This window comes from the organism of the source record quoted next, unplaced genomic scaffold (assembly GCF_019419815.1).
Source record: "Pyrus x bretschneideri cultivar Hongxiangsu unplaced genomic scaffold, Pyrus_bretschneideri_v1 Contig9, whole genome shotgun sequence".
Classification (NCBI taxonomy): Eukaryota; Viridiplantae; Streptophyta; class Magnoliopsida; order Rosales; family Rosaceae; genus Pyrus; species Pyrus x bretschneideri.
Genome location: NW_025999831.1, coordinates 1,271,500 through 1,339,590, shown reverse-complemented (window position 1 = coordinate 1,339,590; position 68,091 = coordinate 1,271,500). Strand labels below are relative to the sequence as shown.

General features: G+C 37.8%; 11 protein-coding genes and 2 pseudogenes across 27 annotated transcripts; 4 read left to right on the top strand and 9 right to left on the bottom strand.

Moving 5' to 3' along the window:
- Positions 1–11,500: 11,500 nt before the first annotated feature.
- On the top strand, positions 11,501–14,484 carry LOC103956483 (pentatricopeptide repeat-containing protein At4g02750-like). The gene is made up of 2 exons (XM_009368481.2): positions 11,501–11,592; positions 13,503–14,484. Exons 1-2 carry the CDS (start codon positions 11,501–11,503, stop codon positions 14,482–14,484), a joined length of 1,074 nt encoding a protein of 357 aa, XP_009366756.2.
- A 627-nt stretch (positions 14,485–15,111) lies between these two features.
- LOC103956415 (cell division protein FtsZ homolog 2-1, chloroplastic) lies at positions 15,112–19,106 on the bottom strand. Of its 2 annotated transcripts, none has more exons than XM_009368394.3 (8): positions 18,951–19,106; positions 17,568–18,327; positions 17,176–17,475; positions 16,912–17,002; positions 16,368–16,492; positions 15,992–16,084; positions 15,656–15,721; positions 15,112–15,560 (listed from the first exon to the last, which is right to left on the bottom strand). In XM_009368394.3, exons 2-8 carry the CDS (start codon positions 18,213–18,215, stop codon positions 15,441–15,443), a joined length of 1,443 nt encoding a protein of 480 aa, XP_009366669.1. In that variant the 5' UTR covers positions 18,216–18,327; positions 18,951–19,106; the 3' UTR covers positions 15,112–15,440. The 2 variants fall into 2 exon arrangements, with proteins under 2 accessions (XP_009366669.1, XP_009366668.1); XM_009368393.3 differs by having other exon boundaries at positions 18,850–19,093.
- A 1,019-nt stretch (positions 19,107–20,125) lies between these two features.
- On the top strand, positions 20,126–22,225 carry LOC103956413 (iron-sulfur assembly protein IscA-like 1, mitochondrial). The gene is made up of 3 exons (XM_009368391.2): positions 20,126–20,330; positions 20,430–20,547; positions 21,830–22,225. The coding sequence occupies exons 1-3, from the start codon at positions 20,141–20,143 to the stop codon at positions 21,927–21,929; spliced, it is 408 nt and encodes a 135-aa protein (XP_009366666.1). The 5' UTR covers positions 20,126–20,140; the 3' UTR covers positions 21,930–22,225.
- Positions 22,226–22,671: 446 nt separating this feature from the next.
- LOC103956412 (F-box/LRR-repeat protein At1g67190) lies at positions 22,672–28,568 on the top strand. 11 transcript variants are annotated; one of them, XR_007255395.1, is made up of 4 exons: positions 22,672–23,079; positions 23,468–24,904; positions 25,284–25,399; positions 28,164–28,568. XR_007255395.1 is itself a non-coding variant. In XM_048576451.1 (3 exons), exons 2-3 carry the CDS (start codon positions 23,675–23,677, stop codon positions 25,290–25,292), a joined length of 1,239 nt encoding a protein of 412 aa, XP_048432408.1. In that variant the 5' UTR covers positions 22,672–23,079; positions 23,468–23,674; the 3' UTR covers positions 25,293–25,619. The 11 variants fall into 11 exon arrangements, 2 of the variants coding, with proteins under 2 accessions (XP_048432408.1, XP_009366661.2); XR_007255396.1 differs by lacking the exon at positions 28,164–28,568 and adding an exon at positions 25,497–25,619; XR_001953878.2 differs by lacking the exon at positions 28,164–28,568 and having other exon boundaries at positions 22,677–23,079; positions 23,468–23,849; positions 23,943–24,994; positions 25,284–25,619.
- Positions 25,865–28,165, bottom strand: LOC103956482 (NDR1/HIN1-like protein 10). The gene has a single exon (XM_048576452.1). The coding sequence runs from the start codon at positions 27,933–27,935 to the stop codon at positions 27,231–27,233; it is 705 nt and encodes a 234-aa protein (XP_048432409.1). The 5' UTR covers positions 27,936–28,165; the 3' UTR covers positions 25,865–27,230.
- Positions 28,569–28,666: 98 nt separating the features above from the next.
- LOC125473587 (NDR1/HIN1-like protein 10) lies at positions 28,667–29,340 on the bottom strand (the record flags this gene model as incomplete). The annotated part of the gene is made up of 1 exon (XM_048576649.1): positions 28,667–29,340. A coding segment is annotated over one exon (651 nt), but the record flags the coding sequence as incomplete, so codon positions are not given.
- A 2,024-nt stretch (positions 29,341–31,364) lies between these two features.
- LOC103956481 (NDR1/HIN1-like protein 3) lies at positions 31,365–32,388 on the bottom strand. The gene has a single exon (XM_009368479.2). The coding sequence runs from the start codon at positions 32,215–32,217 to the stop codon at positions 31,648–31,650; it is 570 nt and encodes a 189-aa protein (XP_009366754.1). The 5' UTR covers positions 32,218–32,388; the 3' UTR covers positions 31,365–31,647.
- Positions 32,389–33,676: 1,288 nt separating this feature from the next.
- LOC125473547 lies at positions 33,677–34,238 on the bottom strand (annotated as a pseudogene).
- A 354-nt stretch (positions 34,239–34,592) lies between these two features.
- On the bottom strand, positions 34,593–35,231 carry LOC125473586 (NDR1/HIN1-like protein 10). The gene has a single exon (XM_048576648.1). The coding sequence runs from the start codon at positions 35,229–35,231 to the stop codon at positions 34,593–34,595; it is 639 nt and encodes a 212-aa protein (XP_048432605.1).
- A 1,430-nt stretch (positions 35,232–36,661) lies between these two features.
- Positions 36,662–40,994, bottom strand: LOC103956411 (protein ABSCISIC ACID-INSENSITIVE 5). Of its 6 annotated transcripts, none has more exons than XR_007255351.1 (5): positions 38,219–40,534; positions 37,545–37,616; positions 37,404–37,429; positions 37,071–37,184; positions 36,662–36,990 (listed from the first exon to the last, which is right to left on the bottom strand). XR_007255351.1 is itself a non-coding variant. In XM_018649684.2 (5 exons), the coding sequence occupies exons 2-5, from the start codon at positions 39,344–39,346 to the stop codon at positions 37,089–37,091; spliced, it is 1,326 nt and encodes a 441-aa protein (XP_018505200.2). In that variant the 5' UTR covers positions 39,347–39,407; positions 40,584–40,994; the 3' UTR covers positions 36,662–37,088. The 6 variants fall into 6 exon arrangements, 4 of the variants coding, with proteins under 4 accessions (XP_018505200.2, XP_048432275.1, XP_048432276.1 ...); XR_007255352.1 differs by having other exon boundaries at positions 36,662–36,939; XM_018649684.2 differs by adding an exon at positions 40,584–40,994 and having other exon boundaries at positions 36,662–37,184; positions 37,404–37,433; positions 38,219–39,407.
- A 7,365-nt stretch (positions 40,995–48,359) lies between these two features.
- LOC103956410 (germin-like protein subfamily 3 member 2) lies at positions 48,360–49,285 on the top strand. Its single transcript, XM_009368383.3, has one exon. It carries the CDS (start codon positions 48,413–48,415, stop codon positions 49,088–49,090), a length of 678 nt encoding a protein of 225 aa, XP_009366658.2. The 5' UTR covers positions 48,360–48,412; the 3' UTR covers positions 49,091–49,285.
- A 77-nt stretch (positions 49,286–49,362) lies between these two features.
- On the bottom strand, positions 49,363–53,238 carry LOC103956408. Its single transcript, XM_009368382.2, has 5 exons — positions 53,020–53,238; positions 51,593–51,855; positions 51,303–51,514; positions 50,932–51,196; positions 49,363–49,915 (listed from the first exon to the last, which is right to left on the bottom strand). The coding sequence occupies exons 1-5, from the start codon at positions 53,111–53,113 to the stop codon at positions 49,622–49,624; spliced, it is 1,128 nt and encodes a 375-aa protein (XP_009366657.2). The 5' UTR covers positions 53,114–53,238; the 3' UTR covers positions 49,363–49,621.
- Positions 53,239–54,212: 974 nt separating this feature from the next.
- LOC103956409 lies at positions 54,213–57,530 on the bottom strand (annotated as a pseudogene).
- Between the last annotated feature and the right edge of the window lie 10,561 nt (positions 57,531–68,091).

The window sequence follows — 68,091 nt, the reverse complement described above, 5'->3', positions numbered from 1 at the left end:
CATATTCTCAGTACGTCACATGTTAGGTGACGTGAGAGTACGTAGACTGTTGGTTCAACACGTGAATAACATGCTCTGATATAATGAAGAAATGAGTTCAACCTTATAGAAGTAGTGGTAGTGTTGTGATATTAGTTCAATTTCTTATAAGCACATGCAAGGCTTCTTAATTTCTCAATGCAGGATTCATGCTCTCAACTACATGTGCATCTCTTATGTAATCCACTAGTGTTATTATGCTAGATATGTTAATATTTCTCTTTACTTATAAGTGGGGGGGGGGGTTTATATTAAACTCTTGAGAATAAAGAGTTTGATCTCATTGTGTGGCTTAGTTTTAATATCTCACACCTTTAATGTAAATATGAATTTGGCTACAATACTTACATGTATTTAATACAAATATCATTTCAATAGTCAGATGATAATTATATTAAACACATATATATTTACATGAATTATATCTGGCCATCAAATAGTGATGGTAAAAATTGTGAGGTCGATGTTGATTTGGAGCATCATAGAATAGGACATTGGGTTTGGGGCCTAGTTGTAGCAATATAGGATTTTTTTTTGGGGAAAAATTGTTTACATTCTAAGAAAATTTGCATACTATTCAATCTTATTCAATACAAGATTGAGACCTTGGGGTTTTCAAGTAGTTATTTTCTGATGCATATGCATACTAGCTACTAGCTAGCAACCTTTGGTTTGTTTTGGTTCTCCTTTGAAATTTAAGCGCTCACCTTATCCAAAAGGAAAAAAATTAAAATAAAGCATTGCAAGAGGCTGTAGTTCTAATCAGTTACGAGCGAAAATCGTTACATTAAAATTTATGATTTCGATTTTCTTTTATTTAAAGGAGAAAACTTATAGGACATGTAACATTTTATGTGTTTGCTTCTCTCTTTACACAATAATTTACTTGCTTATCTCTCATATTCACAACCGTAAAAAGTACTTTCGGAGTTTCAAAAAGAGAGCAAAACCCCAAAACAAGAATTAGATAACACACTGAGAAATACCACAAATCATTCACTAGTTTACAATCACTAGTTTACCAACTGTTAAATAGATAGAATCATAAACAAATTTAACTGCATGTGGTAGAATCTAATCTAACTGAAAATCAATTGGTACGAAATACTTTCATCTCTAATGTAAGATACTTTTGACAACAATGACAATTACCGCTAATATTTCGATGAAGAGAGAGAGAGAGACAAAATAGTATTACATATCTATATTTACGTAGGGTTTAGGAGAACTGAAAAGATCTAAAACAAACTAATTCGGTGATTCCACTAGCTGTGTATCATGCACGTTTGCATCTTTTTCTCCAAGGCCCCCATGTTGTCATGTCTGTCTTGTTTTTGCGTCTTTATTTATTTATTTATTTTTTTTTTTTTGGGGTGGGGTGGTGGGGTGGTTTGGGAGCACTACTGACATAAAATGACAGAAAATGCATAGTGCAAAGGAAGAGGGCAAGTAATACTTCCTCGTGTATATATTATTGTTATACAAGAAATTACAATTCTTCAAAGATATTTCGAGAAGTAAAATGTAATTTATTTTAAAAATATTGTACAATTGTCATAGTAACTATTTAGAGATATATGAAATTGCCACCCGTTAAGTATTTTTGACAATATTTTGAAGGAGAGTTTAAGTAGCTAAAGTAGAGCTTAAAAATACTTAAGGAGTGCTTATGTAGCAAAAAGGGCGAGTAAAGGCAATACCATCCACTTCCCCTTATATGGATCCGCTATTCCATGGAACTTTGAATGTTGTGTAAGTGTAGCGCATTCGTTATTTTTCGTTCATTTGTATGGTAAATTAAAGTATATATAAGATATCTATTTCATTCATTTTGAGTTTTATTGACAAATAAAACGTACAAACGCATCAGATGAAAACTATGAAAAGGAGAAAGATCAAATAAATTCCCTTACATACATAATATTTAAGGATAAAAAAGAGAATTCGAACTCGAACTCGAACTCAACTCACATGAAGAAGTACATATGTTGTAAACAATATAGTTACGTCCACATTTACAATGATATACTTAGTCCATCCACACGATATTTGATGAAAAATCGAACCCGATGTACTGATATTTGAGGTTATGTGTTGCAAACATCACAAGAACACAATCCGAGCATATGTGGATGGCTATAGGTCTCGAGGGAATCGACAACTAGTCACACTACTAGATGTTAACATCTATTTCCATAACCACATGATTTGGCAATCACAGCCCCACTGGAAATGTTGAAAAAGACTGACAAAACGTAGCCATGATGTTGTGTGGGTATGGGTAAAGGGGTGGGGTAGTATAGGTCCTAGGTTCAATGAACCTCCTCGTAAACCATACGAAAAAAGATTGACAAAATGAGCCTCCAAACAAAAAAAAACACCACTTGAGAACTAGTAATCACTTTTGTGGTTTTTTAGTTAAAATAATTATTACATTTACATAATTCTCTACTTTGGTTCTTGATAATTAAAATTACAAAAAAAAATTTTAAGTTTGTCCATCGTAAATCATTTTGGTTATTCAGTGAAAAATTTGTTAATATTCTTGTTAAAATTGTCACGTGAACGACTACATCGCCACCTTTTAAGGGTATTTTTGTCAAACCAACCATTCCACTTGACAAGGAAAGTGACAAATTTTTCACGGAAGAACCAAAATAATTTACTGTGGATAAATTTAATGACCACTTCTATCGATTTTCAATGTTAGGAACAAAAAGTGAGAAATACCATTCTCAGACTATTTTGGCTAAAAATACCCACTTTTTTCTCTTTATATTTGCACATCTTTACTCTTGATTATCAAATTTAAGAAATAAAACAAAAAAATAACGAACAAAATGAAACATGAGTGTGTTGAAAAATTATGTCGTTATCATATATATATATATATATATTTTAAATCATTCATACAAAATGGTAAAATAACAGAAACCACTCAAAACTTTGTGAATATGAAATACAAGAATTTGATAAAGGGACTGACAGAAATTGTCTTCTATCCCTTTGTAGAAAAAACGAAAAAGAGGTGTTGGTATTTTTCCGGTTTGAGAAACTACACAAATTGTCCATTTTAGCCTTCAATATCGCATAGTATAAAGTTATAAAGTGCATTGTCATAGGCCATGTCATTTTTCTGTTCATTGTGCTTTTTTGCGGGGCATTAGACAATTTGGGCCACTTGTGAACTGATGACAGTTCAATCAGATTTTTATTTTCTTCTCTATGAAACTGCTAAAGCGGAATACAGTGGTATCAAACTCTTGAGTCATGAAATTTGAACTCAATATTTTTTACTTATAAATATTAAGAATGTTACTAAATTGTAATACTAAATAACACACATATTATTTATTGTGAAACTTTTAAAATAGGTCGAATTATAGTTGGCCAGGTCATTGCAATTCAAGAATAATCACTTGGCTTTGTCAAAAATTTCGGTGGATTAGTATGTAAAGTCAAATGATTATGAAATAAATTTTTGTAAGTGTTTTTTTGTTTTTATTTTTTAACTTACAATACATTCAAGCCTTTAAGGACGAATTAAATGTCGCTATAGTGCCTCAATAGCGAGGAAAATGAAAAGGATTCTTGCCGCATCTTTTTTCTAGGGATCTTAGGGATCCCGTGATCGTAACTGTGAATGTAAATTTCCTTCTTCTTCTTCTTCTTCTTGGACGAAAATGCACCTGCAAAACAATCAACACCTAAGATCAAGGCCAAGAGCCTTACGCGCCCACGATGAATGGGGAGGGCTTTGGCCAAATAATCTCCGATGCTAAAGTTAGAATTTGAGAGAAAGTGTTTACATTATGTTTGGACGAGGGAAATAAACTTGGAATTTGGATAAAATTCAGAATTTGTAAATTGACATACACCAATTCCCTTGTTTGGATTCATAAACATAGGAATTTGGAATTTTCGCGTGGAAAAAAACTTGGAATTGGGGACCTCCAATTCCTAAGTTTAAATTCCATGTCAATATGTGTTATTTCCCAATTTCTATGATTGAGAGCTTAAATATAACAAACTATGTATTCAATTCCATTGTTCTTTTAGGTTAACCAAACAAGAAAATTCACTAATTCTAGAAAATAAAATCTCTTCAATTCAATTTCCGTTATTTTAAAATTCCTTAGTAATCTTAAATTTTTTTCATCCAAACGTAGTGTTAGAGAATTTTTAGAAGAGAATTGGACCTAGGTTTTGGAGAAAATGAGCGGCTATATATAGGGGTGTGGCCGGCCCTATTAGGAGAATTGGGACCGGTCACATTTGGTTGATTTGTGGGATTGCAATATTATGTGAAATAATATATTGCAATTAATTTGGCAATTAATCAATTAATTAGGAAATTACTCCCAATTTGAAAAGAATAATTGAAAGTTACCTTGTGGGTAAAGATTTGATGAGGGATGATAAGAAGGTTTAAAAGAATACCATTTAGGTCACCTTTGACCTTGATTGAGCCGTTATTGTCCATTGTATACGCGTGGGAGTCCAAGTGTGCCTCAAGGGTAATTTTATCTTTTTTGCCCAAAAGTCCACATGTCGCCTCTATATTTTTCTTGATTATTTTTGGCTCTACAAATGCCCCCACATCTATTGGGCTGCTAGCAGGAAAAGGGCTGCTAGCAGGAAAGAGCAGCAGATGTAGAGATCTTCTTGCCCTAGGAAATAGAGGATTGTTTCCTATTTTGATGTAGCTTCTCTCTTTAATTGGAAATTAGATCCTTTTAGGAAAAGGAAATAAATTACTTCTAAAGTCTATTTAAGTCTACCTTAAGTAGATTATTAAATTAACTTTAGAAAGCAATTTATTTTACCCTATAAGAGAAAGAAAGTTAAAGGATATTTGTTCCCCCTCCCCTAGCAATCTTCTACACTTGCCCGTGCAAAGGATCGTCTTCGTTGCTTTCTTCGTCTTTGCGCTGCTCCAAGGTAAGAAAAATTTAATTTTCTTTGTCTTCTTAATTTTTAGGAGCCTCAAGGCTTGAAATTTGGCTCAGCGGGGGTCGAGAAGGAGTGAAAAGGTGGCTGGGAAGTCATGGCTAGGTTGTTGCTGTGTGTGGCTTGGCATGGTGTCGGCTCGGCTCAGGTTGAAGGCTGGCAGTGCGAGTTTTAGGCTCAGCGCATGGCTGGCTTGGGTAGAAGAGTGATGATGGTGTACCGCCATTGTATCGCCAATGCAGGTCCTTGAGTAAGGTGGGCTACTTCAAGGTTGCTCACTTCAAAATTAGCTCCGATGACTCATTTAGAAACTTCCTTGAGGCATATAGGCATGTAATTCCATTAGGGCTGCGTGTGAAACACGTCAAGGAGAATAGCAGCCGTGAACCATGTAGTGAGGCTCGGAGAGCCATCAAATTTCATCCCTATTACTTTGTGTTGGGATTTAGTTTTCCTATGCCGCGTATCTTCCAAGAGGTGCTTTGCTCCATGAAGTGTGCCATCGCTCAATGTTCTCTCAATGTGGTCCGTGTAATGGTGGGGTTTCTCAATCTAAGCCAATTCTTTAACTTAGATTTGACCGTCAACGAATTTTGGTACTTCTTTGACATTGGCCACATTGAAGGAGATGAGCAGCTGCGATCCCCTCACATGCTTTTTGACCATTCGAGCAAGGGAGACCATGACTGGTCCAAGAAAACTTTGGAGATTAGCGGAGAATGGGAGTTTGATTCTTCCCTCGAGTTGCGTGTTCCGAAGATTTTCATCTCCGATAAGTAGACTACTCAATCATTCGGGCTGCTTTGTACTTCTGCTAAACTGCTATCTGATTTACTGATTGTCTTCCTTTGCTCTTGTAAATTTGGAATTCGGCTCGACTCCTAAGACTTTTCCAGATATGAAGAAGGTACATATCGCACTAGGCATTCTTTCTGAGTACTGTGAATGGTGTTGGCTACTTAATCCTCTTCACAAGGAGAAATGTGGGCTGCCCCCGATAGAGGAGATAAAGTGAATCAAGGTTGAGGTATTGGCTTATCTGATTACTATAGTGGAGCCTGTTATGAATAAAGATGGAAAGACGAGATTTTCCCCGCTTGCTTAAGAGAAGCCGGCTGAGAAAAGGCCAAAGACTTTTTTCCGCTGCTCGCGACGGTTCACCGGCTGCCCTTAGGCTTGTGATTGACTTGACCTTTTTCCAAGGGCGAGAAAGATGAGGCTGCTAGATCTGCGCCAGTGTCGCCTGTCGTTCCAAATGTGGCTAATTTGAATGTAGATATGATTGCTTTGTGTAAAAGTTTTGTCGTGCCCCCAATGCCTAAATTTGTGCCAAAACGTCAGTTAGGGGCTAAGTTTGGTTCACCTTTGAAAAGATTTGCTACTATGAAGAGCGATAAGGTGGACTTTGCTGCTAAAGTGGTGCCAAAACCCACTCCCATCGCTACTAAGACTGATTCGCCTGCTGAGAAGAATGAGACTGCTCATGTGGGCAGTTATGAGAAATCCACCAAACCTGTTTCCGAGGAGGCTGTTGAGATTTGTGTGCTCTTGAAACCAAGTTTGCTTAAAGACATGGATGCATGTGCCAAGTTTGTTGATGGCGTTAAAGGGGTTGTTTGCCCAAGTTCTTTCGCGAAGCATACGACCAAATATAGGAGGACTGCTCTGCTTGCTATGATGTAGAAAACGGTGATCTTGGCAGCCGAGTCTATGCTCTTTGACCAATAAGATACCAAGGCTTCCAAGGGGGTGGCAAAAACTATGACAGCCGAAGCCTATTCCTCGGCCGAGAAGGTCAAAAGGTTGAAATCTGAACTTGCTGTTTTGAATGGGTCTAATATCTCTGCCCCCACTTTTATGCAACTTGAGACCTCTTACCAAGAGATCGTGGATTTGAAGATTAGGCTTGACACGATCTAAGTTAAGTATGAAAATGCAGAGAATGAGACTGAAGTTTACATACCTCAGATTCAAGACCTTGAGCGTGCCGTCTCTGAGCTTCGCTTCACTACTTACGCAAAGGATGAAGAGCTGATTACTGTTTATAATCAAGTGATCCACTTCAAGAAGGTCGTGGATAGGCTCGAACCTCAAGTGTTGGAATTCCAAGGTGCCTTGAAGATTAACGAAAGTTTGAAGAAAGAAGTGGATGAGTTGCAGCGTGTCCGTGTTGGTCTGCTTGAGGAGAATGAACAGTTGAATGGTGAGAATGCTGGGTTCAAGGCTTCGCTTACTCAGAGTCAAGCTAATATCTATAGAGATGGGTTATGTAGATCATCTATTTGGTAGGTCATTTGACTTTGAGTTTGCTAGGAAAGACTTCGAGACCTTCTCTATTTCTCTGGAAGATTTGCTTGCCTTTACTTTTGAGGCTTTCATTGGTGAAGTAGTTGGAGAAGTTGGTGCTAAGGCTGAGGCAGCAGGGGGTGAAGCGCCGAATGGTGTCGCTGTTGAGAGTGTTTTAGCTGCTGAAGGTGTAGCGACCAAATAGCCGTGAGGTGTCCAAGCTGCTGAAGAGTAATCTTCTAGGTAGTTTTTAAGATTTTCTTCATTTTCCTTGTTGTTTTTTGCTTTGCTCGAACTTCTTCGGTATTTTCCAGTTGTTTATCAATTTTGCTATAAAATTTAATAAACTTGCTTCATTTGCTTTTCTTCATCTTCGTTTTTTTTGTTCTTGCCTAACCTTAGACTTTTTAGACCAGTGGCAGACGTGCTACTTTTCTATAAGTAGACAGGCCCGCGTAGCTTATGCAGTCGTAGACGTTAGTGTAGAACTTTTGTAAGGTTGTTTGCCATAGGGTCGGTAACCGGACGCCTTACTTACAGAAGTAGACGAGCCTGCGTGACCACTTGGCTGTTAACCTTGGCTTTCTTCGATCTTTTGAGTTGTGTGGCCTGCATCACAACATACTTTTTGTAACCAATTTTGTGGGTTACATAGTAAGTATCACAACACTTTAGGAATTAAAGTAGATTATTCCGCGCTTTGGCAGAAATTAAGCTTATCGACTGCGTAACATGTCGGTAATGGATGAAGCTTCGTATATACGCGCTAACTTGTTTAACCTTTCACAAAAACATACGGTTGTATAAGTTTAACAAGACTTACTGCTCGAAGGGTAAGCCGTAGGCAGTTTTCTGAAAACCGTTGGCTACGATAGTGCACTCGGTAGCAGCTTCAGGGTTCTAGTGTAGCCGTCCATAAGGCGTACTGCATATTGTGCCTCTTCTATCTCTAAGGCCTAGTTTTTCGCATATTAGGCCAAGAGACCAAAAATCCTTCAGTTAGCTAAGCCTTGAAAAATATCATTATGGCTACTTTTAGGAATCCCGGTGTAAGCCATCGTGCACCTAGTTATACCAGGGTAGCCTGGCTCATCCATATTTGGATATTCAGAGTGTAAGTTTATCCTCTCGATTTGGAGAACAGACCTATGTGGATGTTGGGGAATTAGTTTACCCTCTCGCATTGGAGAGCATGATTGGTCCCTCGGGGAGGGGGGCTTAATTCCTAAGATGAGTCTCTAAGAAGGGCGAGATCTTCTTTTGAAGTGCAAGAGTGATCGGTTGTTGTAAACATGTAGTCGAGCTAAGTTGTAAATTATTTTTGAATTCCTCATTGAAAAACGAGTGAAATGAACGAAACTTAGCTGTAAAATAGAGTCTACATAACAACTGGATAATCCTCGACTCACAAGGTGGTGCCCGTTGAGTTGCTTGAGTCTTTAGGCTTTGGTGTAATGGGAGGTCACACATGGTACTTCCTCAGATTGTAGGCGTTCCACTGTTTTTCGATCTCTTTGCCTTTTATGGTGGTAAATGTGTAATTACCCTTGCTGCCCACACTGCTAATCTTGTACAGACCTTCCCAGATGATATCCATCTTCGGGTTGGAACTGTCAGATCTTGGCTCTTTTGTTGTAGCTGGAGGGGAGTTGCTGCGGGTGATGGTCTGCTCGCGCTTCTCCTCGTTTGGTAGTGCGATACACCCATAGACATCCAGGGAGTTCATCTGCCAGATCTTGTTGGATACTTTGGGCTGCCCATTGCCTTGAGAATATCTCGACATAGATATGTGCTGCTTGGTGCCATACTTTTGGAAGAACTTTGCCCAAATCTTTGCCTAAGAATTGCGGGCTGTTGTCTATGACGATGGATTGAGGGATGCCAAATAGACAAATGATATTTCTCCATATGAAGCGCTATATGTCCGTCTGAGTCATGGTCGTCATAGGCTCTGCTTCTACCAATTTGGTGAAGTAATCGGTTGCCATGATCATCATGCCTCTGCCCCTAGTAGCGGGCGACATTGGCCTTACCAAGTCGATTATGCATTGTATGAATGGCCAATGACTTGTCTGCGGTTGTAGTTCGTTGGCAAGCAGTGTTGGTACCAACTTATAGCATTAACAACGATTGCACTTTCGTACGAATTTTTTAGCATCTTGGTGCATGGAAGGCCAGTAGTAGCCTACGTTAAGAACCTTATGTGCTAAGGATCAGCCTCCAGAGTGATTTCCACAAACGCCTTCGCGGATTGAGCTTAGAACCTTTAGGTCGTCGGGAGGCACTAAGAAGTGGAGATGTGGTCCGGTATAGGATCTTCGGACGAGAATGTCATTCCACATGTAGTAGCGAGCCGCCTTTATTTGGAGCTTTCTAGACTCCAATTTTTTCGTGGGGAGTGTGCCATTAACCAGGTAGTCTATAATGGAACTTTGCCAGTTTGGAGTTATACTAACCTGTGACACCTCGGTTGCTGGCTCTGCCTCTATGCTTGGCTTATCTAATAAAGCATTTGAGTTGATGGTCGAGAAGGAGGCTAGGTCAGCTAGCGCATCCGTATGGGCATTGTCAACCTGCGGAACTTGAGTGTCGTTATAAGTTTGAAACGCCTCAAGTTTATTTTGTACCTTCTCTAGGTATTGCGCCATCTTTAGATGTTTTTCCATTTACGCCCTAGTAGTATGACTGGTGATTAGTTGGGAATCGGAATAAATTGTGAGCTTTTTCACAGCCAAGTTTTGCCATTCGGAGGCCTGTTAGTAGGGCCTCATACTCTGCTTCATTGTTAGATGCTTTATAGCCTAGAGTGATCGCCTGCTCGAGCATCGAATCGTCTGGGGTGACAAAGACCATGCTTGCTTTTGAACCTTTGTAGTTCGATGTGCCATCGACATGCAAATGCCAGAAGTCTCTATTAGGTGGAGCAGAAGCGGTTAGGGTGTGCTTGGCTACCTCCGGGACGTCGTCGGGTAGCTCTGTTGCGTCGCCTAGTCTAGGCGTGAATTCTGCTATAAAGTTTGCCAAAGCTTGGGCATTTATTGTAGTGCAAGGTCGGAAAACTAAATCGTATTGGCCAAGTTCCACCGTCCATTTCATCACTTGTTGAGAAACGTCTAGACAATGTAGGATTGATCGTAGATGATATTAAGTTATGACGACGATTGTATGAGCTTGAAAGTATTGTTTGAGCTTTCAAGTCGCAATAACTAGCGCCAAAATTAATTTATCGATCTTTGGATATCTAGTTTCCGAATTGAGAAGAGCTTTAAAAGTGTATAATACCTGCAGTTGGGCCCCCAGCTCTTCTCGTATGAGGGCAAAGCTCACTGCTACTTCTAAGACTGTTAAGTAGATGTATAAATCCTCCGCTGCTTTTGGCTTGGATAGTAAGGGATGGCTTGGATAGTAAGGGATGTGATGTAACATACTTTTTCAGTTTTGGAAAGCTTTTTCGCACTCTTCATCCCATTTGTCTCATTGTGCCCTCTTGATGGCCTTGAAAAAGGGTTTGCATCGATCGGTGAACCGCGAGAGAAAGCAGTTAAGGGCGGCTGCTTGTCCTGTCAAGCTTTGAATCTTCTTCAAGGTAGTTGGAGGTTTCATCTCTAGGATCGCTTGGATTTGCTTGGCTTACTAGGTACCCTAAGAATCTGCTTGAAGATACTCCAAATGTGCATTTGGCGAGATTGAGCTTCATCTTGCACTTTCTAAGGATGTTGAAAGTTTCCGCCAATTTGCCAAGGTGGTCTGACTTCTGCTCGCCTTTTATGATAATATCGTTGACGTAGACCTCCATGATTACTCCAATTTGTTTCTTAAACATCATGTTTACCAATCTTTGGTAAGTGGCTTCAGCGTTCTTGAGGCTAAAGGGCATAACCTTGTAGCAGTAGGTGCCTTGCTTGATCACGAACTCGGTTTTCTCCTTGTCGGGCTCGTACATGACTATTTGGTTGTAGTTGGAGTATGTGTCTAAGAAACTGAGCAGCTAATTCCCAGAAGTTGAATCTACTAATAGATCGATTCGGGGAAGTGGATAAAGATCCTTTGAGCATGCTTTGTTAAGGTCGGTGTAGTCTACGCAAACCCTCCACTTGCCCTTATCTTTCTTCTTCATTAGTACGACTTTGGCAAGCTATGCTGAGTGCGCTACCTCTTCTATAAATCCGACTTCTAGTAGCTTGTCAATTTTCGCTTCGATGATGGCTACTCGCTCGGATGCGAAATGTCTTCTCTTTTGAATTACCGGTTTGGCAGTGGGGTCGACGTGCAGCTTGTGGCAAGCTATCTTGGGGTCGATGTTGGGCATATTGGAAGGTGACCACGCAAAGACGTTGTGATTTTCCCTAAGGAAAGCTGTGAGTTCCTCATTTTCCTTCGAGCTTAAACGTGAGCCAATTCTAACCTTCTTCTCCGGCTGCTGGGGATCAAGAATGATGTGCCCGACGTCTTCTTCGGGTTTCCATCCTGTCTTATCTGCTGGCACATTGTTTTGGACACCATTTTCTTGATTCGCTTGTTGTAATTACTATTTGGTAGTTTCGTCATCCCCTTGGACCTCGATTGCCTACGGGGGTAAATGTCTTTATTTTATTTTATTCCTTCAGTACTTACACAGTACATCATCGAGATGCGGCCTAGTCAAACTTGATTTCTTCGATTCCTCCTCCTGGGATACGGAATTAGATTTTTTGATAATTGACGGAAGTGACGGCATCCAGCTTTATTAGCCAAGGTCTCCATAGAATCCCATTGTAGGGAAACGGGTCGCTTACTATTGTGAACGTCTACTTTGAGACAACTGGCAGTGTTTTCATGTCAAGTGTGATGTGGCCGATGGTAGTTGGGGTGTGTTTGTTGAATCAGATGAGTACCTCCACTCGACTTATGATTGTGCTTTCCATGCCCATCTTCTGAATTACTGAGAGCTGAAGTAGCTTAACTCCACTTCCATTGTCCACCATCATTCTGTTGACTATGGCATGAGCCAGTTGGACATATACTATTAGTGCGTCGTCATGTAGGAAATCTACGCCTTTGGCATCCTGCTCGGTGAAACCAAAAATGGATCCAGGTTGGGTGTTGGCTGCCTAGATTTGTGAGACTAATAGAGCCTGCTGGATTTTCCTCTTCTTGGAGTTGTTGGTGACCCCCAAGTGCTTAGATTCGGCCAAAATGCCATTTATTCGAATCGTCTTGTTGGGCAGTTCTTTGTAGACATCCGCTGTAATACCCTGAAAATTTAAATATATGGAATAGAATATTCACAATTATGAATATGTGGAGAAAATCGAAAATAAATCGATTTATGGTTATGAAAATTTAATTGAGGAATTTTAAAATTTTGTTACCGGCAATTATTATAGTTTACGTACTAGTATTATTGAGATTTTATATTATTTTTCGAGAATTTATATTAATTTATTTGAATTGAGTTTTAAATTAAACTAGTTACGAAGTTTGAAGTTTGGAAATTAATTATCTAAAATCCGCAGACCCTTCTAGGTCACAATTTATATATTTAAATAGAGCTCGATCTCACGAACGCGTAGGCACAAACCTTCGTGAAACAGAGTTATAACGAATAAGTTATTAACATTGAAAGTCAGGGATATTTTTGTAATTTTAACCTTCTTTAGAAGGCTCCAGATTTTCTGGAGCCATGTGATGTGCCATGTGTGTGGTTGGGATAAAAGAAAAAGGAAAGAAGAGAGAGAGATGGACGACTAGGATGAGAATGAGAGAAGAGAAAAGAGAGAAAGGAGGAATGGGACCGACCAATCAGGAAGAGAGGAAATGAGAGGAAATGAGGGGAAATGAGGGAGACGAAAAAGAGGGAACCGGATCCCTCTTCGACCTGCCAACCTGACACGACTATATCTCCTAATTTTGGCCACCGCTGACGATGGGACCGGTGCCAAAATGATCCTTACTTTGAACCTAATCGTTCTCTTTCCCATGTTAACTTGAAAAATTGATGAAATTGGGTGGATTTCAAGAGAAACCATACAGGGGGTTAGACAGGTTTGGCTTTGATTCACCAAAATCTAAAGCTAACTCCATCCGTCACCACCACCAATAGTCTTCCCTCAATGTTAGGAATAAAGCCCAAACATTGGTTGGGGCGTCGGAACAGTTTTGGAGCCGAATCAAGAACACCCAATTCAAGAGTTTCCAGTAATTCAAGAGCGATTTGAGGTGTTTCCCGGCCGAATTACTTTTTCTAGCTTGATCAAGGCTTGTGCCAACCAAGCTGCACTTGTTCAAGGCATCCAGCTTCACGCTCAGGCGGTTAAAGTTAATTTGGATAGAGACCCTTTTGTTTTCTCTGTTTTTGTTGATATGTATGGAAAGTGCGGGCTGCTTGATGATTCAACCCAAGTGTTTCACGAGATAGAAAACCCGAATGAAGTTGCATGGAATTCATTGTTAGTTGTGCTTGCTCTTCATGGCTTAAATTACTTTCATTCTATGGAGAAAACATATGGAATAGTTCCTAGAGATGAACATTACTCTTGCGTTATTGATTTGCTTGGCCGGGCTGGAAGGCTTACAGAGGCAGAAGAATTCATAAACAGCATGCCAATCCCACCAAATGCTTTCGGGTGGTGTTCTTTTCTCGGGGCTTGCAGGATTCATGGTGATAAGAAGAGGGGCAAACTGGCAGCAGAAAAACTGATGCAGCTTGAACCTGAGAACATCGGAGGACATGTTCTGCTTTCGAATATATATGCCAAGGAGCAGCAATGGGAAGATGTGAAGAGTGAGAGGAAGATGATGAGAGATGGCACCATGAAGAAAGTGCCGGGGTATAGTTGGGTTGATGCCGGAAACAAAGCACATACTTTTGGAGCCAAAGATTTGTGTCATCCTCTTAAGAAAGAAATTTACGATAAGCTTGATACTCTCCTTGATCAGATAAAGAAAGCTGGATATGTTCCACAAACAGATTCCATTCCACATGATATGGATGATAATGAGAAGGAAAAGGTTCATCATCACAGCGAGAGGATATCGATTGCATTTGCGCTAATAAGTATGCCTGCTGGGAAGCTGATCATCGTGAAGAAAAACATAAGGGTGTGCCTGGACTGCCATTCTGCAATCAGGTACTTCTCCAAGGTGGCAGGGAGAAAGATCATCGTTAGGTATAATAATCGGTTTCACCATTTCAAAGACGGGCTGTGTTTGTGTGGAGATTACTGGTAGTGTTTTGAAAGCTGAATCATTAGTTGAGGGATTTATTGACCAGAAGCCAGAGCTTCTATGGAAGAAATGCTATAGATGACTTGGGACCCGTTTGGCAAGGAATTTAGGAAGGCCAAAATCGCTTTCAAAGAATCAAAAGCATTGGTGACAATGTTTGGTAGAAAAACTTAGTGCATATGGAATATAAAAAGCACTTGAAGCGACCATGTGAAGCATGAAAAACACTTTCTCAGTTCCAATAGAAATTTGCTGCTGACAAAAGTGCTTCCTACAAAAGTGCTTAGGACCATAAGTGTTCTCTACAAAAGCACCATTGCCAAACGGGCCTTTACTCATCAAGAAGGAAGAACGGGATTTTCAGACAAGAGCATGTAAGAAGACAACCCTTTGACCTTCACCTTGAACTTGGAACACAACCAACCCTTTCACTAAGATTGGAACAAATTGTGGGTGTCTAACGTCTAATTATGCTTTTGACACCCAACAAATTGAGTGAGTTATTTTCGTGCAGACTTTTCTCCGCCTACATACTTTTGTTCATTTCTGCTATTTGGTTTGAAGCGAAGAATAAAAAGAAGTGTGCGGAAATTATCTCCCTTTAAATTGCTCCTGCAATGTGATAACTCATTGACAAAATTTCAATGACTGTTGCTTCTGATAGAATTTTCTCTGAAAGAAGCCATTCATGATTTCTTCATAAGTTCTATCTCACCTTCAAGAGTGAAAACGCTGTACATGCCAATGGCGTTTATTCAAATCTTCGGTGAAAAACAAGATCTAAATGACTCGAAAATGGGAAACATACACTCGGATGAGGATGCACTCATATAATATCAAGGCTAGAAACCGCTAACAAATGGCATTTCGAGGATCTATCGTCTAGTATCTACAGAGGCGTATTTAAATCCCTCGGATGGATGCTGAGGTGAAGAGGTCTGGAGGCATGAGGCATGAGATCAAGCTCTTGGATAACGGGAGCCCCCTTTTTTCTTCAAGAAATCAGGAATCTCAACTGCACTACCTTCCATGAAAGAGGATGGCCGTCGATTGATTCCAAGGGTGACATCTCCTTGTGCCTGCATTTTGGTAGAGTTTACAAAATTGTTTAAGAGAGGGTGAGAGTTAGTGCATGTGTGCGCGTGAGCGTGGTGGGGCATGTGTTAAGGAATACCTGGAGTGTCCTGCCTTCATTTTCTTCTTGGCGTTTGAATCCAGTAGCAATAAGAGTTATACTGACCTGTGAAGACAAACAACATGGAATTTTAAGATGTATTCAAACCACAAACCACAGGTGGAACATTAACCGAGCATGTATATTTGTTTACCAATTTGTTACCAATGATACGCTTTTAGATGCAGATATGCAATCCTCTGTGATCATGCCATAACGATTGGAACAGCAAATTTTACTATGTTCAACAGAAATCAGGAAGCTTTTGGAAGATGGCATATGCGATTTTCTTTTGGTACCATGTTCTCTTCAGAGAAAGAGAGAACAAATACTTACTTGGCCACTGAGAGATGGATCTGTCACTGCTCCAAATATTAAATTTGCTGTAGGATCGACAAGATCATATATAACCTCAGCTGCAGCATTTACCTATGAGAATTTCCCCATTTGAAATTAGAGAGTAAGAGAAGAGAAATACAACACCATATCAAGTTATCAACTGCGAAATGGATGCAATGGTGAAACTGTAAGAATAATTTTGAAAGACAGCTTTATCTCACAGAAACATGGAAGACCAGACTTCAACGTGGAACGGATTTTCTTTTACAAAGATAGATGGAAAGGATCTTATACAGAAAACAAACAATTTCAGCCCATGACTCCATAGATAGAACCAAAAAGCAGAGTAAGAGTGAGAGAGAAGATGAAGTACCTCATAAAGGGTCAAATCCGTTCCCCCAGTTATGTTCCAAACAATTCCAGTCGCCCTCTCGATACCAATATCTAGTAAAGGTGATTGGATGGCATTTAATGCAGCGTCTCTTGCCCTCGTCTTCCCTGCTCCAAGAAAATACAAAGCTCAGAAAAAAATCATAGCACAAAACTAAGAAAAAGAAGTTTTGGGTTCATCAATACTGAAACGAATAGGCTTGACAACGATGTATCCTAACATAATTAAGGAAGAAAGAAGTTTTGGGGTCATCAATAATTCGAATCTTAGACCGAAAGACCTATTTGAAATTCTAACAAACTTGAGATTATGTCTCCTTTCTGACCTTTCCTTCTCATGCTCTAACAAAAAAAACTGAGAAGTTCTAGATGCCATTTATTCTGTATTAACTTCACAAGAAAGTTAGCCACAATGGTGTCATTCAGGAAGGCAATAACCAAAATAATCAAGTCTGATATTAAAAGTGAAGCCAATAATTTGATATAAGCACTCCAAACATCCTAGCAGTATGTAGCTAAAGTATTACCAGTTGCAGTTCCTATCCCCATCAACGAAGAACCTGCATTGGCCATTATAGCCCGTACGTCTGCAAAATCCACATTTACCAGTCCTGGTATCTGCAATCAAGATGACAAACCATCAATTATAGTAACAAACTATTGCCCAAAAAAGGGAAATGCAATGATCCACAAATAAATAATCAAAACCCTTGATAGACTAGATGAATGGTCTTAACAGTCAGAAGTTAAGATTACACTTCAATATACAACATCTTTAAAGATCACCATACCGTGATTATATCTGAGATGCCACGAACACCTTGTCGTAGAATATCATCGGCCAGATTAAATGCCTCCGTTACTGGGGTAGATTGGGAAACTGCAGTCAATAACTTGTCATTTGGAATGACTATCAGTGTGTCAACGTTTTCTCTCAGAGCTGCGATTCCTTCCTGGGCTTGCACTGCCCTTTTTCGTCCCTCAAAAGAGAAAGGGGTTGTCACGACACCAACTGTCAATATACCCATTGACTTTGCAACGCCTGCAACTATAGGAGCTCCACCAGTTCCAGTTCCTCCACCCATTCCCGCCTGCATATGAAGATATTTAATGTCAAGTGCAGAAATGCATAAATTAGACAAATGTTGGGAAGTCACGACAGAGGAATAGCATTTGAACCTACCGTAACGAAGACCATGTCTGATCCATACAGTGCTTCTTCTATTGATTCTTTGCTTTCTTTTGCAGCGTTCATACCAATATCTGGGTTTCCACCAGCTCCAAGACCCCTGGTAAGTTCTTGACCAATTTGTAAACGGTTCTCGGGAAAGACAGGAGACATTTTCATGGCTTGAATATCAGTGTTAAGAATCCAGAACTCCACACCCTTCATTGCACTCTCTATCATGCGATTAACTGCATTTGACCCTCCACCGCCAACACCAATAACTTTGATTTTTGCTTCACCATTACTAGGGGAAGATTTGTCACTTAAACTCTCAGTGACACCTTCACCTGAAATATCTTTTCTAGGGTTGCTCAATGTATTGTTTCCCTCTCTAAGCAATGAAACTTCAGGGTGTAGATTCAGAAAAGGGTCTCTATTATTCTGATATGAACCGACACTCTTAGAGTTGATTGAGCACTTAACATGAAGCAAACTTGACTTAAGGTTTACACCCATAAAACCGTACTCCTCAGGCACTTTTAAGCTGCTAACTCTTCCCAAGTGATTCTCCGTTCCAAAGTGACCCCCAAGTCTTGTTAGTACCCCCACCGGGTTTCTAGTATCAGAAAGGGTAACATAATTCGATGCATAAGTCGCCATCATGTAAAAGCTGAGACTTTAAATCTCAGAGACAGGTAAGCTGATGAATGCCAACAAATTTAGAAACCCAAATGACTTAAAATTTCAGTTCCACCACAAATCTCTCTCCCAACACCTGTTTACAAAAAAACCAGATAATTGTAAGAAACCACAATACGTAGCAGATTAATTACAAACACTAAAAGGCCAGCAAATGGTAAAACGTCACTAGTCAACTAAACCCAAATCAAACACAGACCCCATAAACTTCATAGCACGCATTACAATCCCAGATAATTACAACCCGAAAAGCAAAACCCACAGCAACTTTGCAACTCAAAGTAACTATGGAGTTAACAGCAAGAAAGCAGAAAACAACTAGAAAAACAAACCAGAGAAATGTAAGACCCCATAAACTTCATATGGCACATTACGGTCACCAGACAAAAATTACAACTGGAAAAGCGAAACCCAACAACAATTAGGCGAAATTCAATAGAACTATGAAGTTAACAGCAATCAAGCAAGCAGAAAACAATGAGAAAGAAGCAAACCAGAGAAATGTAAAACCCCAAAAGACAACAATTATGTAAAATTCAATGCAACCATGAAGTTAAACAGCATCAAGCAAGCAGAAAACAGTAAGAAATGAACAAACCAGAGAAATGCAGAACACACGGAGACCCAAATTCCAGAAAACAAGAAGGAAACAGAGAAATGGGCAGCTGGGGTTTCAGAGAAAGTTAAATCCGAAGAGACCTAGGAAGCAGAAAACAGAGAACTCCTGGGAGCATTTGGGGGCGTAGAGCCCAAAGAGCCAGATTTGGACTGATGATTGCGAGTTGATCGACGAAGATAGAGAAGCGTAGGAAGTGGAAAAGGAAGCAACAAACCAACTAAGAATATTGAGAAATCTGGTTGAAAGGGGAAGTAAATGCGATTTGGTGGTTTGGATTTTCAGGTGAAAGGCATGCTGGTGTGGGCTCTTGTGAAAACAGCACAAAGTCTGGCAAAACACTATTTCAGTGACAAGGGTTTAACTGTTGGGCTGTGTTTCTTATTTCTTCAAATTCTTGTGTTCATTAGTTGGGCCCAATTGTAGAGTCTAAGTGAGCATCGGAAATGAGAAGAGCACGTTTGATCACCAGACATGTCTGACCACTCAACATTGATACGTTTCGATTATGAACATATAATTTGTATTTGATTATCGGTATTTCAATGGCATACCTGTTGATGTGCTTGTCAGTGAAATGTTACATGAGAAATAATTGACAACGTAAAATCCTCTTATTTGACATAGTTTGATTGACACTGATCACTATTACTGTTAGGTTCGACACAGAAGTCACCGCATGATGTCACATAAAGCTTTTTACAGTAAATCGAAAATTTTGAATTTAATTCTTATGAATAGAATGAAATTCATATTTATAAGAATCAAAATAAAAGTGCCTGAACATACTAATACATATACAGACCGCACAAACCGCTGTAAAAGGCCTAAAAGAACTACAATTAAATACCGACTATTATTGTTAGTGGTCACTAAACGCGTCAATAATAATTTCGATTCTCACTTCCTCTCAACGAAAAAAAGAATAATCTCGCTTAAAAAAAAAAATATCTTTGACACTCAAAAAATATAATTTTACACCCTTTTTTTTTTCAAAAATAAAAATTTAGAATGCACAATTAAAATTTTGAAAGCCAAGAAAACCCACATATAAACATTTCAGGGACAGGGAGGTAATTATATCACAAGCGAATCTATTGCGACACGCAATGTTGTTTCTGCCGTCCACGGAAACTTCCAGAAACTTGTTCAAAACGCAACGTAGAGCGGCACGAAATGACGGAACTACCCGGCGCGAGTTTCCCACGGTTTTGCCTTTAGATCCCAAGAGGGAAAAATCTGGGAAGAAGAGAAGACATAAAAAATCCGACCGATGGCTTCTCAAATTCTGGCAGCGGCAGCCGAGAGGATCGGACCGGCGGCGAGGCGACAGGCCGTGAGCTTGACGGACGCGGCGTCGAATCGGATAAGGCAGCTCCTAGAGCAGCGCCGGCGGCCATATCTTAAACTCGGCGTCAAGGCTCGCGGCTGCAACGGTTTGTCCTACACTCTCAATTACGCAGGTGCGACGCCGTTTCGATTCTGATCGTCAAGTTTCTTCTTTTTCTTGAATTTTGCTGAGTTGAATTGTGAATTTTGTAAATTAATTTGCACATTTGTAGATGATAAGGGTAAGTTTGACGAATTGGTGGAGGATAAAGGTGTGAAGGTTTTGATCGATCCGAAGGCTCTGATGCACGTCATAGGAACGAAGATGGATTTTATAAATGATAAACTCAGGTAAATCTTCTCTTCCTCTTTTTTTCCCCAATTTTTTCTCTTTTTTGGGTGGATTTGTGGGAAAATTATTAGCATGTTTGGATTCTGAGAATTGTTTGGTTTTGATTTGAATTGGGGGTGTGTAAATTTTTGGTTTTTGTTTGGTAGAGAAAATGAACTTTTGCTGTGTTAGAAGTGGAATAGGCTTTTTTGTATTTATTTCCAGTGTCAATTTGATGTTAGGATGCTAAACTTGTGTATCTTAAGGATAATAGGTCTTCGAATTTCGGGTTGAATTCCGGACAATATATGAGTTTTCACCTTGAGATGAACCAAGAGTCTTGGGGCCTGTTTTGGATTGCTTCTGGAAAGAGCCAAAACTGCTTTCTGGCAACCAAAAATGCTTTTAATTAGGTTGGCAGAAAAACTTAAAAGCGTTTTTTTGGTTGTGGAAGCACTTTCGGTGCTGTAACTTATGAGAAGCAATCTCAAATGAGCTCTTGCAACCGTATGACATTCAGTAAGCTGATGTGCTGAAACTGACTATTTTGTGGGGGGTGGGTATATTGCCATTTTATCAACTCTAACATCGTCCCAACGAAGCCTCTGCTGCCTTGTACAATACCTAGACTGCTTAGCACTGATATTATCAACATCAGCTTTAGGTCTCCACCCTCCTTAACTAGATATTAAATTGCCCATAATGTCACCTTCGCTGATGGTCAGCCTTCCATTCCTGTCCTCACAACTATCGCATGAACATTTCATTAAGACCGACAGAGGACCATGATTTTAGGGTTCATCACCTCCACTGCTGCCATTAGTACTTCAACCTCTGTTTACTGTTGCATGCACGTGTTGTGCGCATTCAATGGGAATGTGCATGTTAAAAGGGTGGCTTCCATGCGCGTGTTAGGAGAGATTATGGTACATGTGTATCCATTTTTACCTGAGCAGAAACCAAACCATGAAGAAAGATGGTCTGCTAATTTTCTTTTGCTTGCGTATTTTTTTTGGGTATATTTGCTTGCCTTGTTACTCCATGAACAAGTACTTAAAATTGGGAATCTTGACACCTTTGTTTCAAAAAAAGCAGCTGAATGGCATGGTATTTAGGTCACTCGTTGATCAGATAAAATGTTTTTAAATTCAACTGCCGTGGGTACTGATGTCTCCTTTTCATTTGTTGGTGGTGCATTGATACAATCAGGATATGCCCTTGGCTCCACAACTTTCTTGCTTATGCCTTCAGTCACCGTTGCCTTCCTGCTTTTCCTCACGCGTAATTTATTTACTTTGGCAGGTCTGAGTTTGTATTTATCAATCCCAACTCTAAAGGACAGTGTGGTTGCGGGGAATCGTTCATGACAACAGGCAGTAGCGGAGCTACGAAGAAGGTTTAAAGAATCGTATGGCCAGCTAGTGACGAACCAAGACTTTCACTGATTAATTATTTGTGTTGGTGCCGGCGTGAGCCATTTTAGTCTGTGCTAACTCGGGTCTGAAGTTGGCATTCTTCTGTAAAGATGATTCCAATTTTGTTTGGGAGAACACATTGTATATCTATAAAATTTTGTGCTTCTTGAAATTATATGAACTTTTGTAATGTCAACATGTAAAAGCTGCTGACTTGTGGAAATTGCGTTGACGAGATTGTTATTTTTCACTTATAAGTGAGAGGTTGCATATTCGAATTTCATGACTGGCATGTTTGATCTCTTACCTCTTAGTGTAGATATATCACTATATAAAATGAGTTATGGATCTTAGATATATCACTATATAAAATGAGTTATGGATCTTACTCCGGTTTTTCAGATGGGGTTATAGTTTTCACTCTTGAGGGATTTTGTTTTTCATTGATATGAGCCATATCGTGTACTGGAAAATTGAACACAAAACCTCGAGTACGAAAGTGAATTTTCTTAATCATTTGAGCTACAATTGATTTTTTGAGCCACTTCGTTTTTCTGATTCTCAAACAATCTCACTTATAGTAGTCTACCTTTGTCGAAACTCAACATTTTTTCCAATTGAGGTAGGAATTAGCATGCATGTAATGGGGACTCAGATAGGAGAGAGATTTTTGAGTGTGCTCGGAACATGAGACGGTAAATCATATGTTATTATACAATTAAATAGACACATGAAAAAAAAAAAAAATTTCCTCCAATTATATAAGATATATGATGAACGACTCCGTGTTCTGAACACATTGAAAAATTTTCTCCAGATAAGATTCACCTCATCTTGCAAGAGGATTGGATTGGGAAACAAAAAAAATTCCAACTAATTGGAAATCAAATTTCCATTTTCTTACGTGCGCAATTACTCTCCACTTTTCCACACGTGGTAGAGAAGACCTTCCTTCCCCTGTTCTCATCGCAGACTCTTATTCTTCCCCAAAGGTCTCGTCTTTCAGACCAAGCAAGCAGGTTTTGGTTGGTTCGTCTCTCCATTCGTCTGTCCAGAACCATTGAATTCCGCATTCAACGATTGGGATGATAATCCCAATGACACTTGGCACTTTCGGGTTTTGATTTGCTTCCACAGGTAAGCCTGCTCTGGTTTTCTCAATGTGTTCATCCATTTGATTATTTTTTGTGTTACGTTAATTCTTGTTTTATTTTATTTTTATAGGTTTATGGGTTCTATGTGTTTTTGCTCGATTTAGTATGTTGATGCTAAGCTGTTGAAATTTGTTTGAATGATTGAATTGGGTTTATGTTATTGAGTTTGTTTGGATTCTTGTTATTGAATAGATATTGATCCAGTTCAAAATCTGCCAACTTTTGAATTGTTGACTTATCTGTAATGCCCAAAATACTCGATTTTTTCAGTTTCTAGTAGCTAATCTTCGCCTTCCGTGCTTAATTGTAGTGACAATTACTGATTGATTATTGGAAGTCCAAAATATTGATCTGAATTTTTACATGTATAGATGACGTCGTGAATTATCTCGAAAAGATGGGAGATTGGTGTTTGGCATTGATGGTTCTTGGTTTTTCTTATCTTTTGTGAAAAACCCAGATGGAAGGTTTGACATTTCTGGATGGCTAATTGTGTGGTGTTAGTTTTTAATCTTCATGGGGTACATTGAATTTTGAGAACAAGAGCTTCCCTCGGTTTTTGTTAGTTTTTTGTCTATATGGAGCACCTTCCAGTTGAAGTCATAGGCAACATACTATCCCGGCTTAAAGCTGCCCGAGATGTGGTGATTGCATCTGCGACTTGTAAGAAATGGAGAGAGGCTTGGCACAATCACCTCCACACTCTTTCTTTTAATTCCAATGATTGGTCCGTCTATCATGATCTGACAACAAGTAGATTGGAAATTCTTATAACTCAAACAATTTTCCAAACTACATCATTGCAGTGTTTATCAATTTTAATGGATGATGTTGATGAATTTTCAGCTGCCCCAGTGATTGCTTGGCTCATGTATACCCGGGACACCTTGCAGCAACTGCATTATAATGTGAGGACTACTCCGATTGTGAATATCATTGAGAAATGCAGTCGGCAGAAGCTTGAAGTCTTGGCATTGGCTTATAATTCTGTAACAGGTGTTGAACCCAGTTATGAGAAATTTCCATGCTTGAAGTCACTTTCGCTAAGTTATGTCAGTATCTCAGCATGGGATTTGAGCCTTTTGCTTACCGCATGCCCAAAACTTCAGAATTTGGCTCTTGTTAATCCTGATATTGCCATGTCGGATGCACAGGCAACCATGGAACTTAATAGTCCTTCTCTAAAAGATATCTATGTGGAAGCTGTCAGTTTGGATAAGTTCATACTAGAGGCTGATAGCATTGAGAATCTGCACCTGAAAGATTGTACCCTCGAGCTTTTTGAGCTTATTGGTGAGGGGTCACTGAGAGTTTTGAAGATCGATGATGTTAGTGTCCTCCATCTTGATATTGGTGATAACACTGAGAATCTTCAGATTGTGGATGTTAGCAGCTTCACTATCATGTGGCCAAAGTTCTATAACATGATCTCAAAATCGTCAAATTTAAAGAGGCTTCGGCTCTGGGGTGTTGTATTTGATGATGAGGATGGGGTTGTGGATTTGGAGACTGTTTCTTCTTGCTTCCCTCAGTTAAGCCACTTATCATTAAGTTATGACTTAAAAGATGTTTGTGGCTTGCAGGGGTCATCGCATTTGGAGAACGTGGTTGTGTTAGAACTTGGATGGACTATAATCAGTGAGCTCTTCTCAGACTGGGTAGCTGGATTTCTAGAAAGATGCCCTAATTTGAAGAAGTTAGTCATTTATGGGGTAGTTTCAGAAGCCAAATCCCATGAAGAGTGCCGAGTTTTAGCAAGCTTCACCTCTTCCATTGTCCGGCTGATGAGAAAATATCTGCATGTAGAGGTACAATTCGATTATGAATAGAAGACTAGAAGTCGTGCTGACTGCATTGATGCCTGTTGAAATATTTGTTGAGCGTGATTGTACAATAAGGTACATGGCAGAACTTCATTATTCCTATCATCCTCATAAAAATATGAAAGGGGAAGCCCCTTATTTTCCATACAAGATGATGCGTGCTGAGCAAATGTAAATTTACAGATTGTTTTGAAAATCAATTTTGTCTGTTTATTTCAGGCTTGTGTTTGATTCATAATATTCAAAGGAAAATTTTCATATACTGAAGATTATTTCGTTTTAGCTTATGCGCTTTGTTTTCAATTTGTTAGGTACTGTCCTTGATAATATTCCATTGTATTTCACCATGTCTTTGTTTTTGTAGTGCGGTTAATTTTGGGATAATTTTGGGTTGAAGCCGCTTATGGTACTTCTATATGACTACCAGACTGAATATGGTGCATGGGTTTGGTATCATTTATCGCCCCCTTGCTTGAACAGGTGAGCTCCTCTACTTCCACAATTCAATGGATTATGGCATTATTTCAAGTTTTAACTGATTGTAAGATGACTGAATTAGTGTATGCTTAAATTCTAGGGATGACCATCAACATGTTGAGGCATTTTTATGTTCTCCAACACAAATGTAGGGTCGAGTTGTAATCAACGTGTATGAAAAGTTTACTTCATTACCTGTTTAGTCGAGATTAGATTAGAGATTTTTCATGCTTTGTGGATTGATTTTGTACATCTACTCCTTGCTAGATGAGAATAACCATTTGTTTAAATAAAACGTTGGAATTACATCCTTAATTTATTCCTCACATCAGCTTGAGCAAGGATCAACCTCATGACATCTTTGACTAGTTTACCTCCTCTCACCGCACACATTATTGCTCAAGAGTATAGCTAACCGTCAACAAAAATTAAGCACTGCTTGAACTCCCCATAGTACAGTAGCCAAATATGTTATATTCATTTCGAACTGTAGCCCCAACTTTCGTCGACCGCCCATCAGTATTTAGGTTAAAAGAACCTGTGGCGGCTTCTCCCACCTGCAGCAACTGAGTGTTCCTCTCTGCACTTAGAGCCCTAGTGAGGCTTCACCGCCATTACATATTCCGCTCTGCACTTAGATCTTTACATGTTTCTTTTACTTCTCTGTACGACTACGTTAAAACGCGTCCTGTTATTTTGATTTTTTGCACTGTACCGTACATCTCAGGGCTCTGTGTAGTCTACAGGATCTGTTAAGATATGAACATTCCTGCACATTGTGGCCTTGAAAAAGCACAAGCGGATGTTTCATTAGGACTTAAAGGAACCTGCAGCTTGCAGTCTATTCTGCTAGATGGGTACCTGGTTGTCTTGGAATTCATTTACCCAGCTCTTTCCCGAAGAGCAAGCTGCACACCGATACTATAAACGCCTGTAGAGTTTCCAAATTAAACTGGGAAAAGTCACTTTCCTCAAACACCACCAACCGCTGCCCTTAAAGAACTGCATACAAAATGCTCGTGTTCTGGTGGCCTTGGTAAAATGGTGCCAAAGTTAAATTCACTATAGCAAACCTGTTCTTTTCTATAGTTAGCAATGACTTGAGTGCAAGGTTGTAGTTGAGAGTAATGTTTCTGGTGTCGGTGTCGGTGGAGCTGAATTGGGTCAGAGAGGCGGTGGTGATGGTGACTTTGGGCTCATCGGAAGTTAAGATGTAGCAGATAATGGGTTAGGCAGAGAAAGGTGTTGCACAACCTCCTCCATACATGGCTGAGAGAAAAAAGAAGCAAGTGCAGTGAGAGATGGAAAAGTATACAGCACAATAAAGGGTAGTTTTTGGCTTTGTGTAATTTAAATGATTAAATAGTGGAACTTCCAAGGAACTTTTTTGGGTTAGGGGGAATTTCCAAAGTTACTGATTGGAACTAGTTTCCAGCCCCTTAACTTGTTTCCATTTGTTGCGAATCTGTGTAGTCAAGTCGGTTAGAGCGGTGTTCTTCCCTTCTACAATCAAGTTTGAAGCCTCTTTCCGTAGTTTGAAAAATTGCATAAATGTAGCCACGGGCCTTTTGAGAGCTTATTTAGGAAGTAATGCTCGGAAGTACTTTTGCTGGAGTTGCTTTTGTTAGAAGCACATTTGTTTTTAAGTTTCTAAAAAATCAAGTGCTTCATGAAAATGCACTTAGAAGCAATTCTAGAGGAAGCTGCTGAGTTAAAAAATTATCACAATTAATCATACAAGAATTTATCAACGACAATTTGATACATCAGGGATGAGTTTGTTGAAAAAGGGTCATATTTTTTGGATCAAAAATCGCAAATCCGTGGCTTGTCTCTAGGATTCGCGAAGGACATGAACATTCCTGCACTTTGTGGGATTGAAACCACTCACGGATGTGTTGTTAGAACTCACAGGAACCTTCAGCTTGCAGTCGATGTTGCTAGAACCGTAATCTGATGTCTTGACCTTGCCGTACCTGGCTTTTACCCGAAGATAAATCTCCACATCAATACTGTAAACACCGGCAGCAGTCTCCGAGTTAAACTGAGAAAGGTCGTGTTCCCCAAATGCCACCAACTGCTGACCTTCAACGAGTACATGGTTTAAAGTGGTCGTGTTCTTGCGGCCTTGGTAAAATGGCTCCAAAGGCAAGGTCACATTAGCAAACCTCTTTTTTCTGTAGTTGGCAAAGACTTGGATGCGGCGGTAGTATATGCCAACCCTTTTGTTGGGGTTTCGGATGGTGACGTTGAGTGCGAGATTGTAGTAGAGAGTGTTGTCGGTGTTGGTGAAGTTGAATCGGCTTAGAGAGGCATCGGAGACGGTGAATTTAGGCTCTTTGGGAAGGAAGATCAACCAGAATATGAATGTGGTTAGGCACAGGCAAAGGAAGGCCTGCCCGACGAAGTAGACGCAGTGTGTGCCGCACTTTGGAGTCATTGCACGAGAGAAAGAACAAGAAAAATGGTATGAGATGGAGTTGCATATGAGGTATCGTCTTGTATATAACACGAAAGGGTGGATTTCGGCTTTGTACATATGAAAAATCTTAATTACTAGCTAGTTAATTGACCGCTGCCAGCCATTGACAGAAAGGTATGTATATCTAGCAATTTACTTTGTTAAAAATGTCAAGAGGAACTTCCAAAGAGTCCTTCTGGTCTGGAGGAACTTCCGAGGTTGTTCAATCCGGGTGTCGCTAGTCGCCTAAAGAATCGAAATACCTTCTGTTTTGCTGATATAATTAGCTAAATTTTTTCTATGCAGAAGCACGTGGAGGAAGAGGGTTTTCGATGCTTGAAGTAGTTTCTGGTAGTTATGTTGGAAGCTGCGGGAGACTGCGATTTGAGAAGTAGTTGTGACGACTTGAGAGTTAGTTGTTATGAGAGACTGCAGAATCAAAGACGTGAATGAAGGGTTGAGTTGAGGGAAAAGGTTTACGTGACAGCGATTTGAGAATTAGTTGTGATGACTTTTTGGTCCTTGGGAATAATATAACGTTGAGAAATTATTCAGTGTGTGTGATAGTAACGCTACTTGGAAACGCAAGATGCTGTCTTCTTTAAGTTTGAACCTGAATCATTTTTAGGTTAAATTTTATGCGTGATGCATTGTAAAAAAGCTAGACTCTAAATGATCATCGATCCCATCACTAAATACTTGTACTGTCAATGTTGTGTACATTTTTCGGTATTGGATTCAACCCAAACGTATGAAAATTGTTTGACAATGTGCTGAGCACTGTGATAAGTGGAATTGCTTCATATAATTTAAGCACAATTCTAAAAAACACTTAGCCTGAAGTATCAGGATATGAAAAGATTTTAACATTCCCACACTTTGTAATATTGAAACCACCAGCAGAGGTTTCATTAAGATTCAAAGGAACCTTCAGCTTGCAGTTGATTTTCCGTGACGGCGTGTAATAGCTTGTCTTCAACTTGGCAAACTTGTCACTTACTTTTGCAGCAAGATGAATATCGATGTTGTATACTCCGGCAGCAGTCTCCGAGTTAAAATTGGAGATGTCATTTTGCCCAAACACCACCTCCCCCTGCCCTTCAAGAAATACTTGTTTTAAGACGGTGGTGTTCTTGTGGCCTTGGTAAATTGGCGTCGAAGTCAATGTCACCAAAGCAAACCTCTTCAACCTATAGTTAGCAATGGCTTCGATGCAGTTGTAGTAAAAGCCAACCCGTCTGTTGGGGTTTCGGATGGTGATGTTGAGCGCGAGGTTGTAGTGAAGAGCGTTGGTGGCGTTGGTGAAATCGAATTGGGTGAGAGTGGCATTAGTGACGACGAATTTCGGCTCTTTGGGAAGGAAGATCAACCAGAATATGAGGAGGGAGAAGAGGGAACCCAGGAAGATGATGTTGAACAAGCAGAAGGAGCAGATGCATAGGCAAATGCCGAGACATGGAAAGATAAGAATCGTGTAATGGAGTTGAACGGATTAACGGAAAGGTATAAAAAATGCATGGGAGGGTTTTGGCTTGTGTTCATGACAAAAGTTGAACTGCTAGTTATTAGCATGCTGAGGAATATATGCATATGATATTTGATAGAATTTATGTTCGTACATGAAGATTAGGTGTTTAGCAGAGAATTGATGTGCCGGAAAGTCCAATGTAAAGGCCAAAAAATTACAAGGAAATTCTAAGTTTTTTCTGTTTGGTTGGTTGTTACGGAGGAAGTTCCAAAGTTATTGAATTGGGTGTAATTCATGGAATGTTGAGGAATATTTGGACTGCATATTATTTTGCCATGAAATTGCATTAGTTGATTTTGATTTGTTCTAAAATTTTTGGGACGCCACTTTCTAAGCCATCTGAATTTTGACATTTACTTGGTTCACTCCAATACAGCACCTCACATTGACACGTCCCAACATTGCCTTTGCAGTCAATTACATTGCTTAGTTTATGTCAAAGCCTACAATCACTCATTTTATTGCTGCCAAACGTATTCTTTGAAACATCAAGGGCTTTCTGGAATTTGGTATCGTGTTTCGACGCTCTTCAGGGCCTCTCACTCTTCATGGTTAGTCGATGCTAACTAGGTTGGCTGTCCGAATAGTCGCCGTATCACTTCCGGGTACTTGTCTTTTCATGGATCTAATCTTATTTCTTGAAGCTCAACTAAGCAGCCCACTGTCTCCCGTTCTAGTGTGAAGTTCGAGTACCGTGCTCTAGCTCATGCATGTGCTTACTTCATTTTGCTTTCCTATCTCTTGTATGAGGTTCGTCATCCAGCACCACCACCGATTTTCCTCTTTCGCTGTAATTTGAGCACTACTTAATTATATGGCAACCAACCTTGTTTTTCATGCCCAGACCAATCATATTGAGTTAAACTATCATTTTGTCACATAATATGTTTAACTTATATGTCACTCCTAAGGTCCATTTTATTCCATCCATTGATTAGCAGTTGATGTTCTTACAAAAGGTCTCTCCAAGCAACGTTTTATATACTCTTGCGTTCCAAACTTATTTTTGTAAGGTCGCCGAGTTTGCGGGGGATGTTAGAATAGGAGAATCCGGTTAGGATTTTTCTACATATTGGGCTAGGTTTGGTTGTATGTCCTGTGAGCTTAGGTTTCTTGTAAAAGATAATGATGTTAATTGTACGCCAAGTCATGAATGTGTATATAAATGTACTATTATACATCCATGAAAACCATCTACTTATACGAATTCTACAATCGATTGGTTGAGAAAAACTCAGATATAATAGAATGGTGACGATGTCGATCAGACTGATCTAGTTGTTTATTAGAAGTTAAAATAAGCAAATATCCTAAATTTATCGTTGTATTAAAAACAAATAAACAGATATCATACAGAAAATAGGGCATCCCGAAGCTCAAAACATTCAATGGTTTTTTTAATATATAAGCTCAAAGTCAACGTGGAAGCCTGTTTTGTGATTGATCTATATACGTGAGTTTGCAGGATTATTGAAGGAATTATAGTTCATGTAGCTTCCAAGTCGCTGACTTTTGAAATGTTCCACCATTTCTACGATCCCCACATAACAAAAAGAATTCAAGATTTCAGCAAATTGAAATATTGTACCACTGATTGTGGTAAACAGATATATATGTATTGAAGGAGGCTACAGGCCTACATCTATTACAATTTACATGCATGTATGAATGTACGCATGTTAATATATATTGACTGATTCTTAAAGTTATTGGAATTTCAACAAGTTTGTGTCACTACTGAATCAAGTAGTTTTCCATACATAGTTTTGAGAATGTATTTTAGTTACTCATCAAACAATCACGCAAAACGGTGAAAGGGTGGTTTTTGAAGGTCCGTAAAACTGTTCTCTTAAATAATAATTATAATATAGTACAAATAAATAAAAATACGTAACAAGTTCTTTAAAAATAGTTAGAAACTTAAATTTCATTTTTTATACGATTGAAAGCGAGGAAGGAAAAATCAAACATGAACCTAGATCTAGTGTAAGAATAAATATTCTTGATCAACGAAATTATAAGACCAAAAAGGCATACATAGCTGTGTGAAAAAAATTGCTACTAAGTAAGAAAGCTATCGGCATATCATTGTGTGTGTTACACCACACTGCATGGCGATCGACGTGCTGTATGGAATCCACAAAAGAGTTGTTCCTAGCTAGAATGAAGTGTATGGGAAATAAAAACCCTTTTCTTATTAATTTGAGAAACTAAAACACAATCCTCCAAACCATGCATGCACGTACATTACAAGACAAAAATCTAAGCCTTCTCACACTTGGCAACCTCAAATTTTACAGCAGATTTTCCGTTAGAATTCAAAGGGACCTTCAAGTTGCATGCCATCTTCATATTCTCATGAATCTTGATTGTAGCATACTTTGCCCAATGCTTGACCTTCAACTTCAAAACGATATCATAAACCGTACTAGTCTTCATCTTTGAAACCTCATCATTCGGAAGAGACATCTTTTGCTCCCCCTTGAACAATGCACTCACCGGATGCTTATCCTTGTGCTCTACCTCGAAGGGGTCGATGCTAACGCTCATTAAACTGTCGTGCTTGTAAGAAGCAACGGCTTCGAATTTCTCGTAGTGGAAGTCCGACCTTTTGTTAGGGTTTTCGACATTTATCGTGACCTCTAAGTTGAATTTGAGGATTTTATCGCCCGTCAAGTTGAATTGGGTCAGAGACGCATCAGTCACCTCGTACTTGATCCCACGTTTAGGGCTGTACTCGCGAACAACGATAACAGCGACGCCGAGGGCAAGGACGAAAACTATCATGAGGATGCAACAAAAGCAGCAACATTTTTTCCAATTGCAAGCCATGGTTGATGAAGGAATATTATTTGTATTGCTTAATTACAGAAAGAGTGGAAGATTCTTTCTATATTTGCATCACCAGCACCAACCCCCTCAAAAGATTTTGTTCTTCAAGAGGGCTGGAAACTAGAGTGCGAGATTCTGAGTTCTCGTTGAATTCACACGTTGGCCACAGAGGAAAAGAGGGTACAAATGCCGGGTGTGGTGTCTTTATAATGGCTATTTATTAGGCAAGGATAATATGCAAAATTAGTAAATACATGTATTATATTTGTCTGTATTTTCGAAAACTCCGCGTTAATCTAGTGTTCGTAAATTTAAGAACACCAACTTTTGAGGCCGGCCGCACACAACTGAGTTTTGATTAATGTGGTTTAAAATTTTTGCAAAAATAATAAATGAAAAATGAAAAATTTCAAGCCACGAATTTAACAATTACTAATTATTAAATGTTATATGAAGACTTAGATTTAGTCAAGTTAGCTAGAGTATTGTATTCTTTGTATTTCATTTCTGAGATGAATCTTCAAGTAGTTTCAAGGGATATCTCATTTTATCGAACAATTACTAGAATGTGATAGATTCTTTATTACGCATTCATATATCTTCATACTCATCTACATGAACCCAAGCAACACATTGTCGGCCATGCAAAGGAGTGAGGGCTTTGATATGAAGTCAAAGTTTATATCTATAAGCACACGATATCCAATGATGCCTCATGTCTAAGAACAGCTTGCATACTACAATCCAAAGCTTTGTAACGTTTGACATGTGATAAACATCCATACGTTTAAGCTTCTTAGACAGTCAGTGTTCAATAAACTTGTTCAACAGACAAGCATTGTATATCCACCACATGTCAAACACGCGTAGCACGAGACCATGATAACTTTAATGCGATGTACACCGATCTTACCGGATAGTCAATGTTCATTTGACATTCTAAACGGCTAGGAACTTTGTTTAAGGATTTTTTTTTTTTTATAAATTTTTTGTAGAACGTTGCTTCCATATCTTAAATCTTACAACCTCATATATTATCTCTATAATATAAAACCAATACTCGTGAATGACTTTGTTACATAACATCTAATATTACAAAATTGATTAATATGGAGTTGTTACATAATATCTAATATTACAAAATTGGCTTTTAGAGCACAACTGCAACACTGCATTGATAGCAGGAGAGACTTTGTATGAGCTTATAAATAAGTTGAGCTACTCCAAATAATTGTTAATTAATTTTATGTTAAAACCTCAACTTTTTGCATGTTAATGGTCGTGGTTTGAATTAATTTTAAAATAATAAGAAGTAAGGAAAAAAGTGGTCATACCAATATAATAAAGAATTTTTTTTTTCCTAATTTGGGAAACAAAAAATTCCTATATACCTCGTCTTGAAATGACAAGCGATCAATACAAAAAAGATAATCTACTGTAAACTAAACGTGAAACAAATTTAGTGGTCGGCCTTATCACATTTGGTGCTCTGAAAATTTTCAGCTGGTTTTCCGCTAGAACTCAATGGAACTTTCAAATAGCAAGCCATCTGGAGCTCCTTCTCATCCTTGTACACAGCAATTTTGGTCCAATACTTAAAATAGATCTTCAACGTGATATCAAAAACTGTACTATTCCTAAAATTTGAAGCCTCCTCATTCGTAAGAGCCGTCACCGGTCGTAGTCCCTTGAACAATGGATTCAAATCGTACGTATCCCTGTGCGCTACCCCGAATGGTTCCAAAATACTTTTACTCAAACCCTGGTTCTTATAACTAGGAACGGCTTCAAAATGTTCATAGTGGAAGTCATTCCATTTGTTACGGTTTTGAACAGTCATGTTGAGGGACAGATTGTATAGGATGGTGTTGTTGGTTGCCGTCAGGTTGAATTGCGTCAGCGACCTGGTAAATTATCGATTTAGAAGGGCTGAATTGACGAGCCGCGAAACAAGCCGTTAAGCTGAGAGCACCGAGTACTACAACAATGATGCAGAAACAGCAGCAACATTTTTTTAGCATGGATGGTAGAGATATAGAGATTTGAGGTTGGCACCTTATCTTAGTTTTGACTGCGGTCTATATAATTACATAAAATCTCAAGCCTTAAACTTCTCATGAATTACTAATTCTAATTGTTCTTTAAATTTCATTCGACATCAAATTCATGTAATAGCTAGCTCGCGAACATGTATTTTCAACAAAAGCCTGGATAATTATGTTCTATGGTTTACTACTGTTGGTGTGATTGAGTTGAACACGTAAACTCGCGTCTTTAGTGTGATTGTATTCATAATTTTAATATTGATGAACAAATTTCGGACATCAACATGTAGAATTGACAAAGAAGTAGAAAACATATTCATACTAACTTATTCATACTCGAATTTTATACATTTGTTCATTTTGAAGAAATTTAAAACTCATACAATCAGTAGTCTTGAAATCATTCGAAACTGTTCCATTAATTGAAGTACTCAAAGGAACCTTCAACTTGCAGTCACGCTTCCTTGGAATCTTGAAATAACCCGTCTTCATCTGTCCGAACCTGATTCCTATCCGAAGAGCAATCTTCACGTCAATGCTGTACACCCCGGTAGCAGTCTCCGAGTTAAACTTGGAAAGATCACTTTCCCCAAACTTCATCAATTGCTGCCCTTGAAGATCTACATGCACAATTGTCGTGTTCATGTGGCCTTGGTAAAATGGTGTCGAATTCAATCTCACCAAAGCAAACCTCTTTTTCCTGTAGTTGGCAATGACTAGGATGCGTCGATAGTCTATACCTACCTTTTTGTTAGGGTTTCTGATGTTGATGTTGAGGGTAAGGTTGTAGTGGAGAGTGTTGTTGGTGCTGGTGAAATTGAATTGTGTGAGAGAGACATCGGTGATGACGAACTTGGGTTCTTGGGGAAGGAAGATCAACCAGAATATGATGAAGGCTAGGAAGATAAAGAAGTAGGTGATGCAGCACAGGCATATGCAGCAGCAGTAGCTACCATGCCTCCCAAACATGACAGAAAAATTTAATAATGGTGTCTGAAAAGTTGGATTTACCTGTGCATATGGGAAGGGATCAGGGTTTTGGCTTCAGGAAGAAAAGTTTAACTAATTAATAAGGTGATATATGGAATATATTCAAAGTCAATATCCATATATGTTGAGTGTTTTCTGATAAATCTCTTGGCAATTGAACATCACCCAAGTACGTACTTCTCGGTAGCTTCCATCTAGCTAAACATTTACTTTAGTACGATTTGCTAAGATATAACGAGTTGAAGTATTGTTCTATTTTTCATTTAGTTGACAACGGAGTGATGAAAGTTGAGATTCCACTATAAAATTAATTAACAATATGAAGAGTAACTCAACTTACTTACAGAGCATAATTAGCCCGAAAGAAAAGGAAAATTCAACAAAATTCATAAATTAAGACCAGATCAAATCTATTTTGAATCACTTTTTAACCCTATGAGACCAAACGCAATTCAAAATCATCAGTGTTGGGTGGGCACGTGTAGAGGTTTTTCTGGGGATGCTGCAAGTGTTGCCCTTGAGCTAGTTGTTGGCAAAATTGCCCAAAAATACACTGAACCAAACCTAGAGGTCCTTCAACAACATTAGAAATTATAACCCACGTGCAAAGGTTCATTCACATTATAAACTTACATGAACGCCCTTACCACTCTTCCACACTTTTTTTTTTTTTTTTGATAAAGGGGATCATCCCCTTACGTTTATTACATTAATGAAGGAGAAAACCAAACCCCAGAAAGCAACTATAGCAACAAAATCATGAAAATCGATAGTTAAGGAATTATGAAAAATCTCTAAAATAAGCTGCAGACGCAAATGTCACACATGTTCCCCATAAAAACAACTATAGCAACAAAATCATGAAAACCGATAGCTAGAGAATCCTAAAAAATCCTTAAAATAAACTGCAAACGCAAAGACCACACATGTTCATTGACACTATAAACCACATGGATAGGTTCGCTAAACCACCTTGCCTATAGAAGAGGTCCATCATAAAGTTCAGGTTCATTAAACACTCATAAATTGGATACTTAGTTTTACTATTATTGGTCCATTGCCAACCATATACAAAATAATTTGTTGGTTCACGCCAAAATTTTAAACCAACTGTTTAACTGTGAAAAGGGTTTAGTGAGATTCCTTTTCTCGCATATTTTAGCTTAGAAAACAATGCCTACTAATAGAGTCAATGACTGTTATTCGTTGATGCATTTGATTAGTTCTTAAGACCATTAAAAATACTTCCCAATGAATCAACCAATTAACTCATAGGACTGAGTTTTGAGAAGAAGAATTTTGTATGGACACAGCCGAGGCAGCGTTGTCAAGTGATTAACTCATACAAGAAGCCTTGTGAAGTACTTTTGTAATCAAGTCAATAACTGCTAGCCGTTGATACATGTAAATTTCCATCGATGGCACGCATAATGACATTGCTGAAGAATTTTAGTTTATGCTAATAAACGCACTTATTCTAGAAAGCTCACAATGCAGAAGCTGGTAAGTTGAAATATACAAAAACTACAAACGTATATAATCATGCCTAGTACAGGAATCATTCACATTTATTCTCAATGTGGCATCATCTTATCTTGCAGTGGAGCACTCTTGCTTCACCTTGTAGCCGTTTCAGCATTGAGCTAAGCTTGCACAGTTTCGACTTCCCTCGGTGAGGGCTTCAGTTCTGTCGAGTCCTCAATGACGAACATGGAAGTTCTTTTTTAAGTATAGGAAGCTACTCAAAAGTAACATATTCAGGAAAATGAAAGAAAGGTACAAAGACTAACTAAAAACATGAGATATGCGTTCATTTACCATATCTCAGATTGCACATTATAAAACACAACTATTACTCCTCCTCAACACCCTTAGCTTCTCCTTCACTTTCTGGGCCCTGTTCTGAACTCTCATCTTCATTTCCTCGAAAAACTGAAAAAAAATATTTCAGTTAAGGATACGTAATGTGATCAATTATAATGTTATGGCAGAATACAGGAATTTACTTGCAGTTGCAGACACAACAAATACGAAAAATGGTTTCCGATAGTCTTGCATGTTGTCTTGTTGGACAGACGATGAATCAAGATCGCTCGTAACACTGAAAAGCATTCATTTTTGTTACTCATACATTGTTAAAGCAAGAATTACCTGTTGCTTTCGCTTCCTCTCGAGCTCTGCCTGTTCATGTTAACTCGATCAGCAAGTGCAATAATTACAAGCAATATCACCACAAGAAACAAAAAGAGTCAGAAAGCTTTCAACACATTGAAATGTTTTTCATGTCATTACCAGCGCCTGTTTAAGGTGTGAGTTCTCTTCTCGTAAGTGGTTCAGTTCTGCTTCCAATTCAACTGTGTATGCCTGTAAAAGCAGCATATATTGCTCAAATAAAATTACTGCTATGATCCTTCAAGAAAATGTGATGAGAAATTCCACAAAAATCTAAAATACTTTCACTAAAGTTGTCCGCATAATTTTACATGATTCAAGATTCCAAAAGGACCGGTTCAACTGCTTGCCTAGGCCTAGCAGCTACTGAACTGTTTATCTTGAATTAGATATTCATCATTTAGTTCCGCAAGTCACATTCATACTAGCTACCTGGACTACTCTATTAAGAGCTTGGCAAAGATCATTTCCTAGCAGCCTCGCAGTATAAACCGACAATGTTGAAAGGTTTAAAAAACAAGTTGAAGCTGCTGATCAATCCCATCTATAACAACGGGGGCGATTTATTCATCGTGCAACTGAAAAAAGGGAACATTTTGCTACCATATGACTAAACTATTGATGATCAATACAATATAGTAAATAAATAATGTCTATCTTGCTAAAATAATTTCACAAAAAGATATTTCAAATTCGATCATTCGAGGCAGCTGAATTATCATAACCAGTAATTATTCAGAACAAACAATTCAATAGTAAGAACTGAATTGTCTGAAAAGGATGAAATAATGTACCTGTTTTCGAGCTCTAGACCTTGCTGCAGACTCTCTGTTCTTAATCATCCTTCTCTGCCTCCTCTCCACCACTTTTTCGACCGGTCCATCTAATCCTCGCTTCCTTCCTCTTAGTCCACCCATGTCCAAACCAAATTGAAACGCAGAATTCTCAACCTGACTAGTACCCATTCCATCTGAAGACAAGGGACTCCCCGGAGCCGCCATCCCAATTGTCTGCTCTGCTGCATATCCACCACCACCATTCACCACTCTCCCGCCAAAACAAACCGAATGTGGAGGCGCCACCCCCAGGTACGCCCCATTCCTCTTACCATTCGCAGCATACGCAGAGGACTCTCGCACAACCGCAGCCCCACTTTGCGGTATAGTTTGGTAACTAGGAATACCGGCGGCAGTGCTAGTACTAGCACCTACTGCGGCAGCAGCCCCCATTCCCATCACAGGCCTATTTACAAAACTGGGTCCCACGGCCTGGTTGCCGTTCTGGTACATCCCATACTGCTGCTGCTGGTGAGGCTGAGGAGGGACCACCGTGGCCGCCATTGAATCCTGTTCCCGGACTACCCCTGCTTTAACCAAAAAATCCTCCAATGTCATCTCCCCAAAAGTAGGCTGGCGAGGGGCAAACTCAGAACTCTGAACACCGCCATCGATGCTACTGTTGTGATTGTTCTGCTGCTTTGCCTGCTGCCCTCTGTGTATCTCAGACCAAACTTCATCCACTGTTTTCCTACACAGTGGCTCAGGCAGCGTAAGCGAGCCTTGACGCGGCAAGCTGGGCTGTATCGCAATGCGCTTCTCTGCTGAGGCCTCGGCTAAAGGCATGTGCACCTCAATGTTGTTCATGTTGTTGCTGTTAGTAGTAGTAGTAGTGTTGGTGAGATTGGAATTAATGGCTTGGTTTTCTTCGGCGGTCCAAATGCTGGTGAGGAACTCATCCATATTCATCGACCCGAAATTCTTGCCACTCTCGCAGAGTGTGTGCTGAAACTCATCAAGAGTGAGAGAGTAGATTGATGATTGTCTTCCTAATGAGGAGAATAAGTGGTTCTTCGCTTGTTGGTCCGATAACAAGCGCGAATCCACCTCGCCATGAGAGTTGATTTCCGACTCCGAAACACCCATGTTTGTGCGATCTACCCTTGATTGAATGTTGGGTTTCTAAGTTGTAACGAACCTGATCAAACTGAAGCACATGGGGTTAAGTTTATGCCGTAGTTGTTGGTGTTGCAGAGAACAGAGATTTAAGTCTAGTGAAGTATAGACGACTGTGTGAAATTAATTGGTTCTTTCAATAAATATATCCAATTAAAATGTCCCTTTTTTTCTAAGAGGAACAAAGAGGAAAACATTGATTTAAATTCATATCAACCAAGCACAGTACTCAGAATAAATTTAACTGGTTCGTACAGAAACTACATGACACATTTCATTCATGCGATAACAACAAAGCTCAGTGCAACGCATTTTCTCCTCACGTTGCTTTCAGCTCACATGATTAAGAACATTTAATCTGCACCGAACCCTTCACGCTCACACTATTAAGAGCATTTACCTTACACGACACTTGAGAGGTTCTATCCACGCGATTAAGAGCATTTACCCCACACAGCACGCAGAGAGCTTCCATATTCAAATCTATCTAACCAATATAGCTTGTAATTTGAAAAATAACGAATCTCTGTGGCCCCTATGATCAAATTTTAAGGACTATGATTGGCAACACCAACCGAAATCAACCAAGAATTAAGTGTTTTGCTCAATTTAAGAATGGGATTAGTGAGCAGTTGGAGGTATTCACATGGTGGTCCATATTAAACAAATAATGACAAGATATGTCTAATGCAATTAAATTATACATTTCCAAAATAGGAAACATGAGTATGCGGGGTAGACAGCAAAAGTAAAAGACAATTTTTCTTCTTTTAGTGCTTTTGCACTTCATTTTAGAGTGGTCAATTTTCTCTTCCAATTATTAAACACCAAAAAGTGACCACACAGAATATAAAAAAAGCCAGAAAAATTAAGCCACTTAATAACAATAAACTAAAAAGCAGTTTGCGTGAAAATTAATTAACTAACTAAACCCTACTTAGCCAACTAATAAGATAGTATATTCATCCTCAATAAGCCTCAGATCCCAGAACAAACACATAAAAATCAACAAACGCATACAAACACAGATCAAAGCAAGAAAAAAATTAAAAAAACATATCCGGTTAAACTCATCTAAACTACAGAAAAAGAAGTTCGAACTTGAGTGCATAAGAGAGATCACACTGTTGTAGCCAACAAAACATGCAGACTGCGCATAAGAAAACTAGCTAAGCTGAAACCCTAAAACCCATTAAAAGAAAAGTACCTGACTGAATGTAAAGATTGAGTAGGAAGCTGACGAATGAAGGCTAAGAACTCGAAAATGCAAGAAACCCAATACTCCTGGACACTGTTTAATTTTACTAGTGGACAGATCTACTTCAAGAATTTAGTATATATGATATCAGCACAGCTAAAACCGCACCAAGTTTATGGGGGGTAGGGATTTATTTTTTATTTATTTTGTATTATTTTATATTTATGTTTTGGTTATTAGGTATAGAGAGAGCTAGCTGGCTAAGGGTGGCTGTGCAGTCTTATACAGGAGGGTCTTTGAGGAGGAGAGATCGTCGATCGTGCAATTCCACGACCACACCTCTATCTTTCCGGCGAAGCGTGGGGCCACCTTTCTTGCGTACAAGTCAATCCCATCAATCTCTGCTGCTTTTTTTTTACTATAAAAAATTAATGCCCCACTGCTAAATTAGACTATGCTTGGAACCCCTTGACACCTGTTAGCTAGGTGGCTGATGGAGGAAGATCTTTGTTGAAGTTGCAACACGTGTTCTGTTTCTGCCAGAAAATAACAGAATATGTCTCTAGATTTTAAATAGTGTTATTTAAACGTTCATTTTTATCTCACATCCTCTAGTTTTTTAATTCATTTAATTTAACAAACGAAAATGAAAATGAAAAGAATTGTAGAACGTTAAAAAAGAGGTGAATATCACCGCGTTGCTGGTTCTCCACCTTTTGAAAATCTGGCTTCTATTGCATAATCCTTTTGGTTATGAATATTTTAAGTGGTAATCAAGCAAATCTTTGTATTTGTTGGAGTTAGGGCATTCAATCAAATCTAAAATGAATTGACAAATGTAAGAGAGATTTAATCACTACGGATGTGTTTGTTGCATCGGACTGTCTCGGATTGGACTAGTTTCGGGGACTAAGCTGGACTGACTTAGATTAGACTAATAAACTAGATTAGCTTAGTGAAGTGTTTGGTGCGGTATCGGACTAAGAAGCAGAATAAAAATTAATTTTCCTTTTTTTTTTCTTCAAAAACAAAGAACTCTATCTGTCTCTCCCTTTTCTTTGGTCAAACTATCTCTCCTCCTTTTTCCTTTCTCGTCCAACTCCTTTTTCTTTTTCTTCTCGATCACAAATATACACAGTTCACATGCAAACCAATTTTCCATCAAACCAAACAAAACTCATCAGTTGCCTCATCAATCCAACAAAATTCCCAAACTTTCCCACCCTAAAATTTGACAATTCCATTCAAATTAAACAAAAGTTAGAGCTGAAAAACTAAGGAAAGAGAGAGAGAAAGAGAGAGAGAGAGAGGGAGAGAGAGAGAGAGAATGGAGAGTGAACGGGCCACCAATAGTAGGAGGCGGCGACGCTGTATAGCTTGAGGATGAGCAGTAACGTAAAGGAGAAGAGGAAGCTGTGGGCCGCCAAGGCCTGCACGGACTTTCAACACTCTCCGCCAGTTCATTATCACCGTAAAACGACGTCGTCCGCTGCGAGAGTCGAGACTTCAGATTGTGAGAAATCTCAAGAGGAGGTTGTTGTTTCAGTATGCGCTATTGAAACGAAAGAGGCAAGAAATATTCTCTCCTTCTTTGTTCTCTTTCATCATTCGGGTTGACCCATATGACAAAAGATCCCAAATCACCGACCAATATGCCAAAAAGAAGCTGGGTTTGCAGGACGATGGAGATCGGCGACACCGTTTCTGGTTTGGTCACCGGAGAATAGGGGCTGATGTTGCTCATGTGGGTTCGTAGGACGCTGCTCGCAGACGAGGGAGACGGGACTAGCAATCTCGTTGTTTTTGGGGGTGCTCGCTAAGACCTCCTAGTGAGGGATTTAGTCGAGGTGAGTCCTCCTTTGTCCCATTTAACTTAGTCCCGCCAGTGAACAAACACGGATTACACTAACTTTTAACCTAAGCCAATCCAGTGAGAGCTAAAGAAGGCAAACAAACACCTCTTACATGTTTTGGTATATGATTTGACTCTAGATTTGAAATTTATATTCTCAAGCTCATTTGTGGCATAGATAGTATTGTAATTCCAATATGGTGGAAATCTAAGAATTAGATCAGTTCGAGCTAGTTCTCATTGCTTTTTCATTCTTTCTGTTCGAAATGAATACTTTGTATGTACTTATAAATAAGTTGAGTTACTTCGATGGTGGAACTTTAACTTTATTTTTTTTATGGTATCAAAGTAGATTAGCTCATGTGTGAAATCCAAAGGCCATATGTTCCACACGTCACCCAACTCTATTGTCCGCGTATTTGGCCTTGAAAATTCGCCATACGTGAGGATGCGTGTGAGATTGTGAAGGTAAAAGAGTCTCACATTGTGAAAGTGAAAACTTTACAAAGGCTTATAAAAGGTTGAACTACTTTTTATATTGCCGATTAATTTTATGATGAAACTCCAACTTTCTTCATTTCTTGAAACCAAAAAGACACAAGGAAGCAAGAGACTTCTAAAGGAACACCAAAAGCATCCTTCTTTTCCACAACGTAAGAATCATGGTTGCAAACAGCAATCATGATTTTGTTGAACAAATGTTGTTCCATTCTAAAATAACGTCTAAAGTACGTATCAGGGAATGCACTATTACAGACAAAATAATTGTCCAAAAGATCCATACCTCGTCATTGCCTGCTTCTATCAAGGTTTGCGGAACGGCTGGGCTTGCAGATCTGAGCCACAACTTGGATGACTCAACGGAAATGTGAAGCTCTTTGGCATTTTACTTCGTCATCTCTCCTTCTACACTCCTCATCATCTTCGTCTTCCATCTCATTTTGGGCCACTTGGAGATTGAACTTTTATTCCCCTTGCTTAAACAATTCTTTCTTTTGCTCCTTGATTTCCCACAACATCTTTGAAAAAGAAGACATTGTAAGAAGGAAGCAGAAACTATGCATAATGATAGAGATTTTGATTTTGGTGAAGAAGGAAGCAGAAATTATGAATAATGATAGAGATTTTGATTTTGGTGTGTGATTTCTGGTTCTGGATGGTGGGTTATATGGAGGAAAAAGAAATTATTAGGTTGTAGATAATGCCACGTGGCATGCCGTCATTTGTTAAAAATCTGATCGAAATATATCCTTAAAGATTGTCTTCAAATTATGACACGTGGCACGACGTGATTGTTTTAAAATCTTATAGAAAATCTATCCTCAACGATTCTGAAAAGGTAATGACACGTGACACGACAGCATTGGATAAATATCTTATCGAAATCTATCACCAAAAATTATCTTCTCGAATAATGACACATGGCGCAACGAGAACGATTAAAAATCTTATCCGAAAGTACAAATAAAATTATTTTATTGCCTACTGTCATGGATATTCAGTGTAAGGGTGGAGATGCAAAAAGCAGTTATTGTTCATTAAGGAAGTTACTATTCATTGGAGGCTATTCAATAGTGACTTGGCCTAGGGGGCCTTTGCAATAGCGGAGTTGCTCTTAGGCACATTTTGTTGTTATTATATCTGTGTGAAATAAATTACCTATATTTTAAAGTAGAATATAGGTAATTAATTAACTTTAAATCAATTGGCTAAAAACATCCTTTTATTTTGTAGGTAAATAATTTTGCATGTACTATTAAATATACTAGGCACATCTGTTAATATTATGTGTTGTTTGCAATCAATCAACATTCATTTATTTTGTAGGTAAATTACAAAAGTATCTACTTTATACTTGTCTTACATGTATACATTAGGCACATTTTGTAATTATTATATCTGTATGAAATAAATTACCTATATTTTTAAGTAGAATATAGGTAATTAATTAACTTTGAATCAATTGGCTAAAAAAATCCTTTTATTTTGTAGGTAAATTATTTTGCATGTATTATTACATATACTAGGCACATTTTTTATTAGTATGTGTTGTTTGCAATCAATCGACATTCGTTTATCCTGTAGGTAAATTATTTTGCATGTATTATTATTATTATTATTATTATTATTATTATTATTATTGTTATTATTATTATTATTATTATATATATATATATGCATGCAAATAACTTAATTAACTTTTGAATCAAACAATATTTATTTATTTATTTTGTAGGTAAATTATTTGCATGTATTATTTTACCTGGAACTTATATTGTTATTTTATATATGTAAAATATTGATAATTTTGAATAAAATAACATTTGTATATTTGTGAAAAATACTAATTTACCTGTTACAATTATTTGAAAAGGAAAAATAAATGCTCATTTTTACATAAATGTGAAAAACAACTATATAAGGAATCAAAACTCTAATATCATGTAATTTTTGTTATTAATATGCATTGAAATCATGACACTAAAATTTTTCTTTTCCAAATCTGCGTAAGCATTTCAAAATGTTTAATTGAATGAAATAATATAAAATAAACGTAGATAACAAGTAATAGACCCAAAGTCAATGATATTAGGGGTAATTTAGACATCCAAAAATACCAAGTTTGCCAAGTCATACTTAATTATGGATATTGCTTAGTTGGAGCCTAATCATTGGGTTTTTATTAGAAAATTTTACAATTGTGGGTTTTAGTTAATGAAAATTGAATTCCAAGGGCTATACTCATATTTTCAGTATTTTAAATATTGGGTGGCTTCTTTTTTCAATGTTACAATATTGTTGCGTTCCATTAGTAGTTCTTTGTATCCATGCAATTTTCAATAAGGATAACTAAGTAAAAAGAAATATATATTTGAGCTACAGTTCTATAAAGTAATAACCTCTTTAAAATTATAAAATTGGTTTGATCATTATGACTATATAAAGATTTTACTATATCTCATGGTCATGGGAGCTTGAGATGTAAAAGGATGGCATTTGACTTTATATCAGATGAATACCTCAGATACTCTAATCCAACCTCTTGAGATCATGCAACGAGGGATAAAAGATATGAAGAAGATTGGTCACAAACTTAAGTTGGGTAAGTCTTCGACAATCCGGAGTAGTATGGCTTTAGATCCATTAGATCGCCAAGTAAGTAAAAATAGTATTTTCTCAACTCATTCCTGACCTTTCATTTCTCGTACTATTGAGTAGTCTGAATTATTAAAGAAAAATTAAACTTAGTGAAGAGTAAAACCTGGGGGCCATTAGGTCGTTGGCAAATATACCAGAAGGTTGGAGTGCATGGCAGATGAGTCACTAAAAATATTAAGACTTTTGATGATGTTCTTAGCCTTGCTACGAAATCTGAGAAGAAAAAAAAAAAAACTTATGATTTTCATCAGTTCAAATTTGTGAGAGCTCAAAGTGGCAAGCTTGATGTGGTTAAACGAAAAGTGGGACTAAAGGACACTCTTTGAAGCATAAGAAGGGTCTGAAGCACGAGTATGGGCTGGACCAGAGCACCTCAAATGATTCAATTGAGGCTTATTTGTTTCTTGGGTCTTTATTGGCATTTGGCCTTTATAAATAGGGTTTTGAAACACCCCAGTTCTTATTAGTGTATTTGTCCATAATTTGTAGCGTAATCCAAATAAAATGGAAAGAGATTGGTAGTTTTCCTTAAAGTTAGTATTTTTTTTTTCAGTGTGTGCATTAAAATTGGTATTTAATCTGAATTTTCCTTGGTTTAAATGATTACTATTCATGCATGCAAAGATTTGAATAAAAAAGAAAGAAACAAATGGACCAAATGATTTTCTTGTGCATTGTTACAAATTCATTTTAGATGTATGGCATGGTTTAGTACTATAGTCTAAATGTGGCATGGTTTAGTTATTTTAAATATATTCAATTTTATGTGACTTAGTACTATAATCTAATAGTATTTTTTTTTTAACAATAATTGAGATGTTTTAGGTTTGAATCTTGAAAATAAAGAGTTCACGACCAATTTATTTCTTCTCTCCCTTGGTAAATATATTGTTCTATAACTATTACATACACACACACACACACACACACACACACACACAATTTGATAAGATTATTATGTTATACAGTCAATACCTAATATGTCGGTAACATAATCTAGTATAACAAGTATGATAATACAATAGTTTGAACCATATTATAGTGTTGTAGGTGGTGGAATAGCGACCCTTCTAAGCAGTTACTTAAATATTCTGGCACATGATGTCATCTAATGAATTTAAGCCCTAAGAAAATCTGCTATCTGGTGGGAAAGAAAACATCCAATTTCTTACTCGTCTTTGCACACTTTTAATTATCACATCACCAATGCGTGTAATTACTCATCACCCAAATAGTAGTCAACTTCCCATCACTGACGAGCAAAGAAAATTACGTTCAAATTTTCTATATTTATTTTGTGTGTGATTTTTATTATTGATTGATATGTATTAAGTTTATGACAATAGAGTTAAAGATGATTAAGTTTATGACAACAGAGTTAAAGCTGGTTAAATTTATGAACATATATTAATCTATGATATATACCACAGGTCCACAGAACTGGCCACACAAAAAATGATAGCAAAAGATTTAAACTCAAAAAAGTTACCTTATGATTCATTCATAGCTTTATCAAATCCACATCGACACTTGGATATGGTATACAAACTTTGAAATGCCAGATGCGCATAACGATATCAATGTACTTTACTTTTCATCGTTATTTAATGATATACTAGAGGGATTACTCTTCATCGTTATTTAATGATATACTAGAGGGATGTACTCCAATGGTTCTATTTCATATTAACAAAAAAGAACAAAGCGAGATATACCATCTTGCAGATGGTATCTATCTCAAATTGGACCACTATCATCTAATCAATCACACAACCTATTGAGGAAAAGAAAAAAAATATTTTCCATGAAACAAGAAGCTTACCGCAAGAATGTTGAGCCACCGTTCAGCATTTTTCAAGAATAGGAAATTCACAGTCAATTTATTTCCTTACTCTCTTAATATAAATATATCATTGAATAACTAATATATATATATATAATTTGATAATTTAAGATTTTTATCTCACAGTGTTGCGAGGTTTGTTTACTAACCATATATTCTTGTTGTAGGTGGTGGAATAGTAACCCTTGTGAGCAGTTACTTCATGTTCTGGCACATGATGCTATCGATTGACTTTAAACCCTAATAAAACCTTCTATCTAGTGGGAAGGAAAACATCCAAAATTCCACCAATGCGTGTAATTACTCATCATTGAAATACTAGTCAACTTCCCTTCACTCCCAAGCAAAGAAAACTAAGCTCAAATCTTTTGCATTTATTTTGTATGTATTTTTTGTTTGACCTCTATCATTGATTGACACGTGTTAAGTTTACAACAACAAAATTAAGGATGATTAAGTTTATGAAAACGTGTTAATCAATGATAAAGACTATAGAGAATCCACACACAAAAACGATAAAGAAAATTAAACTCAAGAAAATTACCTTCTGGTTCATACCTAGCTCTACCAAATCCATTCATTTTGCTTTGGCCACATGTAATCATCAAATATACAAAATATAGGTGCGGGTCTCGTGTCACGCGCAGAACATCAAAGAAAAGTAATCATTATCATAATGTTGTCGTCCACATCTTATTCTTCACAGTCTGATCCAATTGAAATATATTCTCGTTACTTTGGAATTATAATGTAGGGACCAATCTGCAAAAGAGACGCATCAGTAGGGGCCAAATTAGATTATTGTGTTGTAATTTGTATCCCACGTCCATAAGAACCGCCTTATATCCTGCTAATAAGGTCGTTTATTAAATATACTCTCATCATTAAAGGAGCTCACAATTCACATGCACACCCCTATATATATATATATATATATATATGCACACACATATGTGGGTGTATATATTGTTCTAATCCGATTGAATGGCCAAGAAAATGTCTTCTAGTATCACAATTTTGCTTGTTATTTTTGCCCTCCAATGCGCCGTAACATTGGCTTCCGATCCTGACCCGGTTCAAGACTACTGCATACCAAACCCGAAATTCGGTGCCCTAAGAACAGCTTTTCACAACGTCCTCCCATGCAAGAACGCTTCTGAGGCCACCACTGATGACTTCATCTTCTCTGGGATGAAGGTGGCCGGAAACTTCACCGACATGGGCATCGCAACCATCTCGGTGAACCCAACAGTCTTCCCGGGGATCAACACGCTCGGGATGTCATTCATACGAGCTGACCTCAAAGTTGGTGGAATCAATCCACCACATTTCCACCCTAGAGCCACAGAGATATCCCACGTAGTGGAAGGGAGTGTTTATTCAGGGTTTGTTGATTCAGCCAATAGGGTTTTTGCTAGGGTTATTGAGCAAGGGGAGGTCATGGTGTTCCCTAGGGGTCTAGTGCACTTCCAGATGAATGTTGGCAAGAATCCTGCTACAATATTTGGTAGCTTCAATAGCCAAAACCCAGGAAGTCAAAAGATTCCCTCTGCCATTTTCGGGTCGCGGATAAACATTGAGCTCTTGGAGAAGGCATTTGGATTGAGTCCTAAGCAGATTGGAACGATGAGAAGAAAATTTGATCCAAAATGGGTGAGTTAGAAAGTGAGATTGAAGGGGAACTTTGCTCAATTGAGTTGCATTCTACGTTTGTTGGCCCCATAACCATGGAGGAGCGCTCTTCGTTGTTGCATTTTGTATCGATGATGTAATACAATGTAATTTCCGGTGCAAGAAGCTTGTAGTTCGGTTTGTTAAAAGTTTTTGCCTCTTCACTTTAAGTCCTAGTTTGATTTCCCCCTCTCCACTATCATTTGTATCAATAAACGAACAAAGAAATTCTGTGGTATATGAAATTTAAACAGTAAACACGGTGAATGTGCAAGAATTTTCATTACTATCGGTTCGAACAGCTCCACATCAAAATGTACCAAACAACAATCCTGGTTTCACACAATGGTTCTCGAATCCAACTTTCAAAATTCAATCCCTGAGAAGAAACTGCATTGTGATGCAACAATCTATAAGCATCATACATACCAAAATGATCAACTGAAATTTGTAACTCCGTATCAGAGAAACGCACAGAAAAGTTCACCCTGCGGTAGCTCATTATGTAAGCGGAAGGGTTTACTATCCGTCAGCTAAAAGTGCCTTGACAATGGTCTCGCACATCCCATCAGCATGTGGGAACAAGTGTCCAGCACCTGGTATCTCATGATAACGGATCCAAGGAAGCTGTTCAGCAATGTAGCGTTGTAGTAAAACAGGTACCATGCGATCATCATCTCCTTGCCACACGTGGACGGAAGCTTCATTGTTCGGGAATGGGTTTTCCAGTGCCAGAGGACTGAATTCCCAGGTCCCAAATCCAACATTCATGTCACGGTAAACGGTCTCAAACTCTCCTTGCTGTCTTACCTGTCCCTGAGGAATCCACATTGATAAACAATGCCATCTTAGAGAGAGAGAGAGAGAGAGCTTAAAAGTTGAAAAAGCAAACTTGATCTGTGATTAAAAGCTTCCATGAAAGCTTTATCTGTGATTAAAAGTTGAAAGGAAAACTGTACAGATAAGGCAGAGATCCAATTCTAGGGAAGAGAAAGCTTCAAAGTTCTCTCGTTGCTGTTCTGCAAAGAAAAGATAAAAAATAAAAAAAAATAAAAAAAAACCTATCCAGAGTTCACTAGGTGTCAGATTGATGCTCTGCTAGTCTTATGTTCACACAGCTCCAATGAAATTATCAAATTCTAGCTAATAATAATGCAAAGCTTCAAATTCTCTCATCGCTATTCCATGGAGGGAAAGAAAAATAAAATCTCGATTTCACCAGGTGACAGACTAGAGCCCTGCAATACGTTCTTACAGTTCCAGTGAAATGCTAGGACCAACCAACTGTTAAAAATAACCAGCAGGCTTGCAAGATCTCCATTGTTGTAGTGTAGGCTTCCCAGTAGATTCAATTGTAAGATGACAAAAACTTTATTCTTTATTAACAGCAACACTGAATCAGTATCAACAGTATGGCTAACCAAGTAATACCTCTGCCCACATGCGAGAGGTCTTGAATTCAACCACAGGAGGGGAATAATTAACTGGACACATGCTATTGAACTAAACATAGAAAACAAGTCCGGGATATAGCTCCTTATTTACTTCACTATACATCAACAGTATTATATAATCCCCACATTAAGCGATTCAATTTTATTTATTTCAGCATAAAATCAAGATGGAAAGAACTAACCTAATCCTTTGTTATAAAAACTAGCCTAATTTTCAGACAGCTAGCAAGGATATGTGCCTACCACAGATTATCGAACTAAATTTATAAATTCAGTATCTGTAAATATCAAATTTAGCTAATTTCATTATGAAATGGAGTCATTAAAAATTCAAAAAAAAAAAAAAATCTAGGAATTTTCCAAAATTTGGGTACATACCACAAGTGGTCGTCCTTTAAGAATAGTAGGCATAAGTTCTTTGTCTTGGTCAGAAAGACAATCGCTACTCTGAGCCATAACACTTGAACCAGGAAACCATTTTTGAGTGTTCCAAAAGTAGGTAAGCCAAGGGGTGTAGTGCGACACACGAACTGCCCATTGGTCTTGCAGAAGCTGTTGGGAGTAAGCTTGACTGGATAGATTTGCAGGAATACCAGTCCACCAATAGTTAACCACGGGCGCTAAAAGTGCTGCTCCAGCAATCCTGTTACCATTCACACCTAGCACAAGTTAATACATATCTCCTTTCCAACAACCAACACACATACATGCAGAAACTGTTCACTTCCATTCCCGTACAAATATCATACCTGTGAGGGATGTACTTGAGGCAGCTCCAAATCACCTGTCCGCCCATGGAGAAACCAATTACATAAAATCTGTGTCCTAAACCTAATTGATCAGCCAGCTCCTCTATATCTGAAGCCATGCTCTTCACTGTTCGCTTTGGATTAGGATCACTTTCTCCATAACCAGGTCTGTCAAAAGACACAACATAGATCCTCAAGTCTTTCACAGTTTCCTGGGTGAATTTACCATAGGTTAAAATGTTATTACAGGAAGCACTAGGTACATACTAATCAAATCATAAGATAGATACCGAAGACATGGTTTCAGCAACGACCGCATCATGCCTGCAACTATCAACACCATGGACAAAAACTATTTTATGCTGTGCATTATCTTTTGGGACTCCATGCTCTTTGTATGCCAAATGCCTTCCATCCCTAAGTTTTATTCTTGGTCCTGTAACAGGAGGCCCATCAGGAGAGCCACATATCTTCGATGGAGGAGGTTGGATCACCTGGTATGCCCACGCCGATAATCCAATAAACAACGCTACTAGTGCCGTCTTAAAAATCCCTGTAAACTTTTAGATTTAAATGAATCACAATACAGAGATTGGAGAAAATTTCCACTAAAATATTTCAGCACAAAGAAAGAAAGGACCAACTTTTCAAGTTCATGCTTTGAGCATTAATTCTGATTTCAAAGACATACATAAATATGATAAGACACATTTAGAACAAATTCTTGGAAGTTAACAAGAAATTAAGAAAATGTTTGGTATCCTTCTTGGGTTCAACTTATTGTTTTTGAAACCAATGTAATTTAGCTACTTCATCATTTTTGAAAGCTATAAACTGATTTCAAATAGAATACCAAACAACCCCTAATGAAATGGTGAAAATACTATAAACAATCGTAGTCCGTGATCATTGAAGTAATGTTCGAATCAAGCAGCATGAATTTGCATTTTGATATGTCCATAAATCATATAGGCCATCATATTTCAGAGTAGGATATAGAAGCGAGATATTCAACACAGGAAAAAAAATTAAGAAAGCATGCACTCAGTTAATGCCTTTAGATGCTTGTTAGCTTTCTGCTTAAATGCATGAATGCCGTTAGTTTTATATTGATATCCAGAATCCAGATTAAATATAAACATCTTATATCAGGCGGTCGTTATTTGAATCTCACTGTGGGACGCAGACCAACTACCACAAGGAGAAAGAAACAATTTCAGTTTTATTATTTTGTTTTCGACAAATGATACAATCTCAAAGATCACACTGCTAACACTAGTTACAACTACTTCTTTTCCACTAATTACTTTTTTTTCGGTACATTGAAGTGGATTGAACCATGACCTATCCTAGCTCTAACCCAACATATCACAGCTTAACCTGAAGGGCACAAATTAAACTTTCAACGGTATGTTACATGATGCAACAATTAATAAATTTCAAAATTTTCTTATTAAAATACTCGGCCAACCTAATCACAGATAATGCTTGCTTAAATAAAGTTCTAAACTTTATTAAAACCCAAATTATGAAATTGCAGGAAACAAACCGAATTCTTGCATTCCGGTCCTGCATTTTCTCATCAAGCAAACAGAAATTGGTACTAAATTACAACAGAACAAGCTACAACGAACAATCGTAATCAATAATTGGAACCCTTAATTAAAATTACAAAAGTTGAAATAAAAAGGGGAAACGAAGGAGGAAGAAAACACACCTGCCGGAAGCTGGAAGGAGCTGTTTTGCTTGGCTCTTCGGGTGTGAGCTCTCGCCGACGCGGCCGATATCTTCCTGTTCACTCCTACCACCATTTTCACCAGCCCACGAGATCAATCAGAGATTCGATACTCAGGGTTTAGTCAGAGAGAGGAGCGTGTAACGGGTGACGAGACTCTGCCTGCACGGTGTGTGTTGTGAGTTGTGACCGTGTGTGTGTCAAATTACACAAAACTACGGGAACTTTAAGAAAAAATTATCGCCTTGTTTATTTTAACGAAAAATCATATTTTTACATTAAAAAATTAATTTTGATTTACTGTACCTTTATTTTATTTTTATCATTAAAACTCAAAGTTTTCAAGTTATTTTCATTAGTTTTCCTCAAAATCATCTCAATTTTGGATCGAACCACGATCTCATATTTCATGTTTTAAACATTGCAATGTCAAACTTTAACTTATAAAATTCATTGTAGTTTCAAACCTCCGTTAAATTTTCTGTCAATTTAATAGTTAAATGATGACGTAATAGGAACGAAGCCCGCTTTTCGTTGATATTTCTTTATTTGAAAAAAATAAGATTAATTAAAAAAATGCAGAAAAATCAAGGATCAACAGGAGTATGCATAAAAATAAGATTAACTAAATACGCACTCATCTTTATTAAAAGGAGTATGCATAAAAAGAAAAAGTAATGTGAAAATTTCCCAAAACAAGTCATCATATATTCCTTTCTAGTGGAAATAACTTAAATAGAAAGAGTGATAGAGTGCTAAGTTTGCAAAACCATTTTAAATGTTTAGATGCTTGTAGTTATTGGGAAATTTCATTTTGGAGGCCAATTGTGACATATACATGCAAGTTTAAACGTATACGAACAAATTTTGAACTTTCGTCTTGTACATAGCAATTTTTTTGGGGTACAAGAACACGATTATGCGGCGTTACTGTTCTACTCTTAACACGTGAATTTGTTTTTACATACACACACATAAAGTGGGATATATCAAGTTATTAATTATGTTGTCCACTCTTGTTATAATACATAAAATAATATACCATGTGACCTATGTTGGTGATATTGATAAATGTTTTTCTCGACGTACAAAAGTTATTGCATCTCGTATCGATATTGCACTTCAATGTAATTTCTGGTGCAAATTTGTAGTTTAGTTAGTTAAAAGTTTTTACGAAATTTAAACACGGTGAACGTGCAAGAATTTTCATTACTACCGGCTCGAAAAGCCCACATACAAATGAAAGCCCACATACAAATGTACCAAACAACCATCCTGGTTTCACACAGTAGTTCTCAAACCCAACTTTCAAAAATCAATCCCTAAGAAGCAACCGCATTGCGATGCAACAATCTATGAACAGAGCTGACTGGTACAAGACCTATCATACATACCGAAATGATCAACTGAAATATCGTGACTCCGTAACAGCGATGCACAGGAAAGTTCACCCTGTGATTATGTAAGGGGAAAGGTTTACTATCCGTCAGTTAAAAGTGCCTTGACAATAGTCTCGCACATCCGATGAGCATGTGGGAACAAGTGTCCAGCACCTGGTATCTCATGATAGCGGATCCAAGGAAGCTGTTTAGCAATGTAGCGTTGTAGTAAAACAGGTACCATGCGATCTTCATCTCCTTGCCACACGTGGACGGAAGCTTCATTGTTGGGGAATGGGGTTTCCAGTTCCGGAGGACTGAATTCCCAGGTCCCAAATCCAACATTCATGTCACGGTAAATGGACTCAAATTCTCCTTGCTGTCTTACCTGTTCCTGAGGAATCCACATTGATAAACAATTAGATGATAGTTGTATTTTTCGTAATACATATTCAGTACCTGTGCCTACCACAGATTATCAAACTAAATTTACATATTCAGTGTCTGTAAAATATCAAAGTTAGCTAATTTCATTACAAAATTGTTTCATCAGATATTCAAAAAAATAATAATTCTACGGAATTTTCCAAAACGTACCACATTTGGTCGTCCTTTAAGAATCTTAGGTATAAGTTCTTTTGTCTTGGTCAGAAAGACAATCTTTACCGTGAGCCAGATGACTTGAACCAGGAAACCATTTTTGAGTGTTCCAAAAGTAGGTAAGCCAAGGGGTGTAGTGCGACACACGAACTGCCCATTGGTCTTGCAGAAGCTGTTGGGAGTAAGCTTGACTGGATAGATTTGCGGGAATACCAGTCCACCAATAGTTAACCACGGGCGCTAATAGTGCTGCTCCAGCGATCCTGTTACCATTCACACCTAGCGTAAGTAAATATATATCTCCTTTCAAACACACACACACACATGCAGAACCTGTTCACTTCCATTCCGGTACAAATATCCTACCTGTGACTCTGTGAGGGATGAACTTGAAGCAGCTCCAAATCACCTGTCCACCCATGGAGAAACCAATTACATAAAATCTGTGTCCTAAACCCAATTGGTCAGCCAGTTCCTCTATATCTGTAGCCCTGCTCTTCACCGTTTGCTTTGGATTAGGGTCACTTTCTCCATAACCAAGGTCTGTCAAAAGTAACACCATAGATCCCCAAGTCTTCCACAGTTTCCTACACGAGATACATACTGATTAATCATAAGATAGATACCGGAGACATGGTTTCAGCAACGACAGCATCATGCCTGCAATTATCAATACCATGGACATAAACTATTTTATGCTGTGCATTATCTTTTGGGACTCCATGCTCTTTGTAGGCCAATTGCCTTCCATCCTAAGTTTTATTCTTGATCCTGTAACAGGAGGCCCATCAGGAGAGCCACATATCTTCGATGGAGGACGTTGGATCACCTGTTATGCCCACGCCGATAATCCAATAAACAACGCTACTAGCGATGTCTTAAAAATCCCTGAAATTTTTTAGGTTTAAATGAATCACAATACAGAGATTGGAGAAGATTTCAGCACAAAGAAAGAAAGGACCAATTTTTCAAGTTCATGCTTTGAGCATTAGTTCTGATTTCAAAGACATACATAAATACAATAAGATGCACTTAGACCAAATTCTTGGAAGTTTACAAGAAATTAAGGAGATGTTTGGTATCCTTCTTGTGTTCAACTCATTGTTTTTGAAACCAATGTAATATAGCTACCTTCTTCATTTTTGAAACCTATAAACTGATTTCAAATAGAATACCAAACAACCCCTAAATAAATGGTGAAAACTAAGATGGTTGTAATGATTACTTAGAAACCCATTGTGCAGTCACATGCAAGGCCTTGTGAAAATACTATAAAGAATCATAGTCCCTGATCATTGAAGTAATGTTTGAATCGAGCAGCATCAATTTGTATTTTGATATGTCCATAAATCATATAGAGCATCATATTTGAGAGTAGGATATACAAGTTAGTTATTCAATAACAATAACAACAAAGCCTTATCTCACTATGTGTGGTCGACTATATGAATCCTAGAACGCCATTGGCGCTCAATTTTGTGCTATGTCTTCTGTTAGACCCAAGTAGTCCAAATCTTTTCTTAGAGTCTCTTTCCAAGTCTTCCTAGATCTTCCTCTACCCTTTTGGCCCGGAGCCTTTGTTTCATGATTGCATCTTCTAACCGGAGCGTCTGTAGGTCTTCATTTCACATGTCCAAACCATCTTTAATCGATTTCCTCTCATCTTATCTTCAATTTCGGCTATTCCTAATTTACGTCGGATATTATTTTGCTTTCGACAAACGATACAATCTCAAAGATCACACTGCTAACACAATCGTAAATTTGAAGTTTATGCAAGTCAAGACCACTCCTTTTCGAATAATTACTTCTTTCCGGTAGATTGAATCGGATCGAACCATGAGTCATGACCTATCCTAGTTCTAACCCAACATATCACAGTTCAACCTGAAGACACAAATTAAACTTTCAATGGTATTGCACGAGATGCAACAATTAATAAAAAAGAAAACTAATAAAAAGAGCTTGAGTTTTAATGATAAAGACAAAATAAAAGATAAAGAGATTAGTACCAGAATTGACTTTTTAGTGTAAAAATGTGGTTTTTCGTTAAACTAAACAGTACCGAAAGCATTTTGTTATACATGAGATGCAACAATTAATAAAATTCAAAATTTTCTAATTAAAAAAAAAAAAAAGAACCCTCTGAATAGTCTTGTAAATATAATGAAAAACTCGGCCAACCTAATCACAGATAATGCTTACTTAAATAAAATTACAAAAATTGAAATAAAAAGGGGAAACGAAGGAGGAAGAAAACCCACCTGCCGGAAGTTGGAAGGAGCTGGTTTGCTTGGTTCTTCGGGTGTGAGCTCTCGCCGACGCGGCTGATATCTTCCTGTTCAATCCTCCCGCCATTTTCACCAACCCACGAGATAAATGAAAGAGGTTCGATACTCAGGGTCTAGTCACAGAGAGAGAGAGAAGTGTGTAAACGGTGACGAGGCTCTGCTTGCCACTGTGTGTTGTCAGTTATGACTCTGTGTTGCGATGCGAAATGGTAATTTGCATGATAATAAAAGTCCATTACTAAATAACATAGTCCAACGGTCTATTTATATTTCTCTTCGTTTACAAGTAAGAAGTTTTAAATTTAATTATCGTCAAAGACGAATTTGAAACATATTATTACTATTATATTGTGAGGTTTAATTCATTTTCCCACTAATTAATGTAGATAATATATTTTGTTAAAAAAATACTGACAAATGATATCATTTGCAGCTAACTAAATGAAATGAACCATGCCACTTAAAAAAAAACATCTCCAACTGGCTAGTTAAATGAGACTTTTTACCTATTTAACGAACAAAAAAAAATGCAAAAAAAAATCAAACGTGAACAGGCTAGATAAATACACACTCATTTTTATTCAAAGGAGCATGAGCATCCATAAAAAGAAGTAATGTAAAAATTATTTTACTCTAGCACGCGAATTTGTTTTTATAAGTAAACACTTAAAGTGGGATATATCAAGTTATTAAACAAATTGTTCTATCTTATTATAATACATAAACTGATATACCACATGACGTGTATCGGTGATATTGATAAAAAAAAGATTTTCTAGCTTGAAAGTCTTCGCTGATGTCAACTTCCTGTTGGTTGCTAAATGCTTTGGAGTAGCCATTAGGATTTTGATCCAAATGTTTTCATTAGAGTTGAGAAATCAGCTTGTGGGCTGGGACATTTTTCATCTGGACGCACATAATTAATTACCATATTTACAAATATACCCCTCACTTTAATTTGATCAACGCATTTACTTGGGTACTTAAAAATTAGATCATGTGATATTTCCCACCTCATGATGAAGTGCCTGTTCAACGATCAGCATGAAAAGAGGAAAAGGTTAATTCCGAGGGAAAAAGATCCTCTCCGATTATTTTTATGGGAATCCAGAGGATTAATCAATCATATACATTCATCGTACATCATTCGGTCAGTTTTTATTAGGTACTATTTATATTCAATTTAAATTTTAAATTTTAAAATAATTTCTAATGATACGATGTATGATGAATAAACATAATTAATTGATCTCCCCAATCTCCACAAAAGAGAATTCGGAAAGAATCATTTTCTAATTCTAAGCATCATGGACCCCAAAGTTGTTTTTTGGTGACCACTCTTTGTTAAACATGGTAGGGACTGAATTTTTCATTTATTGATAAAACAAAGTGCTAGGGTGGGGTAGGCCTGGGCATGGTACGATTTGGGTTCGAGATGGGAGTTGTACGGTAACCATGGACAGAGCCAACTTTGGCCCCGACTCAATTTTTTGGTGAAAAATTGTAGGGTAAATTACACTTTCATACTTTAGGTCTAAACTCTATTTCAATTCCTTATAATATATTCAAAATATTTCACTTTTATACCTTAAGTACTATTTTATTTCAAAATAATATATCCGTTATATTTTTCATCTATTGATCCGTTAAATGCTGACGTGGCTGCCATTGCTACCAAATGTTTGCCACGTGACAACTAAAATAATTTTTTAATTTATTTTTAAAAGCCTGAATTTTTTTTTTCTTCTCCTTCTTCTCCCTCCTTCTCCTTCTGGGTTGCAGGGGGTTCCCTTTTTTTTTCTTTTTTTTTTTCTTCTTCTTCCTCCTCCTCCTCCTTCTTCTTCTTCCTCCTCCTCCTTCTTCTTCTTCTGGGTTGCAGGGGGTTCGAGTCCCCTTTTTATTTATTTTTTCTTCTTCTTCTTCTTCTCGTAGGTTTTTGGGTTCTTCAGGGATGTGGGTCGCTAGGGGGAAGAAGAAGTAGAGAAGAAGAAGGAGGAGGAGAAGGAGGAAGAAGAAGAAGAAAAGAAAAGAAAAAAAAAAAAAAAAAAAAAAAGGGAACCCGAACCCCCTGCAACCCAGAAGAAGAAGAAGAAGAAGAAGAAGAAGAAGAAGACGGGAAAAAAAAAAAAAAAAAAAAAAAAAAAAGGGAACCCCCTGCAACCCAGAAGAAGAAGAAGGAGGAAGAAGAAAAAAAAAATTCAGGTTTTTTTTAAAAAATATTTTACTTGCCACGTGGCAAACATTTGGTAGCCACGTGGTATATATGTGGTAGCCACGTCAGCATTTAATGGATTCATGAATGGAAAATGTAACAGATGTATTATTTTGAAATAAAATAGTACTTAAGGTATGAAAGTGAAATGTTTTGAAGATGTTGTAAGGAATTGAAATAGGTTCCAAACCTGAGGTATGAAAATGTAATTTACCCAAAATTGTACATATTGCATGCAATAATTTCACATGATAGAACATTTTCAGTTATGAAATTTCTAAAAAATATCAGATAAAAGATCAATGGATGAATTATTACATGGTTATTTTAAAAAAAAAAAAGAGATATTGGTAATGAAGTTTTCATGCAACGTTGTCAAAATATGAAAATGCGTTGAGAAATATTATAATATGTTGTATGAAAAATCTTATGGTGCATTTCAGCCTCCCCTTGGCCACAAGTCTGGCTTCCACACCATAATGGGTTTTGAACTCGAGACCTCTACTTTTTAGTTTTATGTAATAATATATATAAGTGTTTTGTTAAGTAAATTCTTGAGCATTTTAATTTGTAAATTTTTTGTTTGAGGATGTCCCTCTCTAGCTTTGTCCCTAACAAAAACTGAAACCAAAATTTTATATCAATACAATACGGTTCAAGAGTCTGTACTGAATATACCGATGGTATCGGTTCGGTCTTGAGAATATTTCGGTTTCATACTGACATTTCGGTTTGGGATTGATTTGGGTTTCTTCAGTTTGGAGGTGATTTGGGTTTCTTAGAGATTGAGTCGACTACTCAATGTAATGATTTTTTTGTGAGATGGTAGCGGTGACAATAATATGGTTCAAATTCACCTTTAGTGAGAATCAAACTTAAGATATTTCACTTACAAGTGAAGAGGAATACCACTTAACGTTAGTACCAAGTGGCCAATAGATGTTCCAAAAAGAATTTAAAATAAAAAATAAAAATAAAAAGCTTATAAACCTATTAGACCCGTAGATCCTTATAAAAAGCTCATCTATATCTTGATTTTTAATGAAGCCCATCTCTATGTTTGCAAGCAGAACGACGACGTCTTGCATAACCTAGTAACCTCTTCTTCTTCCTCCAGACTTCTCATCGCCTTCCGTCGTCGCTGCTATACAATACACATGCTGCTTCCTGCCTCTTCTTCTATGCATTTGCTTTATTCGGTTTGGTACAGTTTTTTTTTTTTTTTCAATTTTGAAAATTCAGAACTGATATCGTACCATTAAATACTCATTCGGTACTAGACGGTCCGTGTTCGGTTTGGGTATCCTGTTCCGAATGCCCACCCCCTAGGGTGGGGTGATTCCGGCTAGTGAGGAAGGATGATAAAGAGATTAGGGTTTGGAGATGAGAAGAACAAAGGGATTGAAAATAATTTGGGATAAACTATGTTGATTAAAAATAACAAATAAAATTATATGTTAACTCATTAAATTTAATGATGTGGCATTACATGTAAGCTGCCACATCATGTGTGGTCGCTCTACCATTTTCCTAAAATTTAAACCCCGTCTCATCCACATGTAGCAACACATCTTTCCCTCAAGCCCTCTCACTTAGGGTTAGGTTCGATTCAAATCGGTTTGGTTTGGTTCCTTTTTTTTTTCGGTTTTGGTTTTTTTGGGTTCGGTTTCGGTTTTTTTTTTTTTTTTTTTTGGTTCTTCATTTTTGCCTCCAATGGTTGTGGATACGATGTGACCGGTCAGATTGCTACCGTCTACAACGAAAGCAGAAATTTCCTGCACAACACATAAAGTTAAAGTCTTTGAAGTAAACAAATTTACCACAAAATATATGGAATTCACCATTAGAGCCACCAGAAACATGCAAAACACACCACGGATCACCCCAAAAAACCCAAAAGTTTCATGAAACGAAATCCCTAAAAGATCACCCAAAACATAAACAAATATTTTGGTATTTTTTCATAGATCGGTAGCACATGATGCAAGTGCAATGCAGATTGAAAACTTCCAAATTTAACCCAAATTACACAAAACCTTCCGACTTTAATCTAACCCAGTTGATTCACATCATAGTAATCTAACCCAGTTGATTCACATCACTATGATCTGAGCTAAAACTGGAAGTATCCCAATAAAAACCTTGAATTTGAAGAACCCAAGCTCATACCAAAATCCAGATCAGAGAAAAAGAAACAGAACTGCTGCTCAGCTGAGAAAGTTTCTACCTTTCGCAACCAAACATAAACAAAAATTAGTGAAAGTAATGAGGGACTGAGAGAGTACCTTATCGTCAGCCATAATTAGATGGGAAGGAAGAGGTGAGAGAAAGAGGAAGAGGAGAGAGAATCAGATCGTAAATTTTGTGGGGAGAAAGGAGAAGACCATGGTGGTGGCAGTAGTAATGGTGGCGATGGTGGATGAGAATGAAGAGGAACCTAGGATTTAGGAATGATAAGGGAAAAGTAACAGACTACAGAGTACAAGGGGAAGGTGTTGACCCTAAAAACTACCAAGTCTACGTGGTGCGCAGGCCGAATAACTAATGAGCTAACTACGTCATTCGGTTGATGCGGGGCATGTCGACTCGTCGGCCGAGGAGTAAAATTTGTTGATGTTGTGTTGAGCAAGCTGCTGACTTCTTGATTTTGCGACTGCAGCCGAGGAAGGAACACACCTCGACCTTCGGGTTCTAGAGCCTGAAGACAAGGCTGCTAGTTCTGCGAAGTTCAATATCAAATTCGGCTTTCAATGTGCCGAATGTAGTAACCTGTAACACCTCACTTCGTCGAGATGGCTAATGAGATGACCTCTGCCAATAAGGACTCGAAAATCCTTCACTCGACCAAGACTTGGATAGGTAACCAGTCGGCCTCGATGCAGTGCTATTTATCCAAACTGAAGGTGTTCTAGGAACGGCTAATTCTACGGTAACAATGTTGTTTATCCAAACTGAAGATGTCATCGGTTGCCTTCACAATGCTGTTTATCCAAACTGAAGATATGTTGGCGAAAAAAGAAAATTAAAAAGAATCTCAAGATGTCTGAGAGGTTTGCGCAGGGCAATTTGTATGTTGAATTGGAGAGTCTTTCTCGTTGTCACTGCTTCTGTATTTATAACATTCATATCTTCTACTTGGCATGGCCAGATAATTTTGTAAAATCTAATTACAACTTTAATTCGCAGAACTGAACTTGATCCACATCAGAAACCAAGATATATCCTTTAAATTGATCCGTGGGATTTTTCCCTTGACTTTTCAAACCTAAAACAAGTTGGGTTTATCACATCTCATAAGAAACCTAGCCAACCTAGGCTTCTTATCATCAAAACTCCATCAGTAGCTTTTAAACCCATCTGACAACATCCATCACCGTGCAAAAAGGCCTAGTCTACCTAGGTTCCTTATCTCATCATTATCCAAGACCACGATTTTAAGATCATCAAATCTTAAATGCTGATCTCCACTCCAAGCTATTTTAATCTACACATCCACTACCATACATCCAAATCAATTTGAACTGTACTGCTTGATTCATTATCTGACGCCGTGCATATCCCAATATTCCACCATCATTCAAATTAATTGGGATTTAGACAAATATTAGGTTTAAATAATTTAATATATTACTAAGAGATAATATCTTGATTAAAATCACAATATTATTTCTCAATAATAATTGAAAATTATTTCAACCATTTGGTTATTCAATGGTCTAAAATTATGCTCATTCAACGGCATCGATTGCTCGAGCCGATAGTGTAAAATCGGGTCCAAACATTACCCTTCCCCCAATTTCCTTGGACTTTGGCGCGCAAGCCGAATGGTCAAGGAAATTAATTATTTTGTAGCCAGCAAAATCCTGTATCGTCGAAAAAGAAACTTTGTTCCTCGGCAATAACATCTCTGTGTTGCCAACGATGTGGTCTTCCTCGGCTGCCACAATTCTATACAAGGCTCGGCAAAAATTTGAGCCAAGGAAAACCAACTGGGGTCAAAGTCTCGAGGACTTGCCCACTGCTTCCCATGGTACTCAGGATATATATATATATATATATATAGGTAACCCAATAGCCTGATATAACTTGTCGGCCACGCTGTTGGCATATACATACATACATACATATATATATATATATAACATGAACCTGTGCCGAGCTCAGCTTGTGTGATGTGTGTGTGTGTGTGTGTGTGTGTGTGTGTGTAGGTAGAGCACAGGATTGCCTGAACCAAATCTCGAGGAGCTTGTCCTGAATATCAACGAATAATTCGATGCCGCACGAGATGACCCTCAACTCAGTAGAACAACCATTATTTAAACAAGTCTAGTGTGAATTGATCTACACGGCTGTCAATCACGAAGACTGATTAAGTGTGCCGTATGGGATGTTCCTCGGCCCCTTTTTATGTTCTTAAGCATCAGCATGCGCTGCCGAAAGATTAAGAAAATAACTTATTTTCGTCGACACTGCCACACAAACCGACAAATGTTGCATAATATATGTCCAACACCAAAACTCTATATAATATGTAGTCTTGGCAAGACTAAATTTTAATCACCTAATCGCCGAACATACAGTGTGCACCCCGTTATTCTTATGTATCGGCCTAAAATACCGAATAATTTTTAGCAAAAGAAAATGAAAATAGTCACCATCAGGAGGAAACCAACGATACTTTATTCCAAGTCGAGATCTTGTAATAACAAAATTTTCAAATTGATTTCGCTCCAGGCCGAATAAAGAATTTTCTCCAAATTTTTTTGACTGGGCAAAATATTTTTCATTTTCGACCGCCGAATGTGTTGAACAATTATTATGCCCTCCAGGCATAATTACTCCGTTAATTTCGGCTTTTGACTCGAACAACTTAACCGAACGAGATTTCTCCGTATCGGCTTTATCACCAATAATCATATCGATTGGCGTGGTTTCTTTGGCTAGGCCTATGTCTCGGCCTTGTTTGTTATTAGAGCACTCCTTTGACGAATCATTTTCTAAGTCGATTTGTGGCTTAGAAACTTGAACTTATGCTTCTAGGCCTACCACAATTTCAATCTCGACCGACAAAACAGGTGGCTTAGGTTCTTCTTCGGCCGTCTCGACAATCTTCTTAGGCCAAATGTTGGTTGTGGTCGAAGCAAAAAATTGCCCCCCGGCCTTCTGATCCAACCATTCTTCAAATGGAATTAATTTGAACCCAAATGGCCTTTTTTTAATCAGCCACTCATAAAATCGAGCTCTATCTTTATTTAACCATTGATCTTGTAAGCTATGATGAACCTTCACCTTTATCATTTGAGAGAAAGCTTTTTGCCTTTCTTCATTCACTTCAACGATCCGGTCAAGGAGTTTTTGTTCCTCGACAATTTCCTTGAATAGGCGCCGGGTGTCATCCTAATTATGATCTTGATATATCATGTGAACTTCTTAGTTTTAGCACTGGGTCCCACTGGGCGTGCCAAAATGTTAACCCTAAAAATTACCATGCTTACATGGCGCGCAAGTCGAGTAACTAATCAGCTAACTACGTCCTTCCGTTGATGCGGGGCGTGCCAACTCGTCCACCGAGCTCGGCCAAGGAGTAAAAGTTGTTGATATTGCGTTGAGCGCGCTGCTGACTTCTTGATCTTACGACTGCGGCCAAGGAAGAAACACGCTTCGGCCTTCGGGTTCTAGAGCCTAAAGACAAGGCTGCTAGTTCTGCGAAGTTCAATATCAAATTAGACTTTCAATGTGCCGAATGTAGTAACCGGTAACACCTCACTTCATCGAGATGGCTAATAAGATGACCTCTGCCAATAAGGATTTAAATATCCTTCTCGACCAAGACTTGGATAGATAACCAATCGGCTTCGACACAGTGCTATTTATCTAAACTGAAGGTGCTTCGAGAAAGCTGATTCTACGGCAATGGTATTGTTTATCCAAACTGAAGATGTCACCGGTTGCCTTTACAGTGTTGTTTATCCAAACTGAAGATGTGTTGGCGGAAAAAGAAAATAAAAAAAAAATCTCAAGATATTTGAGAGGTTTACGCAGGGCAATTTGTGTGTTGAATTGGAGAGTCTTTCTCGTTGTGACTGCCTCTGTATCTATAGCATTCATCTCTTCTATTGGGCACGGCTAGATAATTTTGAAGAGTCCAACTACAACTCTAATTCGCAGAACTAAACTTGATCTGCATCAGAAACCAAAGCATATCCTTTAAATTGATCCATGGGATTTTTCCTTTGACTTTTCAAACCTAAAAAATGTTGGGTTTATCACATCTCATAAGAAACCTAGCTAACCTAGGCTTCTTATCATCAAAACTCCATCAGTAGCTTTTAAACCCATTTAACAACATCCATCATCATGCAAAAAGGCCTAGTCTACCTAGGTTCCTTATCTCATCATTATCCAAGATCATGATTTTAAGATCATCAAATCCCAAATGCTGATCTCCACTCCAAGCTATTTCAATCTACACGTCCACTGCCAAACATCCAAATCAATTTGAACTGTACTGCTTGCTTCATTATCTGACGCCGTGCATATCCCAATATTCCACCATCATTCAAATTAATTGGGATTTAGACAAATATTAGGTTTAAATAAGTTAATATATTACTAAGATGATATCATGATTAAAATCACAATATTATTTCTCAATAATAATTGAAAATTATTTCAACCATTTGGTTATTCAATGGTCTAAAATTCTGCTCATTCAACGGTCTCAATTGCTTGGGCCGATAATGTAAAATCAAGTCCAAATAGAAAGCCCGAAGGGTAAAAGGGTAAGGTGGGTCACCTTTCAGACTGAAAGAACGACACCGTTTAAGTAATAAAAATATTAATTTATAATTAATTATAAAAATTTCGGTTCGGTTCGGTTTCCAAATCCCATAAACCAAACCAAACAGAATCAGATTCGGTATAACAATTTCGGTTCGATTTTCGGTTTTTTGAACCCACCCCTACTCTCACTTCTTTCACGATAAACCTCGATCTTTCATCTCACCTCTCCCTCGAACCTCCTAGCAGTGTGCAATCTCCTTTGACAACTAAATGCAAGGTTTTTGCGGCTTTGGTTAACACATACTTTTTTTTTCAAACTCAAAAACCTAACTAAAAGTTGTAATACACTCAAAAGTCTGATCGTTTCTTCGTCATATATGTCAATTTGTTCGTTCATTATGCTCTTTCGTCACAAATTCACAATGTAAGTGGATTGTTTGTAAGTTAGGGTTAGATTGTTAAATAAATGGGTAAGTGAAGTTATGATAAAAACTGAGGGTTGATAGCAGATCATAGCACACTATGTTGCCCTTGCTGTTTCTAAACCCTTGTGGGTGTCTAATATTGGGTGGATAATAAATTACTTTGTTTAAGGTGTAATTAAAAGCTCATTTGGAAGTGCTATATATTCTATAAAGTATAAACTTTTTTACACAATACCGTTTTTTGTCCGTAGCACTTGGGTAGTAAAACTTTTACAAAAAAAACAGTGTTATTTGGCATGTAACCAAATAAGTGCTTAGACATTGCACAAAAGTGCTTTTATTACAAAGTTCCTTGAGGTAACTTTACATATGGATATTTTATTTTCAAACAAGAGTTTTTTTTTTTTTTTTTTTTTTTTTCTATATGATTTATATCGTATATAGTTGTCTTTCTTTAGCACCAAAACAAGAATATATTGTTTTTCGATAAAAGATTCATTTTCTGACCAAAAAAAAAAAAAATTCATGATGTCTTTATTTTTTGTCAATAAGTTCAAGGGAGGAAGTATGAAATTTTCCTATGTTTGACCAGGGAGAATAATTTTAATTTACTTTGGCCACTATACGAACACAATGTGAATTGCCTCAAAGATGGTCAAGTTTTTTACTCGCTGCGCATCGGAAAGCAAGAGTTTACTTGCTTACTTGTTAAGAGTAAGGGAATAGGGAGAGCACTTCCACTACGGCTGGATAGAGAATAGGTCCAAAAGGAACAATCTTTGAAAGAACTTAAAATAAGAGTGTTTCCCTCTCGGAAAGCAGAGTGACCTCTTCCAGTTACAGGTAACTATGTCATTTCTTTTGTTAGCTATCCCAACTCTTCAAGTCAAGTTCTAATTACTATGAAAAAAAATATCTCATTGAGTTGTAAGCTCGTTCCAGTGGACTTTATAAGCATGCATAGCTTTGCTTTATGAGGACCTTATTATGGGCTTCTTAGTTGCTTTGCTTATGCCACCTAGCATAGTAAATTAAAGGATTTGCTTCACCCATATCTCTACCAAAAGCCTCTCTTCAATAGCGCCTTTAGCGTTTCACATTAAGTAAGTAAACTATCCCTTCCAAAATGATTCAAGACCTAAACTGAAAGAGACTCTCCACAAAAGTTGTTCCTTAAAAAAACTGGTTTTGTTGTTGTTGTTGTAAGAATGCAATTAAGTGTTTGATAAACTCTAGTTCTGAAAGTGCTTTTTAATGATAAAAGCAATGTGTAAGTGTTTAATAAATTTTATGTAAACTACTGTGAATATGTTAAGTGACAAAAAAGATATGATGTTCAATGAAAATTTATCTTAGTTTCTTTT

What these genes read in the sequence shown, in the direction of transcription:
- LOC103956483 (XM_009368481.2), top strand. Translation starts at nt 11,501, where the DNA reads ATGTCTTCTCTTTTGAATTACCGGTTTGGCAGTGGGGTCGACGTGCAG. An exon ending in GATGTTGGGCATATTGGAAG is followed by an intron (nt 11,593 to 13,502) that starts GTGACCACGCAA and finishes TACTTTTTCTAG; the next exon opens with CTTGATCAAGGCTTGTGCCA.
- LOC103956415 (XM_009368394.3), bottom strand. Translation starts at nt 18,215, where the DNA reads ATGATGGCGACTTATGCATCGAATTATGTTACCCTTTCTGATACTAGA. An exon ending in GGGGATAGGAACTGCAACTG is followed by an intron (nt 16,493 to 16,911) that starts GTAATACTTTAG and finishes TTCTTGGAGCAG; the next exon opens with GGAAGACGAGGGCAAGAGAC. An exon ending in ATGAAGGCAGGACACTCCAG is followed by an intron (nt 15,561 to 15,655) that starts GTATTCCTTAAC and finishes ACCAAAATGCAG; the next exon opens with GCACAAGGAGATGTCACCCT.
- LOC103956413 (XM_009368391.2), top strand. Translation starts at nt 20,141, where the DNA reads ATGGCTTCTCAAATTCTGGCAGCGGCAGCCGAGAGGATCGGACCGGCG. An exon ending in CTACACTCTCAATTACGCAG is followed by an intron (nt 20,331 to 20,429) that starts GTGCGACGCCGT and finishes GCACATTTGTAG; the next exon opens with ATGATAAGGGTAAGTTTGAC. An exon ending in TTTATAAATGATAAACTCAG is followed by an intron (nt 20,548 to 21,829) that starts GTAAATCTTCTC and finishes TTACTTTGGCAG; the next exon opens with GTCTGAGTTTGTATTTATCA.
- LOC103956412 (XM_009368386.3), top strand. Translation starts at nt 23,675, where the DNA reads ATGGAGCACCTTCCAGTTGAAGTCATAGGCAACATACTATCCCGGCTT.
- LOC103956482 (XM_048576452.1), bottom strand. Translation starts at nt 27,935, where the DNA reads ATGTACAAAGCCGAAATCCACCCTTTCGTGTTATATACAAGACGATAC.
- LOC103956481 (XM_009368479.2), bottom strand. Translation starts at nt 32,217, where the DNA reads ATGGCTTGCAATTGGAAAAAATGTTGCTGCTTTTGTTGCATCCTCATG.
- LOC125473586 (XM_048576648.1), bottom strand. Translation starts at nt 35,231, where the DNA reads ATGTTTGGGAGGCATGGTAGCTACTGCTGCTGCATATGCCTGTGCTGC.
- LOC103956411 (XM_018649684.2), bottom strand. Translation starts at nt 39,346, where the DNA reads ATGGGTGTTTCGGAGTCGGAAATCAACTCTCATGGCGAGGTGGATTCG. An exon ending in GGTCTAGAGCTCGAAAACAG is followed by an intron (nt 37,617 to 38,218) that starts GTACATTATTTC and finishes CTGCTTTTACAG; the next exon opens with GCATACACAGTTGAATTGGA. An exon ending in CACACCTTAAACAGGCGCTG is followed by an intron (nt 37,434 to 37,544) that starts GTAATGACATGA and finishes TAACATGAACAG; the next exon opens with GCAGAGCTCGAGAGGAAGCG.
- LOC103956410 (XM_009368383.3), top strand. Translation starts at nt 48,413, where the DNA reads ATGGCCAAGAAAATGTCTTCTAGTATCACAATTTTGCTTGTTATTTTT.
- LOC103956408 (XM_009368382.2), bottom strand. Translation starts at nt 53,113, where the DNA reads ATGGTGGTAGGAGTGAACAGGAAGATATCGGCCGCGTCGGCGAGAGCT. An exon ending in CTCCTTCCAGCTTCCGGCAG is followed by an intron (nt 51,856 to 53,019) that starts GTGTGTTTTCTT and finishes AAAAGTTTACAG; the next exon opens with GGATTTTTAAGACGGCACTA. An exon ending in CTCAAGTACATCCCTCACAG is followed by an intron (nt 51,197 to 51,302) that starts GTATGATATTTG and finishes GAATGGTAACAG; the next exon opens with GATTGCTGGAGCAGCACTTT.